Source organism: Furipterus horrens, unplaced genomic scaffold (assembly GCF_987537825.1).
Source record: "Furipterus horrens unplaced genomic scaffold, mFurHor1.1.pri manual_scaffold_5, whole genome shotgun sequence".
Classification (NCBI taxonomy): Eukaryota; Metazoa; Chordata; class Mammalia; order Chiroptera; family Furipteridae; genus Furipterus; species Furipterus horrens.
This window is the reverse complement of record NW_028327175.1, coordinates 197,331,496-197,402,150: the sequence shown is the minus strand read 5'-3', so window position 1 is coordinate 197,402,150 and position 70,655 is coordinate 197,331,496. Positions and strand designations below refer to the sequence as shown.

The following is a 70,655-nucleotide window of genomic DNA, read 5'->3' as shown; positions in this document are numbered from 1 at the left end:
CGCATATTCTTTGAGTCCCTCCCCCCTTCTCCTCCATAAAAAACCCCTGGCCTCTGAATGAGGAGCAGGAAAGAGCTTCCTCACAAGGGAGCAAGCAGGCTTCCAAGAGCAGCAAGAGGAGACCAGCCCGCTGTGCAAGCTTCTCAAGCCTCCACTTACAACACATTTGCCAGGATTTCACCAGCCAAAGCAAGACCCACGGCCAAGGGCAGAGGAGCAATGAGAGGGCTCCCAAAGGCACATGGCAAAGAGGCGCGAATCTTGGGAAGGGGAAATTCCATGGCTTCTTTTGTTCAAGATTTTATTTATTTATTTTTAGAGAGAGGGGAAGGGAGGGAGAAAGAGAGGGAGAGAAATAGCAGTGTGAGAGAAACATTGATCAGTTGCCTCTCGTGTGCACCCTGACTGGGGACCAAACCTCACAGGTGTGTGCCCTTGACTGGGAATCGAGCCAGTGACTTTTTGCTTTGCAGGCTGATGCCCAGCCAACTGAGCCACACCAGTCAGGGCAGAATCCATGGCCATTTCTGTAATCTACCATATCCTGACACGGAGTATGCCTCCAGCATTGGGGCTCCCACATGACACAGGGGACACCGAGCAGGCTTGCTCTGCGCTCCCTGCATCTGAGCCCTGCGCATTCGAGCCCAGGAGTCTGGGAGGAGCGTCTGGAGATGAGGCCGGAGAGACAGGCAGGCGCTGGGTGTGAAAGACATTCAGCCCTGATCCTTGGGGACAGAATGCATAATGAAGGGGACAGAGTTTGAGAGTCAGATCCCAGATTTAATTCCAGCTCTATCCTAGGCGGGGCTCCTGCAAACCCTCAATGTCCCCGTCTTTCGTAGGAGACAGGAACGCCTACCTGTTAGGGCTGCATAGAGACCGAGAGGCCAGGGGCCTGGCAGGACCAGCCGGCCCGGAGAGCGGCAGGTTGGCTGTTCGCAGCCCCAAGAAGCTGGTCGAGGTGTCCTCTGTGCCTGCTGAGTGACAGGAGCTGGCACAGACAGAGCCAGCTGAGAAAGCTCCCCAGCCAAAGCCCTCACAGATGCTCGATCCCCAAACTCCCTGTTGTTATGCTACAAAAGACGGGTGCACCTGCTCACAGAGAAAGAATCAGCAACGCGCTTGTCTGAGCATTGGTTGACCTCGGAGAACTGGCATCGCTCCGATTCCTGCACCCGGCCAGCCCAGCGGGTCCACGGGGCCGTGCCGGTGAGCACACCTGAGAGGCTCGTGCCAGGTGGTGCCAGCGGCTGTGACTGGCGTCCCGCATGGGGCAGAGCAGGGGCGTGGTCTCAGCTTGCTGTGTCAGGCGCGGGGCCCCGACCAGGGGCTGCAGCCCAGGGCAGGCTCAGGAAGCAGCTCTTCCTGCTGCAGGGTGGTCCCAGCAGCCAAGCGGTGAATGCAAAGGTGCGTCCATCACACACACGCGTAGGCCCCGAGCAGCCCCTTCACCGGACGGCAGGCCGTGGTGTCCCTGACCACGTATCCACTCTGGCTTTGCCACCCTCATCATCACCAGGCCTGCTGGGCCTACCCCGCAGAGCAGGAGAGAGGGACAGGTGAAGGCCTTCGCGGCAGAAGGACAGCACGTGTGCCTGGCGTCCCACTGAGATGCGAGTTCTGTGGACAAAGTGGGGGCGGGGGGAGCAGACCGCCCTGGAACACCCAAGCTCATCTTGTAAACATCAGGGGGCCGGGGAAATTTTTTAAGCATGAGCGTCATGACCAGGCGTGCAGACAGGTTTGAGGACCGTGCCCCTGGGGCCGGGGAGGCAGAAGGAGAGGCGGGATACGGGTGACAAGTTCAGAGATTTCCACAGCCCGGAGGAGAGCTGCTCTGGCAGGACGGGGGCAGGAGGGAATGGGCTCACATTCCTGGCCTCTGGGCTTGGCGAGTTAACGATCTTCCCAGGGCTCCCTTCAATTCCTCCATGAAATGAGGCCGTGCCCACCTCCAGGGTGTGGGGTGGTCACATGAGAGGAGACAGATGTGCCAGAAGCCTGGCACACAGTAGGTACTCAAGAGCAAGCAGGCACTGCTACGCTTTGCCTTCTAAAATCCTGCAATAGGGAAACCCAACCTCCAGTTGCCTGGGCCACTTGCCCAGTTAATAAGCATCAGGGGGCAGACCTGCACACGGCTCAGGGCGTCCCTGGGATGCCCTGTCACCTGCCAGCTAGGACCTGACGGGGATCCGGGAGCGGGGGCCCCTCCGGGACCTTGTGACCTCCCTCCACTGACCCCTTGCCCACAAAGCCCTGTGGTATCTGTCAGGTGCCTCCAGTGCCATCCCCACTCTTTTAAAGTCGCTTCCCCTGACAGTCCTCACTAAAACTACCGCAGAGCCTGGGCCGGGTCTGCTCGCCGCCTCTGCACCCAGGCCTCCTTCTTTCACCCATGGCTGCCTGCCGGGGACGTCCCACCTCCCCTCGTGGACCCTGTCCAAGATGTGTTGCACCCGCACATGCACTATCTCCCAGAGCCTGGTGTGCTGACGAAGCCCCCCCGCCTCCCCTTTCAAACCCTCCCCCTTTCGGGCCGTTGAAGCAGACCAGCTGCTGGAGGTGCATTCAGACACATCACGGCAAAAGAAAGCAAATCTGAGCTGGTGTCGCCCAAGCCGGGCCGCACGCCTGGCTGTGGAGGCTCCCTGGGGGGGCGTGGGCTGCGCAGCTGATGGGGCAGGACCCTCTGAACTGACCCAGCATCAAGCGCAGCGGCGCAGGCCCAGGGGCCTCATCAAAACCCAGCCCTTCCTGCGGGCAGCCTCGTAAACGCGGGGCGTTATGAAATAAACATGTGTGCCTCCTCCCCTCTGCTTGGCACGCAGCGGGGCGCAAGCTTCAGAGGGACCCAGGGGAGGGTGAAAGTGTAAAAGCCACACCTTGCTGCTTGGACAAGGACCTGCGTTCAATACAACAGTCTTACCTCACTGACAGGAGACCGCTTATCATGGAGAAGTGGTGACCGGCTGTCAGTTGCTGGCACCCCCGGAGCTCGTTTTCTTGTTTGGAGGAGGGGGAGGCCGTGGCTTGGAGGAGGTGCCCGCCCATGGCTCTGCTTCCTGGGTGTGATCCTCAGCCACTGAGGCTGCAAGGCCGGCAGGAACCATGGGCAGGAGGCCCGGGGCCGCGTGCCTGCCGCCACACGCCACCTTCCGGGCCCTGCAGCCTCTCTGTGTTTGATGCACCGTACCCATTCCCCTGCACCGAGGTGCTCTGTGGAATGGAGGCGGGTCACAGCACTGGCCAGCAGTGACAGGAGGAATATAAAGCTGGGCCCCCACAGGCGCTACAGCCAACCAGGAGGCCCCACCCCTGGCCGGCCACATCTCCTTCTCTCCCTCCACCATCCTGGAACTAGGCAGGACGTTTGTCATCTTTGGGTTCTCAAATGCAGATCCCAGCAGCCTCTGAGGGGTTTCCAGCTGCCTTCATCCTGCTAGACATGGCGTGGTTTTTCCAGGCACCGCAAGGCCAGGCCGTGTCCGGAGGCAGCAAATACTCTGGCCTCAGCGGCCACCGAGACACACCCAGCATCAGCCCTCGCTTGGTTCCCTGCCCCTGACACCCCCACCCCCAACAGTCACAGAGCCACCACCAGTCCAGAGGCCATCAGCCCATCAGCACCAGGAGAGGGATTATCAGCAGCCATGACCATGGGGAGAGGAGGGGGCAAAATTCAATTGCCTTTAGCAGCCAGAATCACAAAGCCTAGCCTGACGGTGGGCTCCTCCAAGCTCCAAGGTCCTGCCTTCAGGCCTCCTCTTCACAATGCTCCTTCCCATTGGCCTTCATCTCTCAGCTGCTTCCTCCAGGGAGCCCTCTCTGACCACCGCCAGACAATGACAGCTGCCCCACCTCCCTCTCTCCCAGTTCCCTGCATGCATAAGCTCAGCTCCCCTCCTACCCGGGCTGTCCCCATCACTCTAGGAAGGAAGAGCCTCTTTTTCTGTCTCCATCTCCAGCCCGTGAGCTCCACAGGGCCAGCCGCGCCTCCATGGTGGTCAACTGCCTGGATGAAGAGTAAAAGAATAAACTGATAAATGAATGAACGTTGGGCTTGTGGGGAAAACCCTGTGCTGCCCAAAAACCCAGGTCGCGCTGCTCCAGAGATGAGCCCTAAACACCCCTGTGGCATGGACAAGCTGCTGTCCTGCCCCCAGCTGCCCTGGCTAGTGGGCGGAGCCCCCCTCAGCCCAACTCCTGAGCCTCCAGACCTTCCAGGCCGGCATGCAGCAGTCCCTGCTCCACGAAATGGGAGCCTTCCACCCCTGGCTCATCCCACAGCCCACATACCAGCTGCACTGCAGGCCTGCCCCTCTAGCCTGAACGCCAAAATTCCGATTGCTCAAACCTGGGCCTCAGTTCTCAAACCTCACAGCTTCAAGGTCCCATCCTGCGGGTGCCATGCTTCTCATGGCATTCTGCCTTCCCAGGGAAAACACCTCCTGTCTGTCCCCTCTTGGTGCAAACTTCTACTTTGTCTCCCCTATCTGCTGTGAAGTCTCCCACATTCCCCCCCAGTCTGGTGTGAAGTCTCCCACACTCCTCCTCCAGTCTGGTGTGAAGTCCCCCATGCTCTCCCCCAAGTCTGGTGTGAAGTGCCCCACACTCCTCCCCCAGTCTGGTGTGAAGTCTCCCACACTCTCCCCCAGTCTGGTGTGAAGTCTCCCACACTCCTCCCCCAGTCTGGTGTGAAGTCTCCCACACTCTCCCCCAGTCTGGTGTGAAGTCTCCCACACTCTCCCCCAGTCTGGTGTGAAGTCTCCCACACTCTTCCCCAAGTCTGGTGTGAAGTCTCCCATGCTCTCTCGCAGCCTGGTATGAAGTCTCCCACACTCTCCCCTTCCAGGCTGTACTCCTAACACCTCACCTTAGTCAAGCTGCTTTCCTTGTCAGGAAGGCCTTCCACCACCCCCTTTCAAACATCCACAGATCTTTCAAGGTCATGCTCCAATGTTCCCCCTCACTCAACCCTCTCCTGGTCGCTGGGACCAGAGTGTCCTTCCCTTTGCTGGACCTTCCATTTACCCCCCCAGCACTTCCCATAGGGCATCATCGCTCTACCCCTTGCCTGCTATGAAGTGAGACAAAATACTAGAGAGAGGCCCTTCCTCTGGTGCCCCATCTGCACCCCCTCACTCCCCTCCAGCCAGTGCTGCCTTCCAGCTCTGACCTGCACTCTGACCTGGACCCTCTGCCCAGGTCTGGCATCCCTGCTCACTTCCTGCCGTTGGGGGCAGGTTTCTATCTGCGCAGATCTGTGGCAGACCACTGGGCTGCCTCCTTCTTTGGGGTCATGGTTTGTTCCCTGGATCCTGCCTCTCTGATCATATCCCCCTTTTCCCCACTCTACTCTGCAGGCTCCACTTTCAGCCTGGTCTTGTCTTTGACCTCCTGTCCTGTCCAGGGTCCTAGATTCCTACACATCAGGGAGAAGGGCCATCCAGACAGGACAGATACCCACTGTTCCCGGGACAATGCCATGTGCTCACAATTCCCTCTTCCTTCCCCATCCTTACCATGGGATTTCTGTAGATAGAGATATTTCATTTCTTTTTGTTGCCAAATAGTAGTCCCTTGTACAAAGAGACCATTTTTATTTAACTATTCATCAGCTGATAGACATGTGGGTTCTTATTACTTGTCAGCTTTTATGAGGAATGCTGCTATGAACATTCATGTATAGGTTGTGTGGACACATGTTCTCTTGAGTATATATCTCATTGTTGAATGCTGGGTCTTGTGTTAACTCTGGAGGCCTCCTCTCCTCTCTACTGTGCTTGAACTTGGGAGGATGTGAGCCTGGAGCTCCTGGGGCCCTCTTACCCACACATATAGCCTCACAAACAGGCCAGCATGGGGACAAATGAGATGAAAGAGAGAAACCAAGTCCTGATGACATCGGATCACTGAACACATGGGCATTTCAGTTCTATAAGTCAGTATATGCCTCATTCATCTCTTTTGAAGCAATTAGTCATCTTTTAAACCAGCGTGAGCTGGCATTCTGGTACTTGAGTCAGGTTCAGTCTTTATGCTGATTTCCAGCTCAGGATTCATCCTCACATTGCTTTGGATCCTAAGCAGAACCCAGAGCAGGCAGCCAGTCTCTGCCCACGGACGAGGTTTAGGTGACACAGGGCCACCACGATGTCACTGAGCTAGTGGGTGGGGGTCAGCAGCCACCACAGCCTCAGAGGGACCAGGGGCAGCTCTCCCCTTCTCATTACGCACAGCCAGACTCCCTCTCGAAGAACAGCGAAGCTCTTCCCTTCCACCCACACGTCCTCTCTCCATTGACCTCTCTCCTCCGCTTAGGAACGGCTCGTTTCTCGCTCATGGACACAGACCATGGTTTTTCTGTCCTCTCCACACGCAGAGACGGAGGTGCAGGCCCGACAGCAAGGCTGTCTCACAGCCCAGGGCTCGTCAGTGGACCCTGGGACTTGGCCCAGATGGAATTCATAGATTCCAAAACCGCTGAGTCCGGTCTGCTGAAGAACCACTGGAGAAGGTTCATGTGAGATGAAACAGGAGCCAACATGCAGGGGCTGCCGGGGGCCCCATGTTCACGTCTCCTGACATACAGAACAGGCTGAATAGCCAGGAGAAACACGGGCATAGCCCTGCAAGGAGGAGAGGGACCCTCACTCACAGTGACCCTCTTCGGGTACAGAAGTCAGGACATGGCTTCTGCCTGGGATGCAGGCTGGAAACACTCCAACGTGTCTGCATCCTATCGGACCCTCTCTGGGCCCCTGCCTGCAGACGTGGAGGCTCAGGACAGAGAGGGGCAGACACCTCTCTCTGCAGAGGGCACAGTGACAACTCTAAACAGATGAGTTTGGGCAGCGTTTTCTCCTGCAAATCAGTGACTCTACGAGCGGGACAGTGGGCAGGTGTGCTTCACCAGCTGGAAGAACCAAGGGTTCAGACACTACGCATTTCTGGCTGTCCAGAGCAAGCGTCAGAGCCTCGTGTGGCCGGGGCTTTGTCAGCACGCTCCACTTCAGGCTCCCCGACTGGAGTTAGCGTGGACAGAGTTGCCTTGGGTTCATTAAACTCATGACTAGGATGTGATATAGGGTGTGCCCATTCCCGCCCATGTTTCAGATACGCCCTGGGGAGCGGAGAGACAGGGACTCGGCCAACCCACAGCAACGTTTCCTAGGAGGGATCACCCACCCCGAGAACTCATGAAATAAGGGCTGGAGACAAGTGTTGACTATTGGAGCTCCTGAGGACCAGGACCAAGTCCCACTCACCTCATGTTCCCAGTGCCGTGCTCAGCCAGGCTCAGAGCTGGGCATGAAGCATCCCCTCCAGACGTTTTGGGGACTGAGTATGGGATCCCTTTGCTATGCCCTGGGTGTTGGGCAGGAAGAAGACACACAGAAGGCAAATACGCAAATGAAAGGATGTTTAACATCATTAGCCTTTAGGGAAATGCAGATTGAAGCCATGTGTACACACCACCACACGCCTATCACAATGGCCAGAATAAAGCCACTGGTGACACCAGACACCGGTGAGGAGTGAAGCAACTGAAATGCGCGTGCATTTCCGGTAGGGAGGCACAACGGTGCAGACGCTTTGAAACGTTTGGGCGGTTTTGCGTAAAGTTGAATGTATACTACCCACGAGGCCCAGCCACCTCACTCGAAGGTGTGTACCCTAGAGAATGACACGTGCTCACACAAAAGCCAGCTGTGAATTTCAGAGCGTTTTTATGTGATAGCCAGAGACAGAAGAAACCCAAAGGCTCCTCCGCGGGGGAGTGGATAAACGCGGGCGCATCCGTGAAGTGGAACGCTGCCCAGCAATGCAGAAGCCCAACGCTACGCCAGAGTCCAGGTGAATCACAAAGGCCTTACGCTGGGTGCAAGAAGTCCAGGTGTAAAGGTCGCATTCTCTATGCTTCTACTTTTATGGCATTCTCCAAAAGATGCCACAAAATGTGTAACAGGGTACAGATCAGGAGTTTTGAAGGAGCGATGAAAATGTTTGTATTCTGATCATGGTGATGGTTACACAAATCTATACATGGGTTAAATTCATAAACTATACACCACAAAAAGGTTTATCTTAGTGTATGTTAATTTTAAAAACTATTATAAATGTGCTTTGTATACTTGAGTATGTAAATGAAAATAAGGACATGACAAAGAGAGAAATTGAAGATATAAAAAAGAAACAAATAAACTTCCAGAGACAAAAAAAATACAAATGGAAAACAAATGGGAAAGAGCAACACAGATTAAATACTGCAGGAAAAGAAAAGACCGATAACCTTAAAGACATAACAGAAATTATCTAAAATGAAGTACAGAGAGAAAAAGGATCATGAAATAATATCCAGTGGTCTACCATGTGTAACTAAGGTTCCCGACAGAGGGAAGAGAGAATATGTGAAGAAATAATGGCTGAAGCTTTTCCATGTTTGATAAAAATTATAAACTCAGACCCAAGAAGCCTAATTCCACACAGGATAAAGATAAAGAAAACCAAACCCAAGCAAAACATAATCAAATTGCTTGATTTAAGAGAAAAATCTTAAAAGTCCCAACCTGGGGCCTGGGGACAGAATGAAATACTCTTTGTGGTGACAGTCCCCAATTCCCCATCATGAATCTGTTCCTCTGTGACCCCATGCCTGACGATTGTCATGGGGGCTCAGGGCCGAGGCTGAGTCTGCATTACTCTGTTGACATCTGGCCCTGTCCTTGTCCAGCCTCCAGACAGACGTTTTTGTGCCATGGCCTGCCACTCTTTCGTGACGTGACCAAGGGTTCTTTCCCGATCAAATTGTTTACTTCCAAAACATCTATGTTTCTCTAGGCACGCCCATGCAAACACAGTCCCAAGGCTGATGGGCTTCCGAGAGAAGCAGGCTGCATGCCACCGTGGCCGCCTGAGCGTCCCGCTCCTCGGGCCACACCAGCCTGGTGGAGGCGGAGGCCACAGCCGTCAGCCGAGATCAGTGACCCTGGCAGGGCGCCAGGATGCTCGAAACCCCCATGAAGGTGCCTGTGAAGGTCACACAGTGACCGTGCTGAGTGTGGCCTGAAGCCACCCCAGAAGGACCCCCTGACCCCTCCCTCTTCCCCACGGAAGCTGCTGTGGTCAAGTAGACCGGGATGCTGCAGCACAACAGGAAGACCAGCCCCCTGTGGGCTCGACTCTCAGGAAGGCTCTGCGCACAGCCACGTCCAGCGGAGGGCCCACCTCGGTCTCAACAACTGCACCCCCGGGGGACAAGCCCTCCCAAGGAGGAAGCCAGGCGAGGCTGCACGGAGCGTGGGCTGGAAGACCTCAGCAAGTCACGCCGTTGGCACTGCTGTGTCCTTGCCTGTGAGTGTAAAACACAGTGACTGCTGCCTGGCAAAAGGTCAGGGCCCTTAAACACCAGCTGGCGTCGCCATTACAGTCCGAAATGGAAGGGTCGGCAGGGCTCACTCCCTCCTGCACCGACCGCTGGGTTAATGGAGCTGGAATCGGGCAGGAAGCCCCAAGCCCAGGGTGTGGAGTTCTCATCAGAGACACAGTTCCTGCTCTGAGCCTCTGGCTTCAGCTGATCTCAGGTTACAGTCCCAAGACCAAGGCAAAGGAGCGTAAACTTGGTGCTGCTGCCGGATCAGCTCTTCTGAGGCAGCGCTAAGCCCACAGGGAAGGAGACACTATTGTAAAGCCCAGTAGGTGGTTGGGGAAATGGAGGCGGCCTCTGTGACCTCCCTCAGGGTCATCAGAACCCCCAGGGTGTGGTGGGGAAGCTCATCCTGGGCGAGAGACCATGTAGCAGCCTACAAGCTCTCCAAATGCAAAGCCTGAACTCAGAGCTGGGAGCTCAGAGCAGGGGCCCCAACTATGGGAGTGGTGGGGCCCCTCTCCCAGGGTGCTGGGTCAGTCCCAAGGGACTGCACAGTCTTCTCCCCACACACACACCCTCCTTCCACTGCACCCCCTACCCTGCCCCAATCACCCCAACGGGGAGGGGTCTCTGGCAATTCACAGAGCAAAGGCACAGGGCATCCTGGGTGCAGCACAAACACGTGGTGTTGTAAGTGGCAGGGTCAGCAGGAGAGCCATCTGCCTGGCCCTGGTGCCTCTCGAGGAGATATTTCCAGGGAAGCCATAGTGGCCAGTGGCCGGCCGGGGTCCCTGCTGCCCAGAAAGAAACGGCCCTAAACCATGAGATGCACGTGGCCACAGGTCCCCTGCAGGCTGCCTGTCCATGGGAAAGGGCTGAGACCCCCCTCCCAGGTCAGCTTAAATGGTGTCCAGAAATGCTGACAGGGCTACTTTTCGCATCAGCGCCAAAAGACGTTACTGGTCCACAGCTAAGTAAGCCGAGGCCGGTCTAGGGGTGTGACCCCCTGCAGGACCTCCCATCCCTCTGCCTTCCTCAGATGGTCCCGTTGAGCAGGACAAAGGTTCCCATACTCAAGGACCTCTGCTCCCAGAGAGCCTGTCCTCTCAAACAAGACAGCCAGCAGGACCTGGCCTTGGCCTCCAGCAGAAGCCAAACACCTCCCCCACCGGCAAGCTTGCAGCAGCAGGGCCAGCCTGAGAGTGAGCGCCATGTCTTCTCAAATGCCCACCCCACCTGCTCGGGGACCCCAAGGTCTGAGGAAGCAGGGGCAGCTTCTCCGCTTCTGTCTCCAGGTGGTCTGGGGCCCGGAAGTGCAGGGAGCATGGATCTTGGTGTCCAGTCTGTGTTGCAATTTGCATCTCAATCTGTGACTCTGGGCAAGTCACTTACCCTCTCTGAGCCTCAGCGCCCTCCTCAGAAAATGGGAGGGGAGCATCCATGCCTTCCGCCAGCTCGGCGCGCAGCCTCAGGAACTTCAGAGACACCCACTGCCTGTCGCACCCTGTCCTGGGCCAGGCACAGCAGAGGCGCGATCGAGGTTGGGTCCTTACCTCTCTTGCCAGGGCCTTTAACACTAGAGGGAGGTGGAGAAAAGGGCACCTTTGCTTTTGCTCCTGGGGGAGGCGTCCACTCCGTCATCCAGGGACACAAGGACAAGCAGTGATTCCAGCCGGAGGGGCAGAGCTGGAAGAAAGAGCAGGATCCCCAGAAGTGGAGCATCCTCAGCGGCTTCCTGGAGGTAGCATGGTCCCAGCAGGTCTGAGAAATTGAGGGGAAGGCGGTCAGTGGGCAGGATGGGTTCTGCCCCCCCCGCCCCCCCCGGCCTCCGTGGCCCAGGAGCACAGATGGCCTGGCTGGGTCCCCACGTGGCACAGCCTCGTCGCCCCCTCTCCCTCGGCTCACGGTGCCCAGCGCCCAGCACCCAGCTCTCTCTCTGACAGCCTGGCTAATGAGAAGCGTGTCTCATTTTCTCAGGGGAGGCAGCCACGGGGTAAAATCCACAAGTGTACACACTGGTGCTGGCTGAATCATTGTGTTGCTTTTTGTTAATTTTTTACAGCTAAGTTATTATGGTTTTCTAAAAACATGAAGAATAAAGCTCGTCTCTCATTATGGGCAATGACTCTTGGGGATAAAGTTCAAACGCCTAAACGCTGCCTATCATCCTGTTAACCAAGCCCCACCCACTCCTCAGGCTGGTGAGCACACCTGTCCCAGGTGAGACCAGAAGGAGGTCAGCACTGTGGAACCTCGGGTTCTGCCATTTGCATGTTTTAGGTGTGCAGCGAATATGTGTTAGATGAATGAATTAACGATTCAACTAAAACCTTCTGAATGACCAAGGCAATTAATTTAATTGATCTATCGTGGTCCATTAATAAGATGGAATTTAATATAGCCATAAACTTAATGATTGGGAGAGTCTTTAACAATAGTGGGAGAGTATTCCCCTCCTATTATTAAGTGAAAAGCAAATTATAAAATGGCGGGTAGAGTAGGGGCCAAGCTTTACCTGCAAAATGTAACAGACATACACATAAATATATGGGAACGTCACCGAATGTCGCTGGGAGGTTCTCGGATCTGAAGCCAAACACGTAACACAGAGGCAGCTTTGCCGTAAACTCATTGATATAAACAAGAGCTCTCTCGCTGAGGTTACGAGAAAGGCCATCATCCCAGACCCGCTGTGTGTAAGGCAGGGGCACGTACCAGTGCTGATGGCGGTTCTCTCTGAATGGCAGGGTAATGAGCGGTTGATCATTTCCTCCTGTCTTTCCCTGTATTTTCCAGTTTGCAATAATGAGCATGTGCTGCTTCAGAAATCAGGGGGAGGAACGTTCTAGTAACAATAACACGAGTATCCCTAAGTGGCCGACAGAGTAACGGCACTGTGGCTATCAGCAGGGACTCGGGCCACCTGGCCCTGACGCTTGAGCTTGATCCCAGCTCTGGTACTTGCTGGCAGATCATCTCGGGCAACTTCCTTAACCTCTCTGGGTCCGAGTCTCTGCGCCGGAGGGTAGCAGAGCCCCTGCAAGGGCACGGTCGGGAGGACTAATGGAAGTGATCACTGTGAGACCCTTAGAACCGAGGTTGGCACAGACGAGCCTCGTTCAGAGGTTTCAGCTGCTAGGGTTGTTGTTAATACATAATCCCTCCTTAGATGAGTTCTGCTCCGAGGTGTGCGCCCCTCCAGCCTCCTTCCTACCTGTGGGAGAATCCTGCCACCTGTCCTGCAAGTGCTGCACACCCCTGCCACCCCCGTCCCCAAAGACTCCACCCAGCCTGACCCTGGACCTGACCTGGGGAGCTGGCCTGCACCCTCTCAGTGGTCCAGGCACATGCGGACTCCGTGATCTACAGCCTGTCCCCAGTGGCCGCCTGTGACGTTTTTGGCTACAAGAGACAGAAAGCTCCCCCACAAACTGAATCAGTGGGGAGAGGTGACTTTTTTGTCAGGGCCCAGGGCTCCTGTGATGCCGTCACCCCTCAGTCTCACACACTCCCTCCTGTCCACGCTTCCCCCCACCCACCCCCGGTTTGGGCATACCTTCCAGTGGTTTGTGTTCAAGCCATGGATAACATTTTTACAATTTTAAAGTTTAAAAAGAGCCCCTATCCTTGTTAAAAATGAGCGTGAACAGGATAGGGAAAATGATCATTCAGAATAGTGAATAGCTGAAATTACGCCAAAAAGGCCAAATAAAAATGAACATAAGATTTACATGTAAAAAAGTCATAGATTGTGGCTAAAATCATTCTTAGAGGGAAATTCAAAGTCTTTACTAATTTGAAAGCAAATGAGCAGAGCTTGAATCTAGAAGAACGAGAGTCAAATCAAGGCAACAAGAAAAACCTAAGGAAAGAGGCAAGGACAGAATTCAATAAACTTGAGGATAAAACAGCAATAATGAACAATTAAAAGACAAATACAAAAGATATAAAACAGGGAACAACTCAGATATAAAAATACTTCTTAATTAAATATTAAGGAATATTATTCCCAATCACAAGCCAATAATTTTAAAAGGATTAAATCCATACATTTCTGGGGGGTGGGTGGGGAGGGGAATGAAGTGCCAAAAACAGCCCAAGTGGAAATAGAAAAGTTGGACAGATCAGCAGCCATGAAAGAAGTGAAAACCCAGGAGGACCAACAGACAACTAGTAGAAATAAAAAGAGAGTTCCGCGTGGTTGCCAGATACATAATCAACACACATAAAGCAACAGTGTTCTTCTGTTTCAGCAAAAACTCACTGGAAGGATGTAGCCCAAAACATAATAGCATTTATCATGGCAACAAAATATATAACGCATCTAGGAATTAGACTTCTAGAAAGTGCACAAGATCTCTGCAGAGAAAACTTTGAACATAATAAAGGCACAAAAGAATATGTAGAAAAACGGGGAGATGTACCCTACCCGTGGCTGGCAGAACTTAACATTGCCAAGGTCCATTTTCCTCAAGCTCCTCCATAAATTAAAAACAACCCGATCAAAGTCACAGCAGCACATTTTCAGGAATTTTACAAATTGACTTGAAAATCCATATGAAAAATAAAGATTCACAAAGGACTCAGAGATCAAAGAGGCGGTATTGGCAATGAAACAGATGAGATCAAAGAAACAGAGTGGAAATTCCAGAATCACACCCACATGATGAAGTGGCATCAAAAGTCAGAGAGGAAGAGACGGATTATTTGGGGAATGATGCCTTAGGTCTTGGCTGACTCTGTGAAGACTTGGCTCCTACCGTATACAGGCCACACCCCAAACGGGGAGTCCCTGGCCCAGCATCCCGACCACACTTGGATTCACATTTACCACCTAAATATCAGGCTGTCTATTTGACCATCCTGAGTCTGGGTGTTGCAGCCTGTCTTATCATTTCAACACATATGCGTGATATTTTTCAGGGTTTAATGCAGACTGAGCGCTTGTGGAATCCAAAATTCCCTGCATGGAAGAAGAGCAGTTGAAAGAAACCTGTTCTAAATGAAAAACAGGTTCCTGAAATCCTAGCACTGAACTCAGCAAGCAAATAATGAGGTTGGATAAGCGTCTGGCGCATCCGGCCTCTCCGCGCGCACAGGTCTCCGGTTCCAACGCATCAGCGTCGAGCGTGAAACAACACAACGTGTATCTACTTCCTCTCGAAATAAAAATATTGTAGATTCTCAGTGCACGTTATGAAGAAAGCAAATTAAAACACTAAAACTCTTTAAATGCAATTACCGATGGTATTTCGAAAGTCTTCATATTGTATGTAAAGACGAGAACACAGAAATGAAAAATAATATATAATACTACATGATATGATATAATATAATATATAAGCACATGCATATTCCAGGTAGTTTAAGGAATGGAAAGAAAAGCAGAAGCCAAGGACTAGAATTCAGAGGCATGAGGGGGAAATGCAGGAAAGGGGTAGAAGATAGTAAATGGCATAAATCAGAGACCCCAGCCCCCAGCCTCTAGAGCCCCCGAGTCCTGCCAGGACCCAGGGCAGGGCCCAGCAGGGCCGGGCTCAGGGGACAGCAGGGCTAACATGGCGACCCTAATTAGGGGCTTACACAAAGCTCGTGAGCCCATCCACTGCAGGCCCCGACCCTCTGTCGGGACAGACTTAATGGCAGGGACTGGAGTCGCCACCAACATAAAGTGCTCTTGTTCCCCAGCAATTTTTACAAGGCATTTATGGACCCGGGACAACCTCAGGACAACACCCAGCTTATGCGGCCGGCTGCCCAGACAATGGGGGAAAGAGGCAGGCCACAGGGGTGGGGAGAACTGAGGGCCATTCACCCACTGTGCAGGGGTCGGGCCCTCCCCCACCTTGTTACCATGCAGCTCAGCCCTGGGAGGGGTCTTCGCCTCCACAGACCCAGTGGGCCACACAGCGTGGTAACCAGATTCCTGCCTGGGGCCTGGGGTCCTCCCTCACCATCAATATTTAAATAGAGCCTGGTAGACACAAAACCATCGGGACAAAGCCTCTGAGTCACTGCCCCCAACAGCAAAGGACCCTGGGAATATCTCCAGCTCCCCCAGACCACCCAGTTGTTTCAATCAGTGCATGTGCTCCATAACAATTAATTCGATGTGCCATTCTCGTCCTACCAGGAGCCATCTCTGGTCAGAGCAAAAGGATCCCTATTTCTGCTCCTTCTGTGTGGGAAACAGGCTTCAGATGACTTTGTTCTTCTTCCTGGGGAGGGTTTTGCTTTTCTAAGAGCTAAAATGCACATAAGGCCTTGCAGCAGCAGCAGACTCTTCCTGCTGCCCCCTGGTGAAACCCATCTCCTTCTCAGAGCCCACCTGGCCCTGTGGAGGCTGCTACCTGTCCCCACCTATCGTCGCCTGCTCGGCCCGTGGATACCAGGATGAAGAAGCAGCGCTGGGAGAACGCGCTGCTGGCTGACCAGGGGCTTTGGCAGGGCCAGGTTCAAGGCTTCAGGCAGGGAGTTTTCCAACAGCCGTAACTGTAACAAGTCGACTTTGTGGGCAGGGGGATGTGGCTGTGATTTATTAATAAGTCTAATGAAAATTTATAGGGGTGGGGGGAGGCAGAGCCAAGGAGACACCCCCCAGCCTGCCCACACCACAGAGAGTCCAGGGGACACTTCTGGGCCTCAGTTTCCCCAGCCAGAGCACCTACCAGCCATCCCCACATCCTACTTCCTCTCCCCCAAATTCTGGCAAAGGACACTCCTCCCTGCCCGAGGTCCTCAGGCTCTTCCTTGCTCCCCCACCTCCCTGACTTGACCTCCTTGAACTTGACCTCATTTCTTCACCTCAGGGCTAATGGGTCCTTCATCTGAACTCTCTGCCTCCTGGGCTTTGCTCCCCTTTCTCCCTTCCCTTCAGAATCTTTACCCTCTGTCTTAATTTTGCACCCCCACCCCCACCCCACAAAGACAAACCAGAGGCAGGGACTTGGGTTCAGGCACTTTATTGGGGAGGTGGTCCCAAGAAGCACAGGGAAGATATGGGAAAAGTGAAAGAGGGGGCTGGGAGTTGAATTCTGGTCACCGCCCCCCCCCCAAAAAAATATGTTGGAGTCCTAACCCCTGGTATCTATGAATGTGACCTTATTTGAAAATGCGGTGTTGGCAGTAATTAAGGGTTAAGGTCTTTGCATATAATTTGTTAATTGAGATGAGGTCATACTGCAGTAAGGTAGGTCCTATAACGACTGGAGTCTTTATAAGGAAAAGATACACAGAGAGAGACACCCAGAGAAAAGATGGCCACGGGAAGACAGGCAGAGATTGAAGGGATGCCCCACGAGCCAAGGGATGCCCCACGAGCCAAGGGATGCCAAGCATTGTCAGCAACCCCAGAGGCCAGGAGAGAAAGCAAGCGTGGCTGACACCTTGATTTTGGACTTCCAGCCGCCAGAACTGGGGAATAATACATTTCTCTTCTAAGGCACCGAGTCTGTGACAGTTGGTGGCAGCAGCCCTAGGAAACTAATTATTTATATCAGTGGTTCTGTTCCTTTGATCGATGCCTCTTACTGGCCACCCAGCACCCTCGTACGTCCCTTCCCCACTTCATGCAGCTGGGAGGAAGGCAGAGACCCTGTCCCATCAGGGAGGCCGCAAACGCCACAGACCTGCTTCCCAGCCTTCCTTGCAGGTGGGGGAACCGGCATTTGTAAGGGTTGTGCCAATTAGGTGCCCATGGGAGCCAGTCACACAGAGAGTCAGGGACCGTGTGGACGTCACACTGGGAAGGGTGAGGGCAGCAGAGACTCCGACATGTGGGTTCTGACGCTTCCAGGCTTGGGTCAGGCAGCAGTGGCCAGCTCACTCACAAGCCGGGCCCCCAGCACACTGGGAGAGGCCAGCTCCCACCCAAGAGCTCGGGAGCCTTGAACACTGCTCCCGGCTGCCCAGCCTCCATCCAAGATCCTGCGAGCGGCTCGATAGCCTCTAATGCAGGTCCATTTTGCTCTAATGAGCAGAATTAGCTTCAGCTTTTTGCAGCTCGGCTCCCTGATTGACACACAGTTTAGTGCACACGCCTTCATCTCTGCTTGCAGCCCCTCTGGCTGGAGGGTTCTGCTGGGGGCTTGGCGGGGGGGCCAGGCACTGAGTGCTGAGAAATCTCCCCCATTCGAGGCTCGGCTGCAGACTCACTCTGCTTTCCAGTGAGTGATGCTGTGGACCGAACCATGCACCCCACGGCCAAAATTCAGATGCTAAGGCCCTAACCCTACTGCAGCTGATTTGGAAATAAGACCTTTGCGGTTAACGTGAGGTGAAGTCATAATAGCAGGGCCTAATCTTGTAGGGCTCATGGCCTTGGGGGGGGGGGGTGTCCTCGCTTTGTGAGGTCACAGAGAGAAAGCACTGTCCACAGCCAGGAAGAGGAGTCTCATCAGGAACTAACTGTGTCAAGCCTTGATCTGGGATTTTCCAGCCTCCGGAACCACGAGAGAGCAAACGTCTGTTGTTTAAGCCCCCGGCCTGTGGCACTTTGGAACGGCAGCCCAAACAGATGGGCACGGATGGTATAAAAGGGGGTTCTGAGCACGAGCTTTGGCAGCAGCCAGCCTGGATTAGGTTCCTGGCTCCGCAGGGGCTGTGTGTTCTTGGGTGACACATTCAGCCTCTCTGAACCTTGGTTTCATCTGTAAACTGTGGATAGTAGTACTGAAGATTTGTAATAACCTCGAGGATTTCCCGTCTGCTCAGCAGCCCTTCTTTCTTCTCCTGGAAACCGAGTCTGCCTTTCATGGGGTATATTCACTCGCGGCTTGTTGAGGAGGGACACGGGACTGCAGGGAGCCCATCCAAGTTTTCCCATCTGTGTTTGCTGGGATCGTTGCGAAGGCTGAGGTGCGTCCCGGATGCAGGCGGCCGTCCCGGCCATGCCCCTGGGGGACTGCAGAGGGGGACCGTGGGCCTGGGACTTGGCCTCAACGTGCCGGCCGGGCCGACGGGGCACTGATGGCACCGTCCAGCATCCACCTGGGGGGGAAGCTAAACCTACTGTGGAATCTTTTAGTTCCACGAGCCAATCGGTGTTCTTTTTAGCTCAAGTTGGTCTGACCTGGGTTTTTCATCTCAATGAAACGGTCTCGGAGCAACATAGGGCTGACCGAGAACTCGGGGGCAGCGCTGCGCACGGAGCGCAGGGCAGAGGCGGCCGGACACCGGGCGATGTGATCCGACTCCAGAGGGTCGACCCGCTCTCCTGCCAGGCAGCCCCGGCCTCAGCCCCGCGGTGCCCCCGCTCATCGCCCCACGGGGCGCTGCGCACCCCGGCCAAGGCGGCTGCCCGATGGCAGACAAGGCGGAGGTTCAGTCCGCGTCCCGGCTACATGCCGTTCCCGCCCGCGGCACGCATGTCGTGTGGCCTGTTTTTTAGTGTCTAACGATCCAAAACGAGGGGCGCCCGTGAGCTTCTCTGGGCCGGCCTGCTGCTGTCCGACATTTAGGCTGTTTCCCACGTTCCGCCTCGTAAGTGCGGCTGTAACAGCCCATTCGGACCGCGCCACGCATCGTTTCCCGGGAACGGATTTCCGGAGGCGGAGGGAGCGGGGCGTGCGTAGCGCCAGCGCCCGGTTTGCAGCGGCGGATCCCCCTTTATAAACACCCGCTGCCACGGTTCGCCGCTCTGCCGGGCCCCGTGCGGACGTTGCGGGCATGCTGCCCGGCGTCACAGGTGAGCGGCGAGGAAACGGACACTCGGGGAAGGCTGGCCACGTGCCACGGCAGCGACCGCCGCTCGGCTCGGCGGAGGCAGGACGGGCTCCAGGTTTGTCTAACTCGACGTCCTACGCCGGCCGCCTGCGCTTGGGGGGACGGGGCGTCACTTCCTGCCGGGAGTCCCACCTAAAAATGTCCCCCTACCCCGCCGCCCTGCTGGTGCCGGGACACTTCCTGTGTAACGCCGTGAGGCGTCCCACCGGAAGCACGTTGTAAACTACTTTGGATCCTAGGTTACATTGTAACAACATGAGTGTTGGCTGCACTGAGGACGCTTTTTAAGCAAAGCAGAGGTGTGTGCGGCTCTGAGGAAAGGTCCCGCACGGAGAGGCGGCCCCATGAATGGGGCAGCTCCCCATCTGGGGTCTTTGAGCCCCTCGGTCAGCAGAGCAGCAGCCTGGGTACTGGTTACTGTCCCCTTCCAGGGCCAGTAGCAGGTGATCAAGGGAAGACAAGTGCGAAATAGGCCAAGTTCACTGAGCCCCGCCCCCCCCTCTGGTGCTCATGCGCGGTCACCGTGCGGCCGAAGGCCCGGCTCTTGCTTGGGGAACTGAACGTTCCCAAGGCATGGAGAAGAGGACGTGGGGGAAGAAGCTGCTGGTGGGGGCGCCCTCCCTCCCCTGCTTCTTGCCGGAAGCGGCTGAGACTCCCAGGCTGGGGGGCAGAACGTCCTCGGGGGCCTGCGGCCATCTGCCTGCCGAGGGCGCGGCTGCGGCGGGTGGCTGCCCAGGTTCCCACTTGCACATCTGCGAAATGGGCGCAAGGCACCGCACGTCCCAGTGTCGCAGCTGGGGAGGCGGGGTGTGTGGGACCCAGACAGAGAGCCGAAGGAGAGGGCTCCCCTGCCACCGGGAACTCTCGGAGGGACGGGATTCTAGATGATTCTTCTGCCCTCCGGTGTGTTTTCTACAGTAAGTGTTTTTCCATGAGCATGTATCACTTCGATGATAGACAAGAACATTTATAACGCAGTCAGATTTTCCCTCCCCTCCTGGGCCACTCAGAGCAGGACCGTGTACCCAGCAGGTGCCGCCGCAGCAGCAGCAGCAGGGAGCTTGGGGCAGAGCGAAGCCCACGCCCACTGCCGCCTGGCGCTGCAGGGACGCTCCATGGCCCGGCACGGAGCCCTCTGCTCCGCCTTCCAGAGCCTGAGGGCATATCCGCGGCATGGAACTGCCGAAAGGTTTAGTCACCAATCTCTGGGCTCCCGGACCGCTTGCCGACTGCCAGCAGGGATCTCAGGGTAGGGGGCTGGCGGGAAGGCACCCTGATGTAGGCAAGGTTTGCTGAGGGGTGTGGGCACAGGGGCTTGCCCCTTTAAGAATCAAACATCTCCGGTGCTCGGTGTACGCCCACTTCCCTGGCATCCCCAGGGTGACAGTAGTCCTGGACCAAAACAACGATTGTTTCAAAGGCATGACAGCTGATGAGAAAGCCTTGCAGGGAACGACAGGCTCCCCCGAGGAACACACACCAACCGGGACACCCAGCTGCTCTCCCAGGCCGTTCAGTTCCAAACCACCGCCTAACCGGTGCCCCGCCACCTCACCTCACCAGTGAGGAGCGAACTCGTCCCATCGGTCGGTGGGACCAGATATGGGTGTCCCATGGCTCAGGGCATGTGCTCAACTCTAAGGGCTGGGGAAGAAGCAGGGAACCAAGGAGGCTGGTAATTTGGTACCTGCTGATTGCTATTCTTGATACAGGTGTTCACATTTACTTGTCCAGCGCAGGGAGGGGGCCGATACATCTACACTATGCAAAGCAGAGACTTCGTTGCGTGTGACTTGCCAACCTGGCAGGCGAGAGGTATGTGGGAGGCCTCTATTTCTGTCTACCTCCTGAACCCAAGCTTACACTTTGCCTGTTATTTTCAGTGATGCTCTTATGTCCTTTAGATGGGTGGCCTGGGCGGCGAGCTGCCCAACTGGCCCTCCCTCCAGTCAGCTCTGCCCACTCTGCAGCCAGGAAGAAGCACCCACGTCCTGCCACCAAGCGTCTGGGCCTGACTCCCTGCCTTTTGCTGGTCATACCTGATGCACCACCTGCCCTGATGCCCTGGCTCATCCTTCATGTCCCCTCTCCCCCCCACAGCCCAGCTTTTCCATTCACCTCCCCTGACACCCCAGCTCCTCTTCCATCCTGACGTGCCTGGGTTTTACTGTTTTGGTCTCTCCCCGCCCATGACTTTGAGGTTCCGTCTGTCTTCTCTCAGCTCCCACTGTCCAGCCCCTGGCACTGTAAGAATCCTTCAAACTCTGGGTGAAATTGAGATTGCTGATCAATTTCTGAAATTAATCCACCTCCAGCTTTCCTTGGCAGTTGTCTCTAAATCGATTTAAGATGCCGGCTGGGGAGGGGCAGGTGTTCTGTGGAAATCAAGGAAGCCAGCTTCTCCCCCTTCCTCCGAAAACCCTCCCAACTCTGGCTTTTCCGGTTTCCTCCGCACGTGTGCTGGGGGCAAGCAAACAGCTACACTTGAATACATATGCAGTTCCTGGTAAGCACCAGTGTTGTAAGCACAATGAATCACTAGAACAAGAGGCACCTCTTGAAGCCAAGAGGATCTGCTTTCGCGAGCAAGCACTGTGGGAAAGGCTGTGACATCAATAAGGCTGCCCTTCAGAGCTGACAGGGAATCAAAGCCCTGCTTGTCGGGGATCCTGTTTAATTGATGTGAATTCCTGGGATTAGGCCTATAATGAACGCAGCCTGGGGAGACCTGGAGACACTGCAGATGGGAAGGTCGGGCAGTGCCTGAGTCACATGGCCTGCGATGTCAGAGGCGGGACAGGCACCCAAGGGGCAATGGAGACAAGCCCCACCTGAGATCTGAACTGCAGGAGGCAGCACCGCCCTACCCTTCCTTCCACCTGTCACTCCAGCCACTGGGAGCCTAATCTGCTTTCTGCCCGTGATGGAGCTCCCTGTCCCCCACGGGAGCTCTCGGTCCCTTGCAGTTCAGCACCCCCTGCCAGGCACACAGTAGGCACTCAGTAAAGACTGTCGAATTATGGATCCAAACTCCCAGCGCTAAACAGATCAGTGTAACTATGAGCTCAGATTCAGTCCCAGGAAAACCAGTCTGGCAGCAGTTGTCCCCAGTGAAACCATTACCCAGAGCGGACGGCGCTGCCATCATCACTGACCAGACCTTCTGGGCTGGACCCTTGACATTTTGGTCCAAAGGTACTCAAGCTGGCTACCATCAGAAGCGTCTGAGTGGTCGGTTACGAAGGTGCGTGTGGCAGACCCACCCCAGACTGGGTGTGAGCGCTCCAGAGACAGGACCCCGGATCCGCAGAGGGGCAGAGAGGGGGGACATGGCCCAGCTCTGCCACTGGCCTCCGGTGAAACTGGTGCCACTTTACTGGTCAAAACCTCAGCTTCCTTGTCTGTAAAATGAATGCCCCCCTGACTACATACATCGCCCTGAAGCACACTGCAGACTTTATAAAGCAGCTGCCAGCCACAAATATTATTTTATTTATTTGCATACAAGCAGGGTTTTGCTCCAGGACAGATGTAAGAACTTCTCATTATATCATTTTTATAAATAAAATTAAATCTGAGGCCACGGATAGACCCCAACCTGAGACCTAGCCTGCCGACCCCAGGACAGACCTGGCTGAGCCACAGGTGACCCTGGGACCATCACATACACAGCTGAGTTAGCTAGACACCATAACCCTGGGCAAGCACCTCAGGCATGCAGCTAGCCCCTGGTATCACAAACCATCACTCCGAGACCCTGCAGTCCTGATAAGAGACAGAGGCAGTTCAAGGCCGTGGGCCTGGCATTCTTCCTGCCTCCCAGCTCTGAATGATTCAGAATCAAGTTCCAAGAGTAAGATCTTCCAAGTTGGAGGAAGTCACATTTATTTCCAGGTTCTCTGATCTCTCCTTCCATCCACCCCTGAGCAGAGGTGGGGAAGGTGTCAGGTCCCCTGCTTTCCTGGGCTCCATCCAGCCTCACAGCCCCAGCCAACCTTTCTGTCGAGAGACTCAGACGGGAATAACAGACCTACCAGGCCTCAAGTTCTAAGAAACGCAACCCACTTTCTGATTCAAATTGTAAATTGCTCTGGGGACAATCTGCTAGCTAAGCAGACCTCTCCCGTTTTTCAGCTGTCCCAGCACATTCTTTGAGTCCTTGAGAGAGAACAATGGGACTTCCCTTCATTCCTTGCTGGGGAAATTCACGCAGGAACTCACGGCGCTGTGGCTTCTGTGCAGGGGTCTGCCCGGGAGGATGAGAAGCCTGTTGTAGGGACATCCCCAAGCCTCCCTGACTGAGCGGCAACGCAGGAAGGAGGGGCGGGGGCTCTGCTGTGCACCTGTTGGTGGGGTGGGGAGCAGCAGAGACCCAGGGCTGCCCTGCCGTGGGATCCAGGGAGCCCCGTCCTGTGCCGTTGGTCAGCCCATCACCGGTCACCAAGACACCACACTGCAGACCCCTGAGTGTATTGCAGGGAGTCACCCAGGACCGATGTTGCTCAGGACACCCTGTCTCCGCTCAGACGGCACTCACCCTCTCCCTGCCCCTGGCGGGACCACCACCCACTGCTCAGTCCTGGGCCCCAACTCCAGGAGCAGACAGCTGGCCACCCTACTGGTCCCCACTGTGGGATCTACTTGCCACCCTCCAAACAACCGCCAAGAAGTGCCAGCTGAGGGCCAGCCTCCACGCCAAGCACAGAGGGTAGGCACAGTCAGGTGACCACGAGTGAGCCCACCAGGTGCCCAGAAAGATTCCCTCAGACCATTTCTGAGCAAACAAGCTGCTGCTTGTCACAGGAACAGCAGCACCTCCAGGAGCATTCAGAAGTGACTCTCAGCTGCCCCCATGGCCACATGGGGCGGTAGAGGACCGCTGTGATGGGTAGGTGTCCCTGCCCAGAGGTGGGCCCCTTTCCCAGGAAGTCCAGGGTCTGTCCATCAGCACTGTTAGGGAACTGTCCCTCACCCCCTGCACCCAGAGCCCTGGGCGGCCCTGAAGCATGTCCCCGTGCAGGGAGGACACATGGAGAGGTAGCAAGAGGTCATCTGGACCAGGACACGAAACGGACACACAATCAAGTCACTGCAGAGCTTCTCAACATCACGTGCCCAGGTCCTGACCAGCCCCACAAGGCACAGTGGAGGGGAAAGGCCCAGCCCCAGCGCAGTGTGACCTTGGGCAAGTCAGCTAACCTCAAGGAGCCCCAGTCTTCTCACCTGTGGAATGGGGACAATAATAGCACTGTAGCACCGTCCTGCTATGAGGTGCAATGAAAGGAGCACCTTTTCACGTGCGTTTTCTCTACAGACACACGGAGAATGTACGAACAGCGCCCTGCAGAAAGGAACAAGCCTACTTGTGTGGTGTCTCCTGCCCGAGACCCCTGACCACCCCAGAGCTGGAGGGATCCCCTTCTCAGTCCCTGAACCCCAATCACAAGCAGCAGGAGGCTGAGGGCAGCATGCTGAAAGCCTGACCCTGCACAGTGCTGGGTTCTGTCTACTCCTCAGGGAGGTCTGGGAGGAGACAGCGCCGTCTTGAACCAGTTCCCTGTGCAATTCTAGAGCAGCTGGTCTGCGGGGCTGTGTTCGGATTGGGTTCTAGCTGGTCAGAGCCGTGGGCTCTTCCTAAGGGGGTCACTAGTTCCCCCACCCACCCCACCCCTTCCTGCGGCCCACCCACTGCTAGGGTCCTCCCCACCTAATTAGCAGGCAAGGCCCGTTCTGGGAGGACTGAATGGGTCCCTTCTGCTCCAGGGGCATCCTTCACAGTGTCTCTTTGTGGCCGCCAGCCTCCTGACCAGGCCAAACTGGGTCCTCAGCTGTTTACTCTCTCAGGGTGATTTTGACTTCGCCTCCCAGCTCCCACCTCCAAAGCTGCAATCAGGGCCGAGTGGGGGCCGCGTGGGGCTGCCTTCCCTCCAGAGAAGTGGCCGGTCACAGGCGGAGCCTGGTACTGCAGATGCCCCTGGCTGGCTGTTTGCAGGGGGTGTGTCCACCCAAACACACTCTGGAGGTGAGAAGGGCAGCCAGCCAGCCCAGAGTGTGACAGCCTGACCAATAGGGCCTTGGCTCCAGCAGGGACACTGCCCACACCCCCACCGCCCCCCCCAAGGGTGCAGAGCCCCCCCACCTTGAGACAGCTCCACAGAGGCAAACATTCCTCCAGACCCCGGGCAAGCTCCCCACCACCACCTGCAAGAGCCTGTGGTCACCCTCCCTAAAGGGCAACCTAGCACATCCTGCGGGGGGCGGGGAGTGACTCCCCCAGGTGGGCTGGGGCTGGGGCACCGGCGAGGGGCACGGAAGCTACCGTCCCCACCTCTGAACCAGGCTGGGGCCCTGCTTACCAAGCCAGCCCCACCACCCTCGGGTCGGAGACCTCCGGGCCACGGGTCACTGATGCTAACTGCACAGCACAGACTGGGCTGCCTGGGCACCGGGCTCCTCCCTGAAGACTGAGACCTGTCTGCCCTCCCCGGGACTGGCTCTGTCAACGACCAGCTAGCAGGGACGCTGTGCGTGCGGTTCAGCGACTGCGGGGAGCGGCCGTGGGAGATCTGCTCTATTTTCGAATTTCCTACAAGGAGCACGTGTAATAATGATAACACACTCTTATTAAAAAGTCCACTGCGTTCCGCGCGCGGTCGCAAGGCCCGGGCCGCCCGCCACCGACCCAGGACGTCTTGCACCGCGCGCTCCCGGCCGTGCGCGCCCCCGGCCCCGGCGCACGCGAGCCGCTCGGCTCCCGGCCGCCGGGGAGCAAAACTTGGCGGACAGCGCCGCCTGCCGTCCAGCCGCGCCCCGGGCTCTGCGCCTGAAACTGGGTCTGGCCGAACCCGAGACCCCGCGCCGCGTGTTGTGGAATTAGTTGCCCCGGGGTTGCTGGATCTTGGAGGTGAGGGACAGCCCGCCATGGCCCTGCCACTCACCCAGAGCCCGAAGCCCCCGTGCGCAGAAAGGGGACCTCCCGCGGCGAGGGACTGCCTTTGGGGGAAACTGAGTCACAGGGCTCTTAAAACCCGAGGCCGGGAATGAGAAGCTCACAAAACCAACGGCTGATTTCTGGCTGTCTCCACGTGAAACCTTCCGCGGGGTCCTGGGCCCCGGCCCCTCTAAGGGCTCGCAGGGCTGCGCACCGGCCGGGGCTCGGGCTCAGCGCAGACAGGGCAGGACCCCGCTCCAGGGCCGCTCGGAGACGCTCTGGCTTCATTCAGCCCCTCACTTCGTAAACGCAGACACGCAGTGACTTGCCTGAGGCCCCACAGTCCCCCCGTGGGAAGGGCAGACCTGAAGCTCTGTCGGGGCGACTGCCACCCCACCCCCATGCCACAGTCAGAGGAGCAGGGACACTGTCCCCATCTCCGACCCAGCCGCGCCATCGCTGGCTCACGGCACGTGGTGCGTCCCTTCCCCTCTCCGAGGGTAACAGGAAGGGACTGGCCCCAGACCCTGCGTGACCCTAGCGTCCCAGGGCGGACCCAGCCCCTCTCGCAGGCCACCCCCACAGGCCCTGCCTCTCCCTGCGCTGCTGGCCTGTTTCTGTTTAAACGACTCGCAGGAGCAGTTACTTCCAGGTCAGTAACAATAAGTACATGGCTCGGCACTCAGGAGCCACTCGAGTGCTTCGTGGCAGAAACGGTGCTGACAGATCTCACGAGCGTCACTCACTTTCTGAGAGAGGAAGATCTGCCACCAGGACCAGAGGCCGCCGGGGCCATAAATCGTCCTACTGAACAGGCCGCTCTGACCAGGCTCAGCCTCACTCCCACTTACCTTCGGCTGCCATCCGCTCTGCGCGCACGTGTCCTCTTGGAAATCATGAGTCTTATTAGCTCAGGTGTTTCATGATCGATTTGAGGGACTGGACCAATGTGCAGGGGGGGAAGATCTCATTTTTAAGTTAACCGAAAGGCTGGGGAGCTAATCAAATTCCTCAGCCATTTTCACACGCATTGAACAGTAAAGGAGAAATATTTTAGAGTTTCTCCCAAACAGAGTAAGCTGCTTTTGCGTATACTCCTATGTATATTTGAATGGCTCCTGCTGGTATCATTAAAACTCCATGCCCCACATTAGAACTGAATTGAAAGGCTTTTACACACCTGGAGCCTCTTAGCCATGATCAAGGCGAATGGAATGGTCCCCCAGCCCCCAGCCACCAGGGGCACCTGGGACTACCTCCTGCCTCCCCGCAGAAGCCTTGTCCAGACAACCCGCCCACCCCCCAGATGCCGGGGCTCCCCTACTTATAGGTCAAGTTTCTTTCTAAGCCTTAGTTTCCTCATCTGTGAAAGGGTTCCTGACATTCCAGTTTGACATTTGTCTTAGCAAATGTCTAGCCCGCCCAGACATCAAATCAGAAACTGCCACCCAGACCGATGAGCCATTGGTATGAGCAGGCAGACCCGCCTGTAAGCAGCAGCTCAGCTCACACATTCAGTCACTAACTCCCATGCTACTGAGGGGTGACTTACAACCCTGGGGGTGCCAGGGAGCAACAAGGTACGACTAAATTGAAAAGTTCTGTCCCTTTGACCCAGCAATCTACCTCTAGAGACCACAGAAACACTCAAACTACTATACAGATAAACACCAAGTGGTCACAAGTTTTGTTTATTCAAGAGTGAAAAAATGGAAACAATCCCAGTGTGCCCCAATATGAATATTTCACTGTAAGATAAAAAACTGCAATAAAAAAAATAAAAGATAAAAAATAAATAAAAAGAAAAAAAGAATAAAAAAAAGAAAAAAAAAAACAAAACTGCAATCATTAGAGAATGAAATGAACTTACAATTACCGATATAGAAAACCACCCAAGCCCTAACCCCTGTGGTTCAGCTGGTTGGGCGCCATACCACAAAGCAAAAGGTTGCAGGTTCAATTCCCAGTCAGGGCACATGCCTGGGTTGTGGGCCCATGTGAGAGGCAGCTGATCACTGTTTCTCTCCCTTTCTCCCTCCCTTCCTTGCTCTCTGAAAATAGTCTTTTTTTTCTAAATCACCCGAAATATCCCATTCAAGCAACAACAACAACAAAAATAAATGTTTGCACACCATGCATAAGGGTACTTCAATAAACATGTTGTAAATACAGAATCCCTCCCATACCCACAGGAAATACATCCCAAGATCCCCAGTGGATGCCTAAAACTGAAGATAGTATCACACCAATCCTATATATACTGTTTTTCCTGTACATACATGAGTTTCATTTATAATTTAGACACAGTAAGGTATTAACGACAATAACTAATAAAACAATAATTGTAACAATGTACTGTCATCATTTCAGGGGATGGGCACAAGGCTGTCTGGCACACGGCGTTGCTGTCAGTCAGAACACGTTTTCTGTTCACGTCTTCCACGTCTGCACTGAGCCCTTACCGTGTACTGTGTGGTCATCACTTCTGCAATTTCAGGTACGATGGCAAAACTACAACCAATCTTCGCTTCTTCACCATTTCAGATAGATCTGTTCTTAATGTAGATCTTAGCAACCTCAGAATGATTTTCTTCCCTAATCACTTGTCACTTAATGGAAGCACTTTACAGTGTCTCTGTGGCTGATCCAAAGTGCCAGCATCCTCGCTCTTGCACTTTGGGGTCATTAAGTAAAATAAGGGTGACGAACACAAGCACCGTGATACCACGACAGGCTCCCAAGTGACCTGGGCAGCACGTAGGTTAAAGGACATGGCACAAAAGATGATGCACCTCCGGGGGGGCACAAAGCAAGACAGTGAGACTTCCATCCTCCTCAGGGTGGCACACTATTTAAGAACTACGAATTGTTTCTGGAACCTTCACTTAATACTTTTGGACCGTGTTTGACCATGGGTAACAAATCACAGGGAACCCAAACGGCAAATAAGCGGAGACCGTCGCCATAGAAGACACACAGAAAGAGGCAATTGCTCTGAACGGGGAGAAGGGAGGATCCTAAGAGACTTTTGACAATTTCCGTTTTCATAGAGATTACTGAAGAAACTAAAATGTTCTTAAGAAAACAAAATTAAAGCAGGCAAATAACATCCTCAAAGAGCTTAAAAATGTTAGGTGATCAGTAATATTGCACACTGATGATAACAGCGCACTGATCACAACAGACATTTTAAATATGGTCTTTATTTTAAATTTAAAGAACAATGATATGTATTTGTACAAATTCTATCAACACTTAAAACATAATTTGGGAATGTTAAACATTAATTCTCCATTCAAAATAACGACACTCATCCTGGTGTGGGCTAGCATGAACTTTATTTCAATCTAGTAGTTCATATGAGCTTAATCATTTCATCCTAAAATTCAATGATTATGATTCAACTTCATAAGGTCAAACCAGTCTCTTATGTAAAACCAGTCACCTATATAACTTCTGAAATACATTTACACCAGCAAGGGAATTATAGAGATGTAAATAAATCATATAGGGCTTGATGAGAAGGCTGCCTGTATAGACAGACAGATGCACTTCACCTTCAAAATCCAACCTGCACTGAACTGAACGCAGACGCTGTTACCTTCTCTTACACAGCAGACTGAACGGTTATGAATGCCATGCTATTATGTATGAACTGAAAATATACATATACATTTTTTAAAAAGTCCTTGAAGACACAGGGGAGTGGAATGTGCCTGCCGTTAGGAGCAGAAACGCAGAGGCTTCGTGAAGGACGTCACCAAGCTACCTGTCCCCAGCTGGCTCCCAGGCCCCACGGGGAGCAGCCGGCACCCTCAGAAAGACAGGATGGTCTTGTTGATGATCTCCACGGACTCCTGAATCTCATCCTCCTTGATCACCAGCGGGGGCGCGAGCCTGATGATGTCGCCGTGAGTCGGCTTGGCCAGAAGTCCGTTATCTCGAAGTCGCAGGCACACCTTCCAAGCATCATAGTCTAAGGAGAAACAGTCAGACACGTATGCTGATCAGAGATCGATGCTTCTACATCCCTTGCACGGGGCCTAGGCACGTGCAGCGTGGCAAACAGAATTCCCACTCCTACTCAAGAAAGACAGCTGGGAGCCACAAGCTGGCTTTGTTCTGGTCTTAAAAAGGGAGCTACTTGTCAGCAAGTCCATAACTAGGTTTGAATGGTATGATCAGACATATGGTTTTTGTTAGTTTTTCAGAAATGGAAAAAAAAAAATGTGCTAAGGCTGCCGTACAATACAAAAAAGAGGAACCAATACAAAAAAGAACTTGGGTTTGGTACAGATAATTAAGTGGCACAGAATGAGCGATACCCCAAAGCCAGCAAACACTGCACAGCCCTAAAATGGGTCTGCTTCCCGACCGGTGGGACAAGCCTCCTCGTCTGAGAGCGTGATTCCCGGCTGCACACTGCATTCACTCAGTGCCTGGGGCCCCCAGACCCACCAGGTCAGAACCTGCGGGCTGAGGCCAGGCTTGGATTAACTTTTATAAAAGCTCCCAAGGTGATTCTGAAGTGCAACCAAGGTTGAAATCGCTGCTTTCAAAGGAAGGGTTATCATAAGAAAATCCAGCGAGGACCCTTAAGGGATACAGATGATGTCCTAAAATACCCAAAAGTCAATCAAGTGGCAGCTCAGGGTATTTTTATCATCATCTTCAGCATTCATATCATTATTACTGCTGTTCCTACAGCTCGGCTGATAAGCAAACTTTCAAAATGAGAGAGGAGACAGTAGGAGAGGGAGTGTTTAAGGAATGTGCTCCAGGAACACTGACTAACAGAAAATAAGTCTGAATCTCCAGGTGCTGCATACCTCACCTAAGGCAGAATGACAAATGTCAGAAAGGAACAAAATCCAGTCAAACTATTATATTTACACGTGTCTTCGTGCAGGGAAGACCTATATTTTGAAGACTGTTAAATAAATCAGATGACACTGAACCTAAAAGACTCTGTATCAGGCAGAGGAACGCAAGAACCAGACAAAGCGCCAGGTGTGTCCGAGCCCTTCCCAATGACGTGAGGACGTTTCATCTCCGTACCTTTGGTGGCTCGGATGACAATAGCGTTTAGCAAGCCCTTCCCCCGCACAGCAGTTACTATGTCAGAAGGCAGCTTCATCAGCTCGTTTCTCAGGAGGGCGCCCATTCTGTCTGCGTTTTCAGCAAGGTTTTCTTCTTCCAAAACCTACGTTTGAAAAGAAATTATGGAGGTGAAGAATGCCTTTTTTTTTTTTTTACATTGTTCTTTGGAGGGAGATGTGAAATATACAGAAAGAAAGAACATGACAAAACACTTGAACTTTCATTTCTATTTTTCAAAGTCTATACCCGTTTAATTTCTAACTAAACATAGAGAAGCTCAGACAGAACCTTGCTTTAGTCACAAATCCGCCAAAAATCTGACTTTACGGCAAAATGAGGAGTCAAGTTTTTTAAAAGCAACTAGCAATATTTTTTTTTCACTTTTCTAAAAAAGATTTTATTATTTATTTTTAGAGCGAGGGGAAGGGAGGGAGAAAGAGGGAGGGAAACATGGATCAGCTGCCTCTTGCACGCCCCAAACTGGGGACCTGGCCTGCAGCCCAGGCCTGTGCCCTAACCAGGAATCGAACCAGCGACCTTTTGGTTCGCAGGCTGACACTGAAGCCATTACGCCACACCAGACAGGGCAGACATAGTCTTAGATGAATGACTCAATGGACTAAAATATAGTTTAATTTTTAACCGTTAACAGTTTCCTTCTTTCCCCCCTAAAATGTCCATCCTCACAGGTTACGTAAGTTTATGCCTTTGGTAGGCACTTAAGTACTAAATCTGAAAGTGTTCAAATACATACTTAGAAAACACCATGCGTGCTAAGCTAGGGCCTGACAGGCCAGACCTGGTCACAGATGGAGAATCCTGGGCGGGCCACCCAGTACCAATGCCTACAGGACCAAAACCTCAGGGGACTACAGAGACCAAATGCCCACGGAAGCCCTGGTCTCCGAAGCCAAGGTTAAATGACTTTTTGAGAATGCCATGCTCCTAACATCGGTCCTATGTTCTTATGTTCTTCGTGTTCCGCAATACTTGGTGACCTTACGACATTTCCATTACACCCCTGGGCTCAAAGTTAAAAGTCCCTTCAGCGCCACCTCAAGGCACGAACATCGCACATACCTCGAGGGCCGCGATGGCCACGCGGCAGCCCAGAGGGTTGCCCCCGTACGTGGACCCGTGTTCCCCTGGCTTGATGGTCAGCATGATGTCATCATCGCACAGGACCGCAGACACCTGCAAGAGAAGGCAGGACTCACCGAGCCGTTTCCCAGACGAAGCGTCCTGATTCTTAGGGCCCCGGGAATGCAAGCTTCACGCAGCTGGTGCGAAATCTGACGTGAAGCCCGAACAAACAAGAGCCACACGCCCGCCCCCTTCCCTGCCAGGGACAAGTTGAGTGGCGCCCGATGCGTCACCGCATGCGCAGCAGGTGGCACACAGCTGCATTTCAGAGCTAAGATGTAAGCTGCTTCTGCAATTAAGTAATTTGGAATTCTTCCCGCTTTCCCAGCGACACACGTGAACTGCTTAGAAAACGACACTCTGGAGCCTTTAATCCAGTACAAACTGCTGGCTCAGAAGCACACCCAAGGACACAACTAGACCAGAACACAAATTCTTCCCGTCGCTACGGGAGTCCATCGTGGTTCTAAGCAATTCGCAGTGTTACGTTTCTGAGCAACAGAAAAGGGCAGAGCGGTCTACAGAAATACTTTTGGGGCAAAGTGTTTCCTCCCAAAACAAACACGGGAGCAGAGTCCTAGGCACCTCAACTCTTCAGGTCCAATGAGCTAAGTGGCTCGCCCAGGGAACGCTGACCTGTCACACCCCCTCTAGGGGACCTGCAGCCCGCGAAGGAAAACCAAGCTGTGGGGAAAGAGTACTGTCGTCACAGCGGCTGGTGTAAAAAATGGCTTGAGGATGTATCTCATGAACGGAGGGCAAAGAGAGGTTACCATCCAACTTACAGGGTACAAGCCACCAGAGAGTGCCTTTCCCAGGAGGATGACGTCAGGCCTGACGTTTTCGTGATCAACAGCCAGCCACCTCCCAGTTCTGGCCAGTCCTGTCTGTATCTCATCGGCAATAAACAGAACCTGTTGGAGAACGTGACAGCGTGGATTAACACAGTGACCGTTTCTTGACGCCCCGCCCCCCACCTCCCACATGAATGTGACACCAGCCATGCGCTCAGATGTGTGAACATGTTTTAATCGCCCATTTCAATAGCGTCCCATGACAACCCTGCAGACACCCCATCTCCTGCGTCAGGCCCGCTCTGCACGGGCCTCCGCAGTGGAGCGGCGCCCACGCTGAGTGATGGCTCTGTCGGGGCTTCTGAACAGAGCTACGCTCTGGGAAGAATTTAATTCGCTTGTTTATTCCACAAACATTATTAAACATTTACTTGTTATTAACCATGTACCCGTTTGGTGGGAAGAGGAGAGAACCTAAGTGTCGGAGCAGAGGACAAGGGCAAGGGCTTGGGAGCCATCAGAACAGGCTGCCACAGCGCAGTGGAAGGAAGGCGGGGGCCTGCAGCCCCGCAGGGCCGGGGGGCCGGCCGGTCTGCTCAGCCAGCGCGGGCTGCGGACTGAGCCCCGGAAAGAGCTGCTGTTCCCGGGGTGACGCCGCCCCCTAGTGGAAAGGCTGGGTAACCTCCGCTGGCGTCCCGCCAGCCAAACCCTGAGCGGCGCCGGCAGGAGAGGAGAGGGGCGCCCACCTGGTGCTGCGTGCAGAGCTCCCGCACGCCCATCAGGTAGCCCGGCTCGGGGACAATGACGCCCGCCTCGCCCTGAATCGGCTCCACCATGAACCCCGCGACGTGTGGATCCTGAAGAGCACGCTACAGAAAAAATAAAAAAAATGAGTATGTTTTAATAACTTCCTTTCTAACCTATTTGCAAACCTGAAATCACATAGTGCACATAAATAATTTCCTGTTAAGAATAACATTTCTGGCTGACATTCAATTACCAAAAGTTCCAACTTCAGCTTTACACGACTCTACCCTCCGTTTTCTAATACGTTATAAAATATACTGGAACTAAAAATTAGAGAAAATGGCCTTTTTAAAAGCCATTTTAAGTGAATCTTTTTATTTTTACAAGTCTTCCGTGTGTAATTTTTAAAGGCTAGCTGAAAACTGAGTCATTTTATCTAGTAATTATACAGCTACCATCCAAGTTAATACTTATACAGGGTACGAAGCTCAAGTTTCAGTCGGGATTAGACCGCGGAACTCAGTTCCCCGTGCTGGGAACTCACTGACCAGCACAGAGACCCGTCTGAAATTTTGGCCTAACTTAAATAGGATAGGTTTTCATTAGTCACATCTAAGTTTGTAGAACATCTATGTTCTACAAATTTAATTCCTGTTTACTGTGAGCTAAAAGCATGCAATGTCAGTGACGTACCTCAAGAGCAGGCAGGTCATTATATGGAATGATTTCGAAACCTGGCATAAATGGCCCAAAACCGTCATAACTGCTTGGGTCTGTGGAACTGGAGATAGCAGACATGGTCCTTCCCCAGAAGTTTCCAGCTAGAAAGGAGGAATACACTGGGGTTATTTCAAACGAACACCCAAATTTTAAAAACTCGGTCCCCCAAAGATACCTTAGGAAAGTTTGAGTTTTGAAAAACCATGGGTTGGCTTTAGAGAGCTTCCAGTGAGCTTCCCTTTGTTACAACAAAATCTGATACCAGACACCATGGTTCACATGACCACTCCGGTCTGGCCTTGCAATTACTATTTTAGGCACTTCTCTTCTGTAACATATAGCCCCTGGGACAGATTCTTGCCTCTCCTCTCACTAACCCCGAACCCCAACAACTGAGGCACTCAACTCGCTTTTCTAGGGACAGTGCACCTATGGAAGTGTTATTAAAGAGAGTATCCTTCATAGAGACTTAGCGATTTTCCTTTTAAAAATCCACTGCTACGGGCCAACTAGTCTACAGAATGAACTGTAAGTTTCCCTTGGAGAAAACAGCCTCAGGCAATCCAAACACCTGCATTTTTGCCTTCCTTGGTATTATAATCTCTTAGGTGCCAAGGACAGACATCTGCCTTTGTACAAAAACATCTGTGACCCATGAACTTATTTTATTAGTAAATGTGATCGCGGGCCTTCTCTCTGCCGGGCACTGTTCGAGGCATTGCTGGCGGAAAGGTGGCATGGTGACGGGCAGGCTCCTTGCCCTCAGGGAGCTTACATCCCAGTACGGGGGAAACACCCCCACAGAAAGCGAATGCATGGGGTCATTTCAACTGGGCTGAATTCAAGGAAGGGAGAAAAGCGATGCAGCGTAAGAGAGACTTGTGGATTCTCCTACCTTTTTTATTTTTTAGTATCTTTCCACCACTGACTCAACCCACTACTGAATTTCTGTATTTTGCCTTCACAGCCCCTCTGTACACTCTTCTTGCAAAGCCTGTCACCTACGAGTAATGCCCACGTCAGTGGTCCACAAGCGGCGGCACACTGATTCTGACCAGGCTCGTTTAGGCGAAAGCGCACCCATTGGGCGTAAGCCTGTCTGCGCTCCTCCGCCCGTCCAGCCTCGGCGGTCGCGGCCTCCATCCTCGCCCTGCAGTACAACGGACGGGCCGCTAGGGGCAGCCTTCTCGCGCTCTGGGTGAAAACCCCCTGCGCCCCTTGCTGGTATGAGACCAGATGTGTGTAGTCTGTAAGAACGAAAGTCCCCAGAAACGCCATTCTGGTCTGGAAGAGATAGTCATACTGTCCTACAACTAAGGCGCAGGATTCCCAAAGGGCAGGTCGCAGAGCCGTACAAAGATTTCTCCTTCAGCGATAATCTGTCACCCCCAAATACCAACTGCCGCTGAACTCTGGCGTTCTATTAGGTTATGGGGTTTGTAATTTAGCTTCATCTGCTCACAAGGCAGAATGTTTCACAACTATCACAGGAGTGAATTTTAACCATGTGCAGTGGAAAGTTTATCCCTGCTTTGTTTTTAAAAATGGAAATCAAAGCTTAAAAAAAAATCAAAACCTATCAATTGCACATCATTCAGATTCCAAGAGTCAGATTATCATCAGAATTAACTGTTGCATCTCATCACCCCTCTCAGCCATTCCCAGAAATACGCCCAGAGCCTTCCAGCCCTCCTCTCCCAGCAACTTCTAAGAACCTGATGCAACAGTACATCAAATATTAGGATTCAAACTTCATGTCATACCTAGCAGATGGCCCCATTGTAACACATCCCACGCTCAACAACCTAACAAAAATGTTCTCCCATGAGACCATCTAAGTAACTGGAGAACGGCAGGGGGAAAAAATCAGATAAACAGATAAGAAATAAGTCATAAAGTCACCCATTGTAGAGAGAGAGGAGTAGGGAGTTATTCAGGAGAGAAAAGTCTCATGTATGAACAAATATTTAGAAATAAACCCAAGAAAAGAAGATCTCGATTTTTATGAAACCTTCAACAAATGATATATCATATAGGAAGCAAACACGTGGGAAGTACTTCATCAGTAAATTAAAATGGTAAATAATGCTGCGCGTTTAAGAAATCCCAACATGTTGCATCTCACACACCTGCAAAAATAATCTTCGCTTTGTACTTGGGAATGCCCTTAACGGTATAGCCCCACCTCCGAGCAAGTTTGCACGCGGTCTCTCCGGCCTCCACTCCTGTCAAGAGAGGAAAACGTCTCCATTTTTGAAAATGTTTTAAATGATCAGAAAATAACAAAGCTACCTTCTTGGCTAATAAAAGAAAACGAAGTACTTTACCTGTGTTCATCGGAAGAACTTTGTGGTAGTTGAAAAGTTTAGTAACATACTCTTCGTATTCACCAAGCACGTTGTTATAGAAAGCCCGAGACGTGAGGGTCAGTTTGTCGGCCTGACTTTTGAGAGCATCCACAATCTTCGGATGGCAGTGCCCCTGGTTGACAGCACTGTAGGCACTCAGGAAATCAAAATACTTTCTGCCTTCTACATCCCACACATAAATACCTAAATCACAAAAAGAAAATAACTTGAGAATATCACAAAATCCAGACTACAGTGAAAAGTAATATTAGAAAGTCACAAAATCATATCAAGTTCAAAAACTGAGACTGTCAGCACTGTGGTTCAGGCATATTTTAGTTCAAGCAAATTAAACTCTGGTTCTAAGGAATTATTTTATCTGTCCAGCTTCGATTAACATTTAACAAGAACAGCATAGCATTAAAAAGTCAGAATGTAAAGGGAAGAGTTATACATAAAAATCATAACTAGTTGACTGTAACAACCAACGGGATAGGAAAAAATATTGCCAAGTCATCTCTCTCATAAGGATCTAGTATCCAGCACTCCTACAATCAACAAAAAGACACACAACCCAATTAAAAATAGGCAAAGAACTTGAATCGGCATTTCTCCAAAGAACAACAGGTAATACACAAAGAAAATATTCAAATGACCAACAAGCACCTAAGAAGATGCTCAGTATCACAAGTCCTTGAAGAAATGAAAATCAAAACCACAATAGCATCTCACACCCAGTGAGAAGGAAAAACGAGCGTTGGTGAGGAGGTAGGGAAACGGGAACCCTCCTGTTGCAGGTGGGTGTGAAATGGCGCAGCAGCTATGGGAACAGTCTGGCAGAAGAAAATTCTTTGTACTACTGTTGCAACTATTTTTTCTTTGTCTAAAATTCTGCCAAGATAAAAGTTAAAGGGAAAAACGATAGCAGTTTATGGTACTTCACTGAAGTATCTCTCATTCCCTCCTAGCGAGGTTCCACCCCATGACAAAGACTGACGGAGTTCCCCTCTGTTTTCCCCGCGGCGCCTAACACCGCACGCACAAAGACGTTCAATAAATGCCGAATTACTGTATCTCCATATAGAAATGAAAGGCCTCCGGAAAAATGGATACTGAGAAAATACTGGGTTGGCCAAAAAGTCCATTCGGATTTTTCCGTAAGATGGCTCTAGTAGCACTTAGCTGTCTTGAGCTTCATTAGAAACAATTTTGCTAGATTGTATTGTGACAGCTGTCATATCAGTATGCATTAAAATATATATATATCAAAATTGGTGAATTTTTGGTAACCATTTTAGTATTGAAGATGGAACAAAATACACATTTTTGGCATATTATGCTTTATTATTTCAAGAAAAAGGTAAACACACAACTGAAACACACACAAAAAAGTTTGTGCAGTGTATGGAGAAGGCGCTGTGATGGATTGAAAGTGTCAAAAGTGGTTTGTGAAGTTTCATGCTGGAATTTTTCGCTGGATGATGCTCCACTGTCCGGTAGATCAGTTGAAGTTGACAGCGATCAAATCAAGACATTAATTGAGAATAATATACGTTATTCCACATGGGAAATAGCTGACATATTCAAAATATCCAAATCAAGAAAGTTATTGGTGAAAATGAAAAATGTATCTTTATGAGAAAAAAGAAACATACAGACTTTTTTGGCCAACCCAATATAAAAGCAATTTTCACAAAAGGTTTCCAAGCAAAAAAGGAGGGATTTTGGGTGAGCTCAAAACGTACCTTTCCCCTTCTCCAGGGCTACAGGTAAAGGATGGTAGTTGTGGGCACCATATTTAGATTCCCGTTCAAAAACGTAATCAGAGGATAGAGGGCCTTGGACTCTTTTGTTAGTTGCAACCGATGTAACAGAAGCCACTGATGAGTGGACGCCCCGACGAAGCACAGCCACGGTCTGGACGCACGCCAGTTTGGAAAACATCGTGTCCTTCAAGCAGGAATGCCACGGATCTGTCCAGAAGAGAGAAGGCATCAGGAGTAAGAATCACTGCGGAGCCGGTGCATGTCGACTCATTAAATTTTTACTGTCGGGGTCCCCCTGGGAAAGTATTGAGACTTGGAGCCCCACCCAGGCCAGGCAAAGGAAACAAAGCCTGTGAGACCTGACCGGAAAACTGGGAAAACGGTGCATACATGCCTGGATGCTATAGCCAGTGGGCCCCGGTGGGAATCGGGCCATGAGAAAATGCTTTGTGTCCTTGGAAGCTTGCCCTGTTCTGTTACCTCACTTGATCGCTTTTTGTACCAGCAGCAGAGGTTTTAACTTTAACTCAAAATGAACTCACCCTCCCTATTTTAAGGCCATCTGAAGTCTTTGTGTCCAACACACCCTGACCTGAGGGAGATCTCAATGTTCCTTCAGTTGTTATCCCTGGACGACATCTGTTTTCTGTAATCAGCACCGGTTAACATCGGTTAATGAGCTTTATTTGCAGGCTCTATGCCCTTAAGCTGACTGCACTCAGTAAAAGACCTGGGAGGAAGGCAGTGGAGGCATCTGTCTCAGACATTTGCCGGCCTTCTCTCCCCGAGCACAAGCTGCCTGGGAAGGCTTCATTTCCTCCGCGACGCGAGGGGATGTCTGCGGGTCGGGGTCCCCAACTGTCCACCGAGAAATCAGGAGCACGAGAGAGAACTAAAACCTTTGAGAAGCTTGAAGATAAACAAAGGGAGCAAGTGTGTACGTTTTTACAGTGAAACCCGAGGAGTGCTACAACAGGACGGACACACGGCGCTCCGGGCTCCAAGAGGATACGTGAGGAAATCGAGAAAAACAATGGGCTGGGGGACGGGGTCAGGAGCTTTTAGTCCTCGGTCGCACCCTTTTCTGTACACACATTTTTTAAGTCGTCAGTGCTGAGAATACACCGAGGATAAGGGACTCACTGAGGGGGGTGGGCGGGGGGCAGGGGGGCAGGCAAGGCTGAACCACTGCCGGGTTAAAGGGTGGCTGCCTGACCTCGCAGACTGAGCAGCCGCTGGAAGGTACTTATGTGGGGGCGTAATCACTGCGCACTCCGTGAACTGCCAGGTTAGCAAAACCTAATCCCTGGCGCTTGGCCCGCTCGCCTTTGCCTTGGCACACCCAGTAAACCCAGCGTGTTCAGGAATGAGCAGGCACCCAACACGGTCCAGCACGTGGTCACCACACTCACCAACTGCCCTTTCTTCCCGCGGGTCAGAGGGGAGCACAGCCTGTTAACCCGAGATCCAGGGGCGGTCTTCAGGGTCCTAGAACTCCTGAAATAAAAGGCAGAATTATATGCATGACTGAGAAGGGCCTCAGCTTTCATCAGATTTTATCTCAGAGAAGGATGTATCTACAACAAAAACAGTTACGTACGAAATATTAGTCTGCAGATAGCTGTTAGCAAAAATGTCAAAAAGTCCTGCTGCCCTAGCCAGAACTTTCCCCAAAGACACTGCTACATCTAAACCACGGGTTTTACCTTGACTTCTTGGCTCTTTATGCTCCACTAAGTAAGAATTAATGCTTTATTTGACCAATTAAAAATTAAACACACTAACGCTTGCCTTCACCAAATTAGTAATAAAACACAGCACTTCGCAATGGTCCTCTAAACTACTTTCTGAAAAGAACTGTAGTCATAAGAAAAGCCTTAGAAATGAATGCAGAAGCAAGTGGAACAACTCTCTCTCTCTCTCTCCCTCCCTCCCTCCCTCCTGTACCCTCTCTCTCCAAGGTCAGGGAACCTGTCCTCCCTTTGAGGATAAAAAAGTGAGAGAGAAACCACCCACCCCTAACCAAGTTGGTTCTAGCCCTAAAAGGAGGCTAGCATCCCCAGAGAAGAAGTAACTAATCTTTCCAGCAAGGGATCACTTCACTAGATTTAAGGACTCCTTGAGTCCAAATCAAGTGTACCGGGGTGACCATTCCAGGGTTCTGTCATGCATTCTACCCAAGCCCACGCTCGGGTCCTGGAGAAGGGAATTTCTGCTGACGGCAAAAACGTTAACCTCCAATGTTTTCAGGAATCCACATGATTAACCCAGTCCTTCTTCAAGCTCTGATTACTCCCTCCTAGCTAACCCATCCCATTTACATGAGTACATATCTAACAGAACTTCCATAAAAGGGTGCGTTTGGAAGAGTTCCTTTAGCACACAGTACGAAATACTATTTTTCAAATTCACTCAAAGAAAAACGAGTAAATTCATAAAAAAAAAGAAAAAAAAACACTTAAAATATTCCACTGGAATACATTTGGTTTTACTATACTTGTCAAATATTTACTTTTCTTGATAACCATTCACAAAAAAAAAAAAAAAAAAAAAAGGTCCTTTTTTAAAAGTTCTGCCAACAAGTTGGATTGTTTTTGTGTTTTGTTTTGTTTTTACATAACCTGGCTAAAATTCAACTGAAGTGCGTCACTGGCAAACCCCTTAGGCAGCGCTGCTGAAAAAGAACAGGCTCCCCTAGACGCCACCCTCCAGACGTCTCCAAAAACTGGTCCCCTCCTATTTTAAAATACAGGAGATTTAGCCCGGCCTCAAAAACTCAGCCGAGGCCCTAAAACACACATACCAGTAACTGTGAAAAAGGCAGCGCATGAGGGCAAATACAAAGAAAGCAGCCTCTCTGAGGGGGGAAAAAATGCCTTTTAAGAATTTTTTTACTATGTCAGGATTACTGGGTTTGGGGGGAGAAAGGAGGCAAAATTAATCTCAAATACCACGAAAAACTGTAAACCCCAAACAATAAGCTTTTTCACTTAAGTCTTGTGTTTATTAAAAGATTCTTCTTGCAGACTTGGACCTTTTCATCGTCAGGAGCTACAATCTCTGAAGACAGACCCAGGATGTTCTCGTGAAAGAAGCCTTTCACTCCTTTCCTGTTTATTTCAGATGGATTAAGGGATCTGGATCGCACAGTAAGGGCAGTGCCAGGTTCACACGGAGTGAACCACTTTGCCTACAGAAACCCTTCCAAACCCCAAGACACCGGAGACGAGTCATTTCTTAAACTCAGGCCCCTCCATTCCCAAGTCACTCCTTAACTCCCCCTAACTCGTCCCAACTTACCAAAGTGGAAGAACTGAGCCCTAGCGAGTGACCAAGGGGGGGAGACCGCGGGCCCCCGGAAGCCCACCGCGCTCAGCAGCGTCCGAGAAGGAGCGCTCCGGGGGCCGTGTTCCGGCAGAGCGCCCCAGCCGCCCCCTCCCTCGCCACCACGTAATTCACCAGCGCGCTGTTTACGGAGAGGCTGGCGCCGCTTCCTTGACTGTGTGCGCGCACAACGGCTGGAGGGGAAAAGAGGAAGGCCGGGGGAGGGGAGGGGTGGGCAGTTTGGCGACGGGGCCCAGCAGCTGCCCGGGAGGTCCCCACCCGCGCCCCCGCCGCAGAGCACACGCCACCGCCTGCCGGGCAGTTCCGTGGTCCGCAGAGTGCACCCTGCAGGCCGCCCTCGGGAACGCGGAGCCCCCGCCCCACGCCCGGGGCCCCAGCGCCCCCTTCCCAGAAACCCGGTGGCGCACGAGAGACGCGGAGCCAAGACGCAGACACCTTGGGGAGCTTGGGGCTCGCGGGTGGGGGGCGGGCCGGGGGCGCAGGGGGCCTGGAGGGCGGAGGTGCCACATCCACAGCCCCGCTGCCTCCCATCTCCCGCCCTCGGCGGCGGCTCCCGGAACCCGTGATGCAGCAGCCGTCGCCGGCGGAGGCGGAGCCTGCCCGCCGGCCGAGGCCCAGCGCGCACCCTCAGGCGGCTCCCTCCGAACCCGGCCCGGAGCCGCCCGCGCTCCGCCGCCTCGTCCGCCGCCGCGTGGCGCACCCGGGCCCCTCCCCGAGCCCCGGCCCCGCCGCGCCCGCGCGGATACCTGGCAGCACCTCCGAGATCCGCCCGGGACACACGGCTGCGGCTGAGCTGGAGCGGCGAGCGCGACGCGTCGCAGGGCTTAAGGTGAGGCGTCCGCCCCGCCCCCGGGACGCCCTCGCCGCCCATTGGCTCCCGTTGAGGGCTGGGCACCAATCGCCGTGGGCCCTCTCGCCCCGCCCGCCAGACCAGCCAGGCCCGCCGCAGACGCGCGCGGTGTAGATCCTCCCAGGAACCGCGGGTTCGAGCCGCGCTCACGCCCCCTGGGCTTGGCTGCTCTGGACCGCTGCCGGGTCCCTGCGCCGGGGCGCCCACGGGGCCGGTGCCTTTTTCTCGGTCTTTCACTGCCCGCCCTTTGCTGATGGGAAGACGAGGCCCGAGGGAATGAAACATCGGTCGGACGCCCTCGGGCTCGCGGGGTTTCCTGAGCCCCCCGGACCGCAGGCTCGACCCCCAGCCCTGCCCTTCGCGGCCGCGCTCCTAGTCCCCTGCCTCGCAGAGCCTCACCTGGGGCTCCAACGCCAGCCCCAGCCCAGACAGGGCTGCAGCCGCCTTGCCCTTGAACTCTGGTGTCCTGCGGCGCCTTTGCGCGCACGAACTCACCCCCAGAAGTCCTCGCGGCCGCTGGAAAACCCTGCGTCGTCCCCGTCGCGGCCGGTACACCCCTAAATGACTGCAATACGCTCAGCGTCGGTTTGTGTGTGCAGCGGCCCCCACGCCCGTTGTAAAACTAAGGCTCAAAATAAATAGTCCAGGACAATCTCATGTTAAAATCGGAAGGGACTTGGACATATTTAGTCTACACTATCTTGTTACATATCGGGTAACAGACAGGGAGAGGGCAAGCGACTTACCCAGGGTTATCCCAAAGGTGAGGGACGAGGGACAGCCCAGCCGTGTGTGCTGCCACACTTCTCAGAAGGCGGTCTCACAGCTACAGGGACAGAGGACGGAACTCGGTATCGTGTTCCATTAGACCCACGTGGTTAGTCTGGGCCCCAGCCAGAAACAAATGGAACAAAGGAACGCTCCAAAATGTAAATGTGAGGTCTGCTTGTTAAAGAAGTCACTGAAGTGTAGACAGGTAAACCACAGGGGTGCAGAAGTGACCCTAGGCCTAAGGGGAGAGGTTTCCAAAACCCACACCTGCCTGGGCCACAGTCCTAAGTGTTCCCACGGGAATGCAACTGGGCTGATAAAGATTCCAGCCTCTCATCTCCTGCCAGGGTCACCCATGGGCTGAGCCCATTAGGAAGCCAGAGACCCAGGGTGCCAGCCTCCTGGAACACAGACAGGGTGGGGAAGGGCAGAGAGTGGATGGGGTAGGAGCGCAAATGGACAACATTCACAAACGTAACCAGCTGAGCAGAAAACAGCCCAAACTACATGGTAGGAGCTGGAAAATGGCATAGGCACAGAGGCAGAGCCATAAAAAGCAGAGCCACGGTGTGCAGATGTCTAGAATAAGACCGCTAAAGGGATTCAGTCCTTCTGGGCTCCTCCACCTGCCCTAGACCAAGGTCAGTTACTCCAATTGCTATGGCCAGACAGCAGACTCTGGAGCTCACTGAGAGTAGGCCTATGCCTTTTTTACTAGCAGTCCACTCCCCTGCATCCAGTGTGATTAATTCCTTGGAAGTTAGCTGGTTCTGCTCAAGGGGTCAGAGAATAATCACTTCTCCATGTTCCTGCTCTACCAACCTGGGCACAGGTGTAAAGCCAGGCCCAGCTCTTGGAACCATTACAATGCACAGCAATCCCAGGTTATGCTTTTGCAAGTAGGAGGAGCAGGTGCTTCTGAGTTCATAAGGTGACGTGACACCCAAGATGTGAGCGGCACCGTGCGGTGGAACGCTCTGGGACCCACAGAGAAGGTCCTCTAACATAACTGCTTTCCTGTGCCAGCAGCTGCTGAGACTGTCTGGGTTTTATCTCTCCTCCCTTATCAGAAAAATGCGGTAGGTACAGAGAACACGATAATATTTTATGGTTTCTCGGCTAGCACTTCTTTTTTTCAGCTTCACATGACCTTGGAGATGTAGACATGAAAGCAGCTTGTTTTCAACCAAGAAACAGAGCTGCTTCATTGGCATATATTGTATTTGTACAGTCTGGAAACGTGGAAGGACAAAGCAAACATTGCAGAGATTTTTGAAACTATTCATAGATTCCAGTCATTAATCTACAGGAACCATAAAACTGAAATATAGAGAAAGACTGATTCCATAGCAGATGTCCAACACCTAAATTAATTTCATCTGTTCATTCAACAAATGCCCCCTGATTGTCTGCAAGGGGGTTGGTACCAGGCAAGAGCATGTAAGACTCTTTAGTAAAAAGGGAGCAGCTGAGGAGATGCCCCTTAACAGGTGTGAACTGAAATCTCACAACCTTGACTATCTGAAAAAGCTGCCACTGCATTAAGAAGGGCAGAACTCTTGCTTTTCTTAAACAGGCAACTTTCAGTTATTCTGGGACCAGGAAAACAATTTATGGATTATACAAGCCTCTTGCGTTTGATTGCTTCCTCATCGTCCAACTTGTTGATACCTATTATTAGTATAGACTAGATAAGATACGCTTGGACTTGAAATGATTAAAAAGGAAGATCCAAGCTGACAGCCAAGGAGGAAGTCTGGTAATGAGGCTTAGCTAGGATGCGCTGGGTGATTTTTACCCAGCCTGAGAAAATATTTCCCGTCAGATTATATTCACTCTAAAAAAATGTCTTCCAACAAAATACACGGCACCATACATAACTCCTGCCTCCTGCTGCTACCACACTGGGGTGGATCAGGCATTTATATCTAAAGGAGAGTAAACCTCCTTAAGTTCAGAATGGCAGGGAGCTGGCAGGAGCAAGTTAAACAGAGTAGTGACGATAGTTGGAGAGGGATAGCTGTTAAGTTCTGAACTGAAGTGTCAGCTGGGGACCATAGGCAGAGATTCGGAAATTTTACAGGCAAATATTGGTTCTCATATGAGGATATGCCTGCCAGGAGTACTTAGCTTCTCTCCCCAGTAGCTAAACTCTCCCTAAGAACTCCAGGTGCAGCTCCTGGCATTCCTCACCCATGTGACATGCTCCCTGACTCCCTGGGCCGCTTAACACTGCCTGTCCACTTGTCAGGTACTGCCCTTGTCACTTCTAGCTCTGTGTCTTATTCTTCCCAGCCAGGCTCTCAGTTCCTGAAGGCCGAGCCTCTCTTGCAGGGTTCTTACAGCCTCGCAGAACCCATCAACGTGTTGCTTTTAATAGGAATTATTATCCCACACTTGTCGCTACTTATCTTTGTTCCCATGGGCAGGAATTGGAGGCAGAGCAGGTGGCTGGTATGAGAGGATGATCCTGGGATTCCCAAACCCCAGGTGGCCCCAGGCCCTCCCCACTCCTAGAATAGTAACAGCCATTCAAGTTAGAACGCCCTGGAAGCTTGGGTTGAAGAAAGAAGGATACTTCATCCCTGTCCTTGCTGTTTATCTAATTGCTGAAGGACTGCTACCTGGGTGTGGTAAGTTTATAAAGTCGTGTGCTGGAGAGAAGGGAGGCACCGAGTCTTAGCGTGGGGCATGAGATCTGGGACAGAGCTGGGTCCAGAAGGGGAGCCTCTGAGAAGACACTGGGCCTGGAAGGCTGAGCAGGGAGAGAACAGAAAGCACCAGAAGAGGGATGGAGGCAAACCAGGCTATTTGGTTCACACAGCTAGAGGTTGAGTCTACTGAAGTCAACTCAACAGAAAATATTTTTAAAAGAGACTTGGCTCATGGAGCTGAAAAGTCAGCTAATTCTTGATATTGAAACATAATAGATATGTCATTTTGAATATATGAATTAGAGATATAAGTGCATAATAGATTTTAAAACTGAAAAGCTTTAAAGACCTAATCTAACAGTTGTAAAGATAGGGAAATGCAACATTCTGAGGCGAAGGTCCCAGCCAGTGTGACGAAATAGGGGACGAGGAAGCTGGGAAGCCGGTGTGTCACCCCATCGCGCTCCGTGCTCCAGACACTTGATCAGTAGGAAACATTTCGGCTAAGAACATAAAAAGTTAAAGTAAAATCTTTTTGACAAAAAGTCAAGCAGTGAGTCAATAGCAGCATTTATTTGGAAAATATTTACATTGCTCGTTAACTTAAAAATAAAATAAGAGAAACCTCAAGTACCAGTTAAATATTTACATCCTTATCTACTCAGTGTATTTTGCAATGATTTTTTTTACTGATTGCGTGAAGGCTGTCTCTGAGTGCCAAAAGTTAGATAACTTGTATTACTTATCTTTGGAGAACTTTAATTCTCTTTGTTGTTGAACTATAGTAACAGTAACAGTAAAATTAATAATTTTAAAACAATTCAAAGTTTTCTCCTAAATTTGTTGTCTTAAATAAATTAGTTTTAATTTGTTTTTTTTTATTTCAAAGTCAAATGCTATTAAATAAATATAATATGGCATTACAAATCATTTCCTCTTTGTTGAAGACACTTAAAGTTTATTCTGGTCACAGTTTTGCTATGAGTTGCTCAGCATTTTGGGAAGTCCAGTCACAGACACCAATGCCCGTCCTGGCCCTTGAGTGACCAGTACGCTCTGCATTTGTGGCTGCCACATCCCTGCTAGAGGTATATGTTCTTTCTCTTTTTTTTTTTGACATAGATTCTCCCCCCAAAGGATTTTAATTAAAAATGAATTAAATGCACCCTGGCTGGTGTGGCTCAGTGGATTGAGCGCTGGCCTATGAACGGAAAGGTCACCGGTTCAGTTAAGGCGCCCGCCTGGGCCACCCAGCCAGGTCCCGAGCGGGGGGAGTGCGAGAGGCAACCAGTCCATGTTTCTGTCCCTCTCTCTCCCTCACTTCCTCTCTCTCTAAAAATAAGTAAATAAAAACTTTTTTAAAAAATGAATTAAATCCTTAAATTCGGGGTGAGAAATTATATTCTTCCCTGCCACCTCAAGTTTGATTTACTGAATTGATGAAAGGAATTTACTTTTGTTTTCTGATGTCTGAATTAGTTTAAACACAGATTAAAGCAGCAAAACACCTCCACCACATTCGTCTCCCCGTTTCCAACTCTATTTTGAGCCATGAACACTGTGCCGCCTGGTTCACAAAGCACACTGTGCGGAGTTCTGAGAGAGTCAACGGTTGGATAAGACGCAGCTCCTGCCTCCTGCAGAGGCGTGAGTCTGACTCATCAGTGCTCCAGCGCACCTGGCACCCACTTCGGTAGCTAGGGAGCAGGTCCCAGCACCAAAAAATCCAGAAGTCAATCCGCTCCACCCCCCCTTAGCTGGGTAACATGAGATTCCCCCCACCTCTCACCACCCCCTCTGCCCCCACCCCCACTAGCTCACTTACCCGTTTTGTAAAACGGGCTGTCTTGAAGATCGCTGACAGATGTGAATCTCTAAAACACCCAGTCACTTCTAAGTCACCCGGCAGCTCCAACCATGAGTGGCATTATTATTTTTATTGACAATGATGAGTGAAGGCTATTTAGCATCATCCAGTCTGAATCTTCCCTTCTGTGTGAGCAAAAACGGGCCACGTACTAAACCTGACAAGCTCAGGGGAGGCCCATGCGCTCGCCTTACAAACTCAGAGACCTGGAGGGACCACCTAGGATCTTCTGCAATTCAAACATTTTAACTAAAAGCAGTTTGTGGCAGGTAGTCACACCCTAGGCTAGAATCTTCACCGACAAAGGTCACCCTTTACCTTATTTGAGCCTGTCTGTTGTCTTTTGGCATCTGCATGACATGCCTTTGGAGTGTCAGGTAATGTCCCTTTTTCCGAAAACCCCTGGGGTACAGTCACCAGAGCCCAGACCACAGACGCCCTCATTGCTATTGTTATATGTTAATTGTTGACTGTTACAATCCTGTACCCACCTATGCAAAGGAAGTGTGTCTATCGTTTTACTTTTTATCCAATCCCAGAGGTCCCCCCCCCCTTTGCCTTCTCCCTCCTCCCTAATCTGTCAACTGTGGATTTCATGTAACCCCCTCCCATGCCTCCTCTTTTGACTGTAACATATAAAACAAGGTGCAAATCTGCCATTTCCCAGAGCACTTTCTCAATCCATTGATTTTGGCTTCCCAGCAACTGTCGTCAGTTTGGCTCAGATAAACTCATAAAAATTCTTACAGGTTTGGATGTTTTTACACTGACGTCTAAGTAAATCACATATTATACTTAGAAAGCTAGAAAAGCGTAAATTAAAAAGCAATGAAGTTTTATCACTTTGATCTTCTGGAATACATTTTATTTAGAAAAGGTAACTTTTTTTTACTGTTGAGTGAAGCGTCACTCAGCTCAGGAACTGTTCCTCCTTGGACCAGAGAGTTCTCTGTGCTCCTGTCTGGGGTCTGGGATGCGCCATTGGGCCAGATTACGTGTTACATTGTCTTCCGGTCAGAAAGAGGCTTGGGGCACAGTTTTGCTTGTGTGTTCATTTTCTGAAGGAAGCCCGAGATAAATCGAGGGGGCTAGCCCAGTGCCCCACTGGGCTGATGTTGAAAACACTTTCAATTCTTTCCTTACTTTTCAAAGATTGATACTAGGAAGAACTTTGAAAACCTTCAGATTACATAAAGTATCTAGCTCTTTTTTTCTTCCTTCCTTTTTTTCTTTTTCTTTCTTTCTTTCGTTCTTTCTTTCTTTTTTTAGAAAACTATCCAACTACTTTCTGCTCTGACATTTTTCTTCCAGGAAGTTCTTATTGTTTTGTGAATAGTTAATACATCTGTTTCATTTACAAATCAGGGCCAGTTAAAAAGGACACACTGAGAAGACTTCCTCCTCCCCAAGCACATCCAGCCCCAACCCCTCACCATGAACAGCCTTTATGTAGCTTCTTGTGTGTCCTTCCAATAATTTTCAGTGGAAATAGAAGCAAGTACTGAGGTAGGACAGTAAGAAGCTAGGAAAATTCTTTGGCAAATGGAATAGGGCAACTGAGAGAGCTGAACAAACTGGCCAAGCAATTTACAGCCAGATACAGAAGGTCACCTCTGTGGAGAGCAGGACCAATAAAGTGGCATTTGTCCAATCAAAACAGTATAAAGTATATAAAACAAAATGGAGTCACTCGTGTCAACTAAAATGGCTGTCAGTCAGCCGTGACACTTCGGTTCAAGAGGGAAACTACCTAAGTCACTCTAGACACATCTGGCAAGGGGACACACTTAAGATATCTGCCCTCGTGGTCAGAGCAGACACATCGCAGCTAAGATATCTGCACACATGATCAAAACAGCCATGTCTGCAGAGCGGGACCACCCATAGATAGGGTCCTGGGGGAATTCCACTCTTGCCAGCAGGGTGTCAAGCAGAACAGCCATGTACCACCCATAGGTACCTGGACAAATTCCATACTTGGCATCAGGGGTCCCAAAACATTTACCAGAAAGACCCAGCAGGGTAGAGTAAACCACTTTCCAGATAGAACTGAGTCAGGCTCCAGACCACTGCTGAGACAGCCGAGCGCCACACGCCAGAGCGCTGCTCCATGCCACGCTGACCTCCCCTGGCATTGGCTGCCAGAGGCTCTGCCCTGCAGGACCGAGGAGTTCATCTGCCCCGCTGCCCATCTGGCTTCAGAGATCCTTCCTCGCAAGATGCTGATGACTCCTCTGCCCACTGTGCTGTCTCCCAGACGGGACCCACACTCTGAGACTCTGGGACTCGGGTTCATTATCCCCCATTGACTGCTGTGTGTGTGTGTACGTTATAATTCTCTCAGATTTTTAACATGTGAGTAGGATATTAACACATGTTGATGTTCTACTGTGAGTGAGCCTGCACTAATAAAAGCTGAGCGAACAGCACAGTTACTGTGTGTGACTCTTGTCTGCTCCTCGGTGCCGGGCTCCCAGCAGGCAGCGAGCCGACCCGCTGCCCGGCTGACTTACAGGAAAGACTAGATCATGAACAAATGCTCGTGACAGTCTCCCTGGAGATGACATCTAGGCCTCAGTTGTAGTTCAGCTCCAGTCCCAGAAAAGCAGCAAAACCAGGTGGCTGACACCAGGACCTGCTGCAGTGACGGGTGACCCCCCCACTGCTCCGGCACTGACCAGTCAGCAGAGACCACGACCCTAAAACGGCGCACCTGAAAACAGATGCATATTCCACCGCACCCCTCCCCTGAGACCTCCAAGATTCCCACCTGCAAGAGAGAAATAAAAACCCTCAAGACAAAGGGCCCAGCTCACGCCCTCGCCCTTGGGGGAGCAGCCCACATAATTTTCCGCCCCCACTTTTTCCTCGGCCGGCACACGTCTCCTAAGCTCTCAGGGTCCCCATGAGACTTTCAACCAGGGGAGCAGTGGGCTGCAACAGCTTGTCCCAGGCTCATCCCCTGCATTTGTCCCTGAGACCCCTCTTTCCTCTGACTTCCCGGTGAGCCAAGGCAGCCCCGCTGAGGCTCTCCCGTTGCCTCTTCTATGCTGGGCCCTTCCTTGTTTCACTGCCCCAGCTTTTATAAACACATTCTCATAGCCACCTAGACTCATGTTTTGAGATATTTCCTACGTCAAGTCAAAACCCCACACATGACCGGCTGGCCCCAGGCAGACCCGCTCAGGGCCAGGCTGCCTGTCGGGGAGCAGCACAAACATGCGTCGTTGCCACCCCCACTTTATCACACCTGCGCCGGCAGGTTGTATGCACTTTGTCCCTCGCTGTGTCCTGTGCCCTGGCACTCCCAGTGTCGATAGGCGAGCCCGCCTTCCGTCTTCTGTTTATAGCTGCACTAATAGCCCAGACTGCCAGACACTTGGGTCATTTCCAGTCTTCTGATAGGCAATGTCACCATAGATAACCTCGTCTCTGACATCTCCTGAAGGCATGTCTGTAGGTTAAAGTCCTAGAAGTGGAATCACTGGGTCAAAAGACTGGCCTACATTTCCAATTCCGGGACATCTCAATCCAGGGCTGGAGGCGCGGGGAGCAGGCCACTTCACGTGGGGTCCACGGACCGGGGCCCGTCCGCCATGACACCGTGAGGAAACTGACAAGAGTGAGGAAGCAGAGAGCAATCTGCCATTGTTGTGACATCCAAGGGCACGATCACTTTTCTAAGTAGTTGATTTTCATTGACTTTCTCCATCTGTGACGACTGGAAATAAAAGTTACTTCTGTCAGTGTAAGAAAACTTCAGGCCAGTAGAGAATTTTTATGAGTTTATTTGAGCCAAACTGACGACAGTTTCTGAGAAGCCAAATCGCAATGGATTGAGAAAATGCTCTGGGAAATGGCGGTTTTGCACCTTGTTTTATACATTACAGTCAAAAGAGGAGACATGGGGGTTACATGAAATCCACAGTTCACAGATTAGGGAGGCGGGAGAAGGCAAAGGTAGGGGGACCTCTAGGATTGGATAAAAAGTAAAATGATAGACACACTTCCTTTGCATAGGTGGGTACAGGATATTAAACAGTCAAAATTAACCCACAACAATAGCAATGAGGGAATTTGTGGTCTGGCTCTGGTGACTGTACCCCAGGGGTTCGGAAAGAGGGACATTACCTGACACTCCAAAGGCATGTCATGCAGATGCCAAAAGACAACAGACAGGCTCAAATAAGGTAAAGGGTGACCTTTGTTGGTGAAGATTCTAGCCTAGGGCGTGACTACCTGCCACAAACTGCTTTTAGTTAAAATGTTTGAATTGCAGACCATCCTAGGTGGTCACTCCAGGTCTCTGAGTTTGTAAGGTGAGCGCACGGGCCTCCCCTGAGCTTGTCAGGTTTAGTACGTGGCCTCTTTTCATCCACATTTCTATGGCTATACAAAAGTTATAAATAACTTTTTTTTTTTTTTATAAATATAAGATCTCCTTTTAAATCACTTCAAATTCAGTAATATGTGTTATCCAAACTTTCAAAAAAAGTTGTGGCAAAATAGGACTACTCCTTAACACCAAAAAATAGAACAAAATTAACCAAGAAGTAAAATTATATTTCGATCACTGGACAGTGATCGATTGAATACTAACATATTTCGATGTGAGAGATCAAAGACCTGCAAACCACATGGATGAATTACAGGGACAGGGAGATAGAACAAGAGCCTGTCCCAGATCAAACAAGCAGACAATGACACACACAAAATTCAGTAGCAGGTGCTAAGTGATCCCAGGAGGCCTCCCCAGCAAAAGAACCTGGCCTCCCAGGCTGAAAAGCAACGTCTCAAGAATTTGCCTGCCTGCCAAAGAGTGGGAAGGGGGGTGTAAAATGAAATAAAAAGTGCAGGAAGGAAATGTTAGAAGATCAGTTTAGATTTTATAATCTCATCCTTTGAAATATACTTTTTTTTGCGAAGTAAATACTCATTGGTTTTTCAGGTATACGGTTTAAACAAATACATATACTAGGGATGCAGATCTACTGTTTTTTATTCTGAAAGGTATGGATTCAAAAGAGATGAAAGACCAGTGCACTAGGTGTGTGGAAGGATGGGAGGGCAGGGATCCGGGGTGCTCACCGCCGCAACCCAGGGACACACAGCCAGCAAGAGGGATGGTGTGGGTTCAGATACAGCTCTGGAAATCAGTACCGGTACCAAGGGCCCAGCTGCTTCCTTCTGCAGCTGTGGCTGCTAAATATTAAGCTTCCAAAGAGAGAAAGGACGAAACATCCTTTCTCTGTCCCGCCATGAAGCTGCTGTTGAAACACAGTGTTTGGCCTTCTAGAGTTGAGAGAAAAATGAGCAATCAGCTGATGGGTTGATACTCCATCAGCACATGGGAAGCATGGGGCGTAGCTAGTTTATGGGTCCAGAGTTTCTGTTGGAAGTGATGAAAAGTTCTGAACTAGACAGAACTGATGGTCGCACAATATCGTGAATGCACTTAGTGCTGTGACCGGCAGAGTTTGGGTTCTGGTCTCCCGAATAAAGGACTTTGAACGAGGCATACTGAAAAAGCAAAGGCAGATTTATCGAGGCTCTGCAGAGCACCAGAACACAGATAGGGCCTCAGGTTCTGGGCCCTCCGTGTGGGACATGGGGACTTTTTATTGCTTGGGAACAGAAGAGGGGCTGGGGTTGACCAGTCAGGTGTCGGTCAGCAGGCTCTTTCCTTTTCTGGAACACTGATGTCCACGTCGAGGTCAGTGAAGCAAAGCATTCCAGGATCGGACAGGACTGCTTGTAGAATTCAGGAAGAAACTTTCCCAAGCAGGTATTGGGTTTGTCTGTGTGGCTTGGCATTAGATCTGAAACACGAACTTAAAAGAAGTCAGGGTAGTTCCCGGACCATTGTTTTATAGCTCCCTATTAATAACTGCCATGGTTCTGGCCGGGCTTGACTCAATGGAGCAATTTTTCAGAACATTTTTTTTCTACCTGTTTCAATGCCACTGGATCGAACACTTACAATGGGTACAATGGTCAATTTTCTGTTATGTATATTTTTCTACAATTACCAGAAAAACGACAGCAGTGTTTTGAGAGATTTAGACGTGTGATTCCCATGTAAGGTATTTTTTATTAAGTCGGCTTGTGAACTGATCACAAAAGACATGGTGTCTTCATGACATCTTCAGAATAGTTGCTATTTGCAATATTACTGAACTGACTTCTGTGGAAGGAAGCCAGTTTCTAAAGAGAGATCTGCTTGAATGTTGACGTCTTCAGAAAGATGTTATCAAAATCTTGCTTTGAGATACATGGTTGTTGTTTTGTTTATTTTTTTGTTTATTTGAATCAAAAATGAGTTGGTTAGTTTTATTCTCCCTGTGTAGATGTTTATCAGAATTAAGTATTCTGAATTCCTGGGAACTTAGAGTAATTTAATCAGCCATAATGATGAGTTTTAAAAAAAACAACAAACCTGCTGTTTAAAACTAGTACCCCTAGGAAAATATATTAGTGGAAGAATGGAATTTTTAAAATTTTTTAATTTATTGATTTAGAGAGAAAGAGAGAGAAATATCAATTTGTTGTTCTACTCATTTATGCCCTCATTGGTTGATTCTTGTGTGTGCTCTGACCAGGGATCGAACCCACAAGTTTGGTATATTAGGAAGACACTCACCAACTGAGCTACCCAGCCAGGGCTGGAAGAATGGAATTTTTAAAAAAGGAATAAAGTATCCTTTTAACAGTTATTTTTAAAACTTTCTGCACATCGGGGTCACTTTAGACCTCAGGAGTATGGATTTTTGACTGTGCTATATAAGTTCTCCCCAGATCCAGCCCCGTCTCCCCAGGTCCAACCCCATCTACCTGAGGGTACGCAAGTTACACAGAGGCAGAGAGAACACTGGCCCCTTTTATAAATGTGTTAATGGCACACAAAAGAAAATCGATCACCATAAGGGAATCAATTTTTTTAAATCATAATTTTATAAGATTGTCCACTCAGCTCTTTTGTGTGGACTGTCATCTCCTGCCCAAAGCAGTCTTGGCTGGGGACAATTTTGCAGAGGACCACTGTGTGACCTGCAGCTACCTGGGATGACGTTGTATTTAAAATGCGGTCCGCACTTTGAGGCCAGTTCCAAACCCCATGTTTACCTAAATATGCCCATTTAAAATCTGGCAGGAAGAACTTTAACACTTTGAAAGAGCATACTATGTGCCTGTCAGAGGCTTAGAAATTGAGGAAACTAGTCCAAGATGGCAGAGCTAGTAAGTGGTAGAGAGAGACCTGTCCACTAACCACCATAGTTCTAGGAAAGAAAGGAAAGGCAGACCGTCATCTTCCCTGAGCCTGGAACCCCTTTGCATTAATAAATTTCCATCACCCAAAACAGTTGTTGGCACAGAATGGGGGCTCAATACACTTGGTGCAGGGGACAAGGGGTGGGCGGGAGGGAGGGAAGAAGAAGGAGCTATGGAGTAAGTTTTCCTCCAGGGCTGACACTTTATCTGGAATTGCAAAACGCCCGAAAAACTCTGAGCTCATCACAAAAGATGGTACTCGAATATTTTACATGATTGGTAAACCCATGTACAATCTAGATCACCCTGGAGTTGTTAGGCCCACGTCCCAGGCTCTGCTCTTTTCTTCCCAGCTGCGTGACCTTGGGCCAGGCAGATAACCTCACTAAGTCTGTTTCCTGGGTAATGCGATTTACTTTGGACAAGTCACCTCCTCTCTAAGACTCAGTGTACCCACAAATGAGGAGGTTAACCAGTGGGCAGATCTGATGAAACACTTCACTAAAATAGACACCTAAGTGGCCAGTAGGCACATGGAGAGATAGGCGACTTCATTACCCATCAGGAACTGAAAATTAAAACCCCACACCTCCCAGAATCATTGGATGAAAAAGGCAGCCAGTCCTAAGTGCTGGGAGCTTGCCCTCCTTGGACTCCACAGCTGGGCTCCTTCTGAGTTTTCCTCCCTTGGGAAGGGAAGGAGGTACTTTCTGCTCCTCTTTCCCTGAGCCCGTCTCTTCCCACTTCTTAGATTCTTAGACGCTTCCCTTCATCTGACCTTAAGGTGGGATTGCCTTTTTAAATGTACTTAGCAGTTATTGAAGAATTTCTTATGTTGGCCTCTCATTACTTCAAACGCTGGTTAAGTAGTTCTTACAAGTTACACAAAATGGACAGGGTTGGGGTCTCTAAATATTAGGAATGCTCTCTACTCACTCCTCGGCTACATGGTTTCAAGTGGGTCTCTAAAATGGCCATTTTTAACATCAGAAATCTATGACTGGTGAACAGCCTAAGTCTCTTTATAGGCTATTAAGACCTTGTAAAATAAGTGCAAGAGTTAATAACGCTTTAGAAATCTGGTAGGTAGGTGTAGATTTAATTTGTAGCCACTAATAAAAATTCTGTAAAGATGTTTTGCTTTTTGCTGTGAAGGGGCCCTAAACGTGTGTTTGTATATACTGCCTGCAGGTGTGGCTACTACGTGTCTGTCTAGCAATGGTCTGAGAAGGCAGGCATAAGAAAGTGCTGCCAGGGTAGAAATACCCTCTATCTGTGAACGCTAGTTGGTGGGGATGAGGGGATTAATTATAAAATGAGTAAAAGCTTTGCTAACAGAGAGCAGGAAATAATTCAGTGAGAAGTCATTACAAAAAGAATTTATTAGACAAACACATCCATAGATTGCATCTGAGGATTTGGTGGGAAAGCCACTGGGTCTTTTTAAAGCAGCAGAAGTCCAAAGCCACACACTTCTAGGTTTCCTCTGTTACCATCGGGGGAAACACGAAAGGTGGGGAACGATAGCATGCCATGCTAGTCCGTGCACAGGTGAGCACCCCCATTGCTCCCTAGTCCCTCTGTCTAACTGGAGTCTGTGATTCTGGTACCTGAGAAGAATGAAATGTTTCCCACATCTTACAGAAATTCCGCTTCTTTGTTAAAGACCTTGCCTCTGGACACAGGAACTGCCACAGAATGTTACTTTCAAGAAACTAATGAGTAGCTATTGAGGGCATATTTATCAACATGTAAAGTGAGTAAAATAATAGTCTCTCCTAGAGTAACTGCATTTTCAATCTCATCTGGCATCGGCTGTGTTTTAGGAAGTACAGTGCACTGTTTGGGAATACTTTTCTTTTAGAATGGAAGAGAAAGAGTCTAATTAGTAAATAATACATAATTTCAAATCTTGTGAGTCAAATAAATGAAGTCATCATTTAATTTGAGAGAAAGGGAGGATATTTTTCTACCATTTCTGATCAACATAGAAGTTGATATTTCACGATGACAATAGTATCACATGTTAATAATACAAACCAGTGTGCTTTTTTTCACTTTATAAGAAGCCATCGCTCGTTAAATTTAATTATTAATGGCATAGGCTGTCAAGAAGTAGCAAGGAGTAAGGGGTCTATGTAGAAATCAATGGGCCTCGGTCAAATAAAGGCGAGAAGGAAACATACATGACCTGTCTGGGTCTCTGAGATTACACAGAAAACTAGAGGAAGAGTATCCCACACAAAACTGGCAAGAGAATTTTACAGAAGAAGTAATTTTTAGGGGAGATAGTAAAAGCAGTAGTCAGAATGCATATTGAATTCACAATGAATATGCTTTTTGATTCCACAGTAGCTCTTTGTACCCAAGAAGTATTCCCTTCACAGTCCCTTACAACCTTTTGCTTGTTCCCCAGGTCATCCTGGAGAGTCTTTGGAACAAGAATTGCTTTCAAGTCAGAATCTTAGACAAAGCCCCCAAAAGGTTGAATGTGTGCTTTAAGAAAGCAGTCCAATTCGTGTATGTGCTGGGGAGCCAACCCTGCCCCAGTGCCGTTCCCCACCAGGAGCCTAGGAGACGCTGGGACACACGTTCACCAGGAGGGACGTTTTTAGAGCATCAAGTACTGTAGGTCAAAACAGGCGGTCTTGTCACTTACGTCTCAGGGAACGGGGGAAGACAGGCAGCTCAGGCAGAGACCTCAAGACTTCAGCTGAGCCATTGGCTCCGTCGTCACCGTCTTTATGTATCTGGGGCCATGAGTGGCACCACGGTAAGCCTAGCTACAAAGCTGTGCGTTTTCTGGCACAAACTTCTGGTCTTCTCAGAAGCATAAAGTCCCCATTGTCTCGGAATAGCCTGTAGGGAGTCTGTTTGGCACAGGAATTGTGCTCAAGTCCAAGTCGTGAAGGAAGGTCTAAAAACGTTGAGTCTTACGTGTTTAAAATATTGTCCGTGTCCCAGCGGCAGTGTGCGCTCACGGTCCCAGCTCACCCAGCTTTGATCAGCAGTGGGGCGGAATCGCTGGGTTTGGGCCAGTTACCAAGTATGAAAACGGGAACAATCAGCTACGAAGAGGGAAAGCTCCTTTACCCTCTGAGTGAACTAAAATCTTGGCGGATTCCTTCCCAGGTGTGCGCAGCTGGCGACTTGGAGGTCTCTGCTCCCTCGCGTCCGCATCCGCGCAGGGTGTGAGCCCGGCGCCCAACACCCAGAACCACAAAGGGAGTCCTGGAGCTGAATTAAACCTGACCGAGAGTGAAAATCCAGGTCAAGAATCGAGAAGATTTTAGGACATTTTAAAAGATGTGGACTGCATGGATTCAGGGGGTCGGTGCCGCGGGCAGGGGCGCCGCGGGGAGGTGGCGGGTGGCCTCTCCCTGCCCTCTGGCGGCGCTCCCGCGGCTGGCAGGGAAGGGGCGCACAGACACTTACGCACCAGGAGGGGGCGGTCCCTGGGCCTCAGCGCCCCTCCATGGAGTGGGGAACCTCACGACGACGCCACACACTCGGGTTCATAGATGAGGGGCGTAGAAAGGGGTCAGGTAGGAGGGTCCGAGGAAGGGCGCGAAGGAGCCCCCAGCAGCTGCGACAGCTGTCAGCGGGAAGGAGGTGGCGGCCGGGAAGAGGACGTTGGCCGCCGAGTAGGAGGAAAAAGTCTGAAAGGGCAGCGCGCTGGGGCCTGGGGGTCCGGGGCTGCCCCCTGCGCCACCGCCACCGCTCGCTGCCACCGCCCCGGGGGCCACGGGCTGGGGCGCGCAGCCAAGCGCCTGCGCCGCGCCGTCTGCGCCAGGGTTCTGCTTCTTCCACTTGGTCCTGCGGTTCTGGAACCAAATTTTGACCTGCGTTTCAGTGAGGCTGAGCGACAGCGCGAGGTTCAAGCGCTCGCACACTGAGAGGTAGCGCGTGGCCCGGAATTTGTTCTCCAAAGCCACCAGCTGCTCGTAGGTGAAAGCGGTGCGCGCGCGCCTCGGCTTGGCGCAGCTGGGCTCCGCGCGTCGGCGCCGGGGCCGTGGGGAGCCCGGCGAGCCGGGGGAACCCAAGAGGCCGCCCGCACCGCTATCCCCCGCCGCCAATGCTGCCGCCCGGATCTCAGGGGAGCGCGGCGGCCCCGCTTGCAGACGCTCAGCCCGCTCCCGCCGCCGCCGCCGCCGCCTTCCCGCATCCTCCGCCTCCGCTTCCGCCTCCTCTGCCTCGGAGCCCTCCAGAGGGGACGCTGCCCCCGCGCCTCGGCCCGCAGCATCTAGGGGAGAAGGGGCCGGTGATCAGAAGCCCAGAACCACCCGGCCTGTCCGGGTCCCCAGGCCTCCGTCATGTCCTCCTTAGAGCACGTAGCTCTTCTCCCAAGGCAGCCCCCCGGCTCGTTTTAGCAATCCCTTCCCGCGACCGTAGGCCTTCGCAAGCCCTTCCCGGGGTCGGAGTTTAGGGGTGCAGTGCCCCTTTGCTTTTCACTCATCCGTCACACAGTAGGCGTCCCAGAAGTGTGTTTTGTATGAACGATACCCTTCATTAAGAAAAAATAATGACCTTATTGGACAACCTTACGGTGGGGGGGGTAGAATCATTGTACATTAAGACATCAAGATGTCAAGTGCATTTAGGATTGTGCCTCCCCAGCCGCTGGAAGCCTGTTTTGGTCTGGGACTCCTAGCAATTAAAACAGAAGTTATTAAGACCCATCCCCCTTTAAAGTGAAATTCCCCCTTTCCCATCTTCTCTCTCCTGCTGTGTTAATAGAGTTTCAGATTTGTGCGGGGCTGGATCGATAGATGTCATCTATTAAAGGTAAGTTTTAATCGAACAATATTAGGATCAGACAGGGAAAGGGGGTTTGAAGTTGGTACCTGCAAGCTGTGGGCAGGAGATATGCAGGCGCCAGTAATAGAATATCGATCATGGGATGGGGAGAGGGAAGCGCGGCCCCTCGGAGAGGCGATCCTAACAATTACCGGGCTGACCGCGCGGGCTCCAGCGCAGCCGCCAGAGGCGCCCCGAGCCCCAGACAATCACCGCCAAACTTGGGGAGGGAAAGCGGGAGGATGCGTGGTGTCCAGCCCCTCCCGAACCAGCTTCCCTGACCCTCAGCGTGGCTCCAGGGGACATCGTGCCCCGCTCCCCACCCAGCACGGCCCTGGTGTCTTTGGTCCTTCCTTCTAGACACCAGCCTTCCCGGACCCCTCATTAGGTATCCACGAGAGTTAGAGGCAAGTCAAAAGGGTTTCGAGGAGAAAGAACCAAAAGCCTCCCATCACCCCACCCCATGGTGAGCGCGGGGGCAGCAGAGTTTCTGCAGGAGTCCCTGGGTAGCTGGAAGTGGACACTGGGTGGTAAAGCTGACTTCGATGCTCGCTAAGACCTCGACACCTGATTAGGCCTCAACACCCTCATTCATTAAATGGGGGCGATGTTAATGATGCTGTCTCTCGAGTTCTGAAGTTTTTCTGAGTTTTATCCCAATCTCTAGCTCAGGTCCTGGCAATGGCAGGAGCAGTAAATGCCCCATACAGGAGGGAGACTGGGGAAGGTGGGCGCAGGACGTCAGCTTCCTCTGCGAGCAAATCAGACCTGCGATGCTTACCCACTTGTTAGGTGAGCAGGGATGGCTTGGGTGGCAAATCCCTCACCTGGGATCCTGGAGGCCTCCTTTCCGCCTCAATCTAATTCCAAGACAGGGGCTACATCTTGTCCTGTGAGCCTTCTCCCTTTGGAGAAGACGTCGCTAAGCGCCACTCCTGGGTCCCTGGCTGCCCCCTCACCCCCCCCCCCGCCACCTCCCCACCCCTCGGACACACACCTCTCCATCAGACCATCTGAGCCGGGGCTTCCCAGAGCCGGGGGCCCCCTCGCATCCTTACCAGGGTTCTCCGGTTGGCGGGCCTGGTCCCCGGAGTTGGAGTCCTTCCCCGATTCAGCCTCTGCCAAACTTTTCTTGGCTTCCAGAGGAGCAGGGCGCAGGGCCGGGAGCGCCGCGCGGGTGAATTTCTGTGGGTCCAGGATGTCCAGGACGGAGAAGGAGATCTTGTGGTGGGAGGGAGCCGCCTTGGCCCCGCCGTCCTGCCATGCCAGCATGCCCGCCGCCCGCGGGCCGGAGGCCAGCGGCGCGGGGTCCGGGATGGCCGCGCTCGGGCTTTCCTTCTTCTGTGGCTCGGCCACGGCTGACCAGCCGATAGGAGGGTCGGGGCAGCCAAGTGAAGCTCGAGAGGGGAGGGGGGACGGGGACGGGAAGGCGGAGCGGGGAGAGAGCAGCGGGGGGCTGCGCGCCGATTGGCACTCGCGAGGCCCAGGCCCCCGACACGTGCAGGGCGCGCTCGAGTAAGCCCCTAGACTGCCCTGAGCCACACCGGGCCGCTAGCCTTGGCGAGGGGCGCCTCGGTGCGCCCGGTGCGCGCGCCCGCTGGAAGAGCGCCCCCGGCTCCGCGCGCCTCCGCCCAATCCGCAGAGACTAAGAGTGTACGCGAGCGAGGGAGGGAGAGCCGGACGCATACCGGACGCATCTATTCCCGGGGACCCCCAACAGGCACACACTGACCAGCTTGCGCCCTTTCCCCAGTGCACCCGCCTTTGCATTGGGGATGCGTTTGAGACCGGGCCTGATGACTTCAAGGCAGCGCTCAGCACAGCTTCTGGCCCGCCAGTGAATCACAGTGACGACCTCAGTCCAGGTCACCTCGGATTTAGGTCCTTGCGTCCTCACAGTGTGCAAAGCCCTTGGGCTCTCGGGATATCACTTTATTCTCAGTATTCTCAGAGCGCCCCCGTGAGGTGGGCGTGGCCTAGCAAGGCTATTCCACCAGCTTTACAGATGAGGAAACTGAGGTTCGAAGATGAGAAGCGAGTTGCCCGAGGTCATTGTTGGTTGCTGACAGAGTCTGGATTCAAATTCAGATCTTCTTCTCCGGGACCAGTCCCTTTACAGTGCTTCCTGCTGTCCCAAAAGTGGAGGAAGAAAATACCGCCCTGTGCCAAGGCTTTCCCTGCCACCCCGAGGTAGGGGTTTGGGGGAGATGTCCCAGCACCGCCAAGGTGGCCAGCTTCCTGGGAGACTTCGGTGCGTCTCGGGCTCAGAGCCAGGTGAGGGTGGCTCCCCTGGTTGCTGAGCACCAACCGCGGCCCTCAGTGCCCTTCAGGCCTTCTCAACGGTCACGTATTTAGTCATTTGCAACAGAAATTGGGGCTCTGGGAATCAGGTTGTATCTTTAACTTCCATCCCTCCCAGACCCAGGAAGAAAAAAAGTTAAAAGATGTTTGCCTGCTATGAGTTTGAGGTAAGGGGACAGAAAGGATTGAAATGGCCCCATTTGCCCTACCGAGTCCTGTGGGATTATGAACATCAGTCCTTGGGGAAGCATCCACCAGCTGCCCTTGTCTTAACATTCCTTTTTCCTGTCACTTGGGGAACAGCCCGTGAGCACTAAGCATTTCTCTCACTTATCTGAGGCTTCTCCTAACCACTGCCCAGAAGAAACACCTCTAACACAGCTGGCCTTTCTTCCCCACCCCATGCGGTTTTCAAACAATGGCTTGGCAATGAATATTGTCCAAGCAGGTAGCGTAGGAAGGGGAGGAGAAACCTCATCAAAGTTCTGGGGCGGCTAATCCCAGCTGTTATTGAAGGGCGGGCTTGACAGGCAGCTTTTCTCATTCAGACCGCCTGGCTCCTCCCCCAGGTGGCCGCTGGGTTCCCTGGGGACTTAAAAGCCCTGCCGAAATTCAAGTCAGCCCTGGTCCTAAAGCCAAGATGGATTGTGCTTTAAAAGGGAATCAGGAAAGGAAGTGTCCTGCCCAAGCCCACTGGACCACCTCCCACCAGAGGGAATGCCCACCCGTGAAAAGCAAAGAAAAGGCAGCCTTGGAACCTGGGTTGCAAATCACAAAGCTCCCTGAATGCCAAGAGAGAGGGTACTTTGCGTTCTGCTCGACCACCCTTCACCCTCAGTTCTCGCTTGATTTTTTTCCTTTAACCTTCCTTTTCTTTCTCCCTCTTTCCCCATACTGATCTCAGCCCCCTTTCACTTTTTAACACCCATGTTGATATTTTTTCAAATTTAGGTTCTTCAAGGTAGCTAGACATAGCTCTCCTTAAGGTAGCTTTGAAATGGGCATTTGTGGCTTTGCACGGCCCCTCTTCTTATCTGTTCTCCTAAACAGACATTGAGGCCATTTTGCACGGGAAGCTGGGCTGGCATTCCAGAGGCCACCCTGTACCCCCAACTAGAGGGACAGGAAAGGTTCAGGCAGCCAAGGCCCCAACCTGGGTCATGTTCATTTCACTTTATAAATTGCTTCAAAGTTTTGTGTTTAAATGATATGAGTCCTCTTTCCTTGGCTACAAATCATTTTTCCTTTGAGGTCCACAGGTGTTAAATATAGAAGAGGAGCTGAAAAGGGAGAAGAAACAAATTGGGACGTCAAGAACACATCAAGGCTGTGTGCTTTAAGACTATGTATGTTTAAGAACTTCTCATAGTTATTGTAAAATTTTTCTTTACTTTTAAAGATTTTTCTTATTTGTTTTTAGAGAGAGAGGAAGGGAGGAAAAAAGCAAGTGAGAGAAACACTGATGTCTGAGAGATACACAGATCATTTGCCTCTCACACACCCAGAACCAGGGACCTGGCCCAAAGTCCAGGCATGTGCCCCAACAGGGATTCAAATCAGTGACCTTTTGGTTCGCAGGTTGGTGCTGAATCCACTGAGCCACACCAGCCAGGGCTGTAAAATGTTTCTTGCCCTTTATTGGTACTATGTTTCTTTTTCTTTTTAAGATTTTATTTATTTATTTTTAGAGAGAGGGGAAGGAATGGAGAAAGAGAAGGAGAGAAATGTTGTTGATGTGTGGTTGCCTCTCGTGCACTCCCAACTGGGTACCTGGCCTATAACCCAGGCATGTGCCCTGACTGGGAATTGAACCAGCGACGTTACGGTTCACAGGCTGGCACTCAATCCACTGAGCCACACCAGCCACGGCTGTAAAATTGTGCTTGCCCTTTATTGTTCCTGTATTTCTGATATGTGTGTTTCGTGTAGCATAGGTTATGTGAGCCCTCACGCTCAGTACTTGGCTTCTGGAAACAGATGACACAGGAGAAACAATGAGGTATCTCCCATCGACACTGAAGGAATAGAAAAGTTCCCCCTCTTACTCACGTAACTTAAAGGGAACACCCCCCAACCCCCGACAAAACAGCCTCAGTTCTCCAAGTCAGTGACGAGAGAGAGAAGGCTTTGGGGAACTGTTTTTCTGGCCACCTGCTTTGTAAATGACCAGGAGGCAATGAGGCCTCCTATAGGCACAATTTGGTGATGTGTTGACTTGCTGACATCCGCACACAGGTATTTATACCCAAGGTATTCTTATATAATAAATATATCCATATCCAGCAGGCTGCTTTCTCCCTGTGCATGGAGTGGATCTGTTTTTTCAGAGTGGGCATTAACATTCTGCCTGAGTGCTGTCTTTCAATTGCTTTGATGCAAGGTGGATTCCAACCCTGACCTGTCCTGGTGGCAAGTGAAGGCTGTAACAAGCTCCGGATCAATATTCATAGCGGGTGTCCTGAGCTGATAACACTATCCAAGACAATGTTCACTATCAGTGCAGACAGCTGAGATATTGCACCATTAGGGGTGTTGTGTTAAATAACCTGATCCATTTCTGGGGCTATTTAATGAATTTCACAGTTTAGATAGTATCTTTCAGGAGAAGGCAAGGGCTATTCCGGAGGCACTGATGCAGATCAATGGTGCCAAGCTTGCTGAGCTGTTCCACAAACAATGTGGCTGTAATTCCAGCCCAGCCTGGAGGAGCTACTGCCCAGCCCACGAAGGGGTGTTAACAATGGAAAGAATTTGCCAGGATGCGGAGCGAGAGCAATATTATGAGCTCCATTAAAGCAACTTAGATAAAATCTTATGTTCCTGCAATAAAATACAACTGAAATTCTCTAGGTGAAATCCTGCCATTTGGGCCAGCCCACAGGGTAGGACACATATGCCAAAGAGACAGCTTCATAAGGCATGACATGGTGACAAAGGGGGAGTCACCTGGGGGCACAGCTGTGTGAGCGACCCCTTTACTCATCACCCTGCCAGCTTTCCCCAAATTGTGCATCTTTGATGCACATGGTCTGCAGAACAGGAGAGGGGAGCACTGGCTTTTAAGAGGAAATTACGAATAGCAGCAGAATCTGTCAGTAAATGTTTGCTTGGCTCTGTCGCCCTTGTTGCTGGAGAGTTCATTTACAATTAAAGGCTAGCATTTGCCATTTCCCACCAGGGGCTTTGAACTCTGGCTGCAAAGCAGAGCAAGTATGCCTTTTAAAATCCCACCTTGGAGACTTTGGAGAAAGCTCAAAGCGTAGCCTTCCTCCCCATCCCCAGACTGCGACCCAAATGGAAATGTTTAGTCAACATATTTTGCTTTAAGGAATTAGTATTTCTTCTCGGAAATCAACAGCTTTAAAAAGAAATCAACTTCTTTGTCTCAGCAAAGTCCAGGAAGCATCAGAGAAGGTAATGAAGCAATGAACGTTATCGTGGCAAGTGGAGGACGTGTTCATTGCTCCCGGTAATGACAGTATTAACAATAAGAGCTGTTCTTTCTTGGGCACTTGCTCTGGACCACTCGGGCCAAGCTTTTTTGCTTATTTGGGGTTACTTTAACCCTCTCCATGATACCCACAAGCAGGCACTATTATTATCCCCAATGTGCAGTTGAGAAAACAGAGCTTAGATAAGCGGCCCACGCCCCTATAGCTAGGAAGTGGTGAAACTGAGATTTGAGCAGGGAAATTGAGAAAACAGAACCCCGTTCAGGAAAGAAAATCACATTCCTGCCCCGGGTGGAATCCTGTTGCAGCCCTTTACAGAACGGCTTTCCTTCTGAGCTGCTCGCCCACCTGGGATCCTAAGCGGACCTCCGAGAGAATTACAGCCCAGGCACTGCCCGGGAGGATACTGTGGTGCAGGTCTTAGAGTTGAGTTTGGAAGCGCTTGCATTCCGTGTTTTCTAGCATCTGCAGATATTCCCAGGAGGAGCCCAAGAGGAGAGGATTATCAGACCAGCCAAATGCTCTGGGCGTCTAGAAAAGTAGTGATGTAATTGGAAGAAAGGGAATGGGGGGGAAAGGGCCAGTGACAAGCTGAGGACCTATGAGGAGAGAACTGGTGAAGGACAGGGCCAGAAGGAGCAGGGACACAAAGCCAGTGTGGGCTCTTTCTGACTGGGAGCAGTGCACGTCCTGCTACTACTGTCCCAGAGAGCGGCGTGTGCAGAATGAAGGCAAGGAGGCGCGGGAGGACTTTGCTAGCATACGGAGCACCTGCTTCCTGGTTCAGTGGGGACCAGTAGGAGCAGTCTCTTGGGTGGTCTCCTGCAAGGAAGGTGTCAAAGCCCTCTGTTCCCCAAATCTGCGCCCACATTGTGTGTGTTCATCCTCTTTTCCCTTGTGTCCCGGGCTCCAGTCTTGCCACTTCCACAGGGTTTTCACCTCCCATGGTGTGCAAACTCTGGCCTGCGGACGGCCCTGTCCTGGCCTGAAGGAGCAAAGCCCGCTGAGCCTGGCAGCCTGGAGGCCAATTCCACGTCAAGGGGACGCTGCCACTCCGCCAGCGGATGGTGGCCTTGTAGGAATGCTGATCAGCGCTGCCAGGCCTCCGCATAGGCCCAGGGAAACACTTACGTGACATCTCCAAAGTTTTAAATGCTGGCAACCAATTCCGAAGCTGAAAAACAGGCCATCAGAAACACACCTGCAGGTCACAAGGTTGCCACCTCAGCTGCGCATGTGCCAAGTGACCTCCCCTGAGTGACTGTCCACAGTGTTTCCGTGGCTGCCGTCGTCCACGGAGCGAAGACTAAATGGAACACAGGTTCTGCATGCTGTACCCGCCGCCAGTGCAGCGCTGTTTCCTGGACAGCCTGTGTTCCACGGGAGACGTCTGCGGGTCCTGCCCACGCACGCTGCCTCCTCAGAGACTGTCCCGCTCCCGGGTCCTGGTGAGTGGGCAGCAGGCCACGCACTGGCCTACTCCTGGGCTGCCTAGTGCCGTCACCTCAACCAAGTGAGCCGGGCCGGTATCATCCCTCTCCCAGGAACCTGGATACAAACCCAGGGCGTGTTTCCTGCCAGCGGTGGATGCTTGAGCTCCATGAGCAACATGAATGATGATGGTGTGACTGTTGAGGGGCCACCTGGCCATTAACGTTTGGAAGGAGTGGAGACCTGGCGAGAGCTGGGACAATAGCATGGATGGGTGGAGCAAAGCAGGGAGCCGTTGAGAGGCAGACCCACACGCAGCAGCCGCTGCCTGAGCGCCGTTCTTCCTGGGCCCGGCTGTTGTGATTCTTCTGGGATCCCTGTGAGCCTCTCTGCATCCTTACACACACTCGTCACCTGGTTGTGAGCCACCTGATTCGTCAGGGTCTGCAGGGAAGCAGGACCAATAGGCTGTGCGGGGAGTTACTGAGCTAGAGCCAGAGCTAGAGCTAGAGGTAGAAATAGAAGGAGGGGTAGAGATAAAGGGTTGTTTTTGTTTATGTTTTTGTTTTTGTTTTTAATCTTTACAGGCGCTTTATTCAGATGGCAGGCGATCTGAGAAGACAGCAGGTTGTGTACCCTAACAGACCGTCTTAAACTCCATTTTAAACCTACCCATTTTGTAAGGAAAAGAAAAGTGTAGGTAAGGGGTTTGGAATTCAGGGAAAAAGTTAATCAGATGAAAGCTGTAGCATTCCTTCCTCTGTGTCCTGGGTGGTGGTCTTTGTGTCCCCTGCGGTGGCCACCTCACCCTGGAGCACAATGGCTCAGATACCATGTTGATGGCTTGCCGTCCTCCTGAGGCACACAGGTGGAACAGCTTATGGTCTCCTGGATTCAAGGTGGGTCCTATCTTCAGTGCCTGAAACAAGAGCTTTTTCCATACATTGATTACTAAGCTTATTACTACTGTTACCTAAACTAACATTTTCCAACCTTTGAGTCTCCCATCATTCCCCCACTGTTAGTCTAAACTCTCTTATTTTTATGAGATCAGTTTCATACGGAAGTGCTCATTCTGCTGTTGAGCACATGTCTCAGAATTGGACTACCTGGTAGGGTAGGAATACATTTAATTGCAGATCCACGTAAGGGGCACACTGTAATGCCACAACACGCTGTGATAAAGCACAAAGCAGTTTTCAGCACAGGTGACAGAAGCTGCACCGTCTCCAGCTGGGACTACATTAGTGACTTTTAAGGAAAACATTTCCCTGTCCTTCAGAATTACCACAGGTCCCCATCTGTAAATATCGGACTAGGTTATTTTCTCATTGATTTGCTTAAACAAAGTATAATTTCGAAGGCTTTCCAGGGGAGCACAAACACTTATATGATGTAGGGAAAGTTTGTTCCACATAAGTTCCTCCTGCAAGACAAAATTCAGAGATGTTTAGAACATTTTTGCTAAATACACCCAAATATTTTTATCTCATTTGAAAGGAACAAGTTCTCCATAACATGGGATTAAACAAAAAGTAATGAAAAGAATTAAATCATTTCCAAAGGATGACTTGCAGGTCTTCTTGATGTTCGGGGGCCCATTGTTCCTCGGTTTTATTCCTGCCAACTTCACCTTGGTGGGGGTGGTGTGGAGTACATCCCAAGGCTTAGTCCTCTTTTCTTCTAGGTGGCTTTCTCGAGATGCTGTCTTCCAAGTCTTGGGTAGCACCTTGTCCCCAGGCTCAAAGGAATGTAGAGAGTCTGGGGTGGAGAGGTCTCTGACACACGTAAGGTCATTAACTCCATCTAAGGCTGACTTAAACACTGAACACATTTCTTTATTTTCACTTCTCCGTCTACACACGTACCTCGCACCCCAGCTGTAGCCTGAAGGGGTCACCTGCACACAATTTCATCCGCCCGCACACAATTTCTTAAGGACCTAACTGAGTCCCACTTCAAGGAGCCATCCTTATCCTGGGCAGGGCAATAGCTTGATCCCAATGGAAATGAGTTTCTTAACACAGCGCGGCTATATTTTTCTTCAAGGTGTGATTCATCTTCTATACCCTTCCAGAAGCCTGAGGTCTCCGCGCCCTGTGGAGTCTCCGCTTGATTCCCAAAAATTTACTAACCTTCTGTTTAATTTCTGAAACAAAAGCAGGTCCGTTATTGCTCTGTATGCTGCCAGGGAGCCAAAGCGAAGGATTATTTCCTTCAGTAAGGCTTTCACTACGTCCGAGGATTTCTCAGCTCTAGTAGGATAGGCTTCTACCTATCCTGAAAAGGAATCATCAAAAATTAACAAACATTTCCACCCTCGGACCCTTGGCATCTGGGTAAAGTGTATTTGCCAGTCCTCAAGGGGACACTGCCCTTGGTATTGTTTCCCTTCTTTGTTTTGATGGGGATCTGTCTTGGGGTTGTTCTTCTGGCACACGACACATCTAGCAATTACTTGTCCTATGGCTTTAGAAGTTCCAGGACTTGTGAGCCATGGTTTAAAATACGCAGTTAATGAGTCCATTCCACAGCGAGGGGTCTCGTGCCAATGCTTCATGACTGGCTCTACTGAATGCTCAGGAAGCAGTATAACTCCTTTCTAATTCTTTCCCCATCCCCCTATCCGCACCTGCTTCATCAAAACCCCAGCTCTTGGCTTCCTCTAGGTCTGCAAATATTCAGGGTCAAATTGTGATGTCTAGAACAGGCACCAAAGGCGTTATAAATGTTCCTTAACAGCCTTAAAGAGGGTTTTTGTTTTTGTTTTAAATAAGGAACTGGCTCATGTCATCACGAAGGCTGGCCAGTCCCCAGATCTGCAGGGTGAGCCGGCAAGCTGGAGACCCAGGGGAGCCCACAGTGCCGTTGAGGTTGGGGTGTCGGCAGGCTCAAGACCCAGGAAGGACCCGAGTTTCCCTTCCAGTCCGAAGGCAGGAAAGAGGCCACTGTCCCAGGCCAAGGACTGCTCTCTTACTTAAAAGAGGGTCAGCTTTTTGGCTCTATTCAGGCTTTCACCTGGTTGAATGGGGCCCGCCCGCTTGAGGGAGGGCGATTTGGTTTACTGGGTCTGCCCCTTGAAATGTTAATCTCATCCAAAACATCCAGAATAATGTCTGACCAGATATCTGGGCCCCCGTGGCCCAGTCCAGTTGACACCTAAAATTAACACTCACATGCCCAAAGGGGTTCTAATCCTGGCAGCTAGCAGCTCTCTGGGTACAAGTTGAGGTCACACCTGTGGTGTGTCACTCCAGCCTGCCCTCTCCA

General features: G+C 51.4%; 2 protein-coding genes across 2 annotated transcripts; both read right to left on the bottom strand.

The window, feature by feature from the left end:
* Positions 1-29,213: 29,213 nt before the first annotated feature.
* Positions 29,214-42,815, bottom strand: OAT (ornithine aminotransferase). Its single transcript, XM_090278710.1, has 11 exons — positions 42,740-42,815; positions 40,061-40,145; positions 38,628-38,855; positions 36,862-37,086; positions 36,664-36,759; positions 34,508-34,635; positions 33,814-33,936; positions 33,059-33,187; positions 32,211-32,324; positions 31,089-31,233; positions 29,214-30,006 (listed from the first exon to the last, which is right to left on the bottom strand). Exons 3-11 carry the CDS (start codon positions 38,824-38,826, stop codon positions 29,846-29,848), a joined length of 1,320 nt encoding a protein of 439 aa, XP_090134836.1. The 5' UTR covers positions 38,827-38,855; positions 40,061-40,145; positions 42,740-42,815; the 3' UTR covers positions 29,214-29,845.
* Positions 42,816-58,919: 16,104 nt separating this feature from the next.
* On the bottom strand, positions 58,920-61,473 carry NKX1-2 (NK1 homeobox 2). Its single transcript, XM_090279579.1, has 2 exons — positions 61,260-61,473; positions 58,920-59,647 (listed from the first exon to the last, which is right to left on the bottom strand). Exons 1-2 carry the CDS (start codon positions 61,471-61,473, stop codon positions 58,920-58,922), a joined length of 942 nt encoding a protein of 313 aa, XP_090135705.1.
* Between the last annotated feature and the right edge of the window lie 9,182 nt (positions 61,474-70,655).

Coding starts and splice junctions, on each gene's coding strand:
- OAT (XM_090278710.1), bottom strand. CDS start 38,826: ATGTTTTCCAAACTGGCGTGCGTCCAGACCGTGGCTGTGCTTCGTCGG. Junction 37,087..38,627: donor AGCCCTGGAGAAGGGGAAAG/GTACGTTTTGAG, acceptor TTTGTGATTTAG/GTATTTATGTGTGGGATGTA. Junction 34,636..36,663: donor AGCGAAGATTATTTTTGCAG/GTGTGTGAGATG, acceptor CCTCCTTTCTAG/CTGGAAACTTCTGGGGAAGG.
- NKX1-2 (XM_090279579.1), bottom strand. CDS start 61,473: ATGCTGGCATGGCAGGACGGCGGGGCCAAGGCGGCTCCCTCCCACCAC. Junction 59,648..61,259: donor CCGCCAACCGGAGAACCCTG/GTAAGGATGCGA, acceptor CTTCTCCCCTAG/ATGCTGCGGGCCGAGGCGCG.